The sequence below is a fragment of the Micromys minutus genome (assembly GCF_963924665.1).
Source record: "Micromys minutus genome assembly, chromosome: 1".
In the NCBI taxonomy this organism is placed as follows: Eukaryota; Metazoa; Chordata; class Mammalia; order Rodentia; family Muridae; genus Micromys; species Micromys minutus.
In genome coordinates, this window is record NC_137969.1 from 156580153 (window position 1) to 156652241 (window position 72089).

Sequence of the window (72089 nt, forward strand, 5' to 3'; positions counted from 1 at the left end):
CTACTGGTGTGGAAGTGCTCAGAGAGGGTAAAGCACTTCTGGCCCATGTCAGGTGGCCTGCCTAGCTGACCCTACCACCCTTGGATCTTTGGCATCTGCCCGAGGCCCATGACCCAACAAGGGCAGAAATAGACAAAGATGACGTATAGGTAGGAGTGGTAGCTTGTGTGTATAATTCCAGTATTTGGGGAAAGGAAGGCAGGATTTCTGTGAGTTCAGATTACCTAGGCAAGACTTAGTTCCAAGAAGAAAAAGGAGGAGGAAAAAGAGGAGAGTGGGAGAAAGAGACAGACATTGTACCAGGGGTCAGCATCACTATTTGTTCTGTGAAGGCTCTTCCAGGGTCATTATCTACCTCAGTTCTCCGGTTATCTGTCCCTTCAGCTCCTAAGTGAGGACACGGTGCAGCTACAACTGTACACAAGTTCCCAACACTGTTCTATTCCAGGCTCAAACCGAGAGAACACAGTAGTCAGTTCATGACAAAGATAAAACCGACTTGTGCAAAGCAAGGCAGAACACACCCCCGGGAAGAAAGTATTCTATCTGGTTAAACTCCTGGTGGGCCTGACATCAACTCACAGCTGTTTGCCACAGCTAGGTTAGGCAGCCAAGGCCATACGAGCAGTCACGGACACTTCTGGGGCCTAAACTCTTGGGGCCTCAGTTTTTATCTGTGAGGCGGGGGGGGGGGGGGGTGGTAAGCCCCGCCCTGTCTCAGAAGCTCCTCGGATTTTATCTGTCAAGCCTCAGTGAGAGCTGACACACGGAAGTGCTTTGATGTGCTCAAAGCAGGAGGAAAATGTGCAGGGGTGACTGACAAGCTCTCTTTTGGGCCTCTGACAAGTTTGTGGAGCTCAAACAAAAGTGAGATCATTTGCCAAAGAGGGGCAGGGATGAGGCTTATCAAAGGCAGACAGCTGAGCCATTTCCCAGATGGTGAGAACCACAGAGGAGCTTCTGAGGCAGGGCGGGGCCAACCAGTAGTCAATAAGAGCCCAGTGCTGTGTGCAGGATCCCATAGCACGTGTGCAGTGGGGTGGAGTCTACAGCTAGGCCTTGTGGGTTGAAGCCCCTTCCCCGGCAGTTGGCTAACCAACCCTCTCCTACTCCCAGGTATGAGGCCTCTTACTAGTCTCACAGGAGGAGTAGAAGAGGCAAGTTATAGGAAACCATGTATGAAAGTGTGGATATGGGGTTAGTGCTGGCAGTAACCAGGAGCAGAGATGCTGCCTTAAGGTTTCTAGGGTCAGCATCCAGGATCATTTGAATGTAGGGGGAGTAGAAGGGGGTGGTAGGAGGTATGGGATAGGGGAGGCATGGTACAGGGCTTCTGGAAGCAAAAGGACCCTGGGTTGTGGGGAAGGGGCCAGGGGGCCAGCCTGCCCCTGCCTCTGCCCCATACCGTCTGGTTGGTGGTGAGTGCAGCATCTCCTACAAACCAAATCTATTCCCGTTTCTATGCTATGCTAGTGACACGAAGCACCGTTATCTTCCACAGGGTGCACAAACAAGTCAAACCAAACCAAACGTGCAAAACAAAACCATTTACACGCGCCTGGCACCAGCCGCATGCCCACCCAGATACCCTTCTGGGGCCTGGGACTCCCAGAGGGCATGGGCAGGGAATCAAAGAGGCTAGCAAAGGGCACAGGGTGTCCCAAGCACAGCCACGCCCGGGGTGTCCTGACTGTACCCACATGGGTACAGCTGGGATGAATCGGGAGAGATGGGACACCTTGGGCATGGCTGGGGAATTGACACCTGTCTGACTTGGGAAAATGTCACCATGGGGCCTAAGGGGTAAAGGGGGAAGGCCCTTCCTTATAAAACACATCTGCTAAAGTGCTCTGGCCACCTGTCTGGTTGGGCAGCAGGGCAGAGCACTAAAGTCTGGGTCTTCCCAGAGCCAGCACAGGAGGTCACGATGAGAGGAGGGATAGGACCGGGAGCTATGCATTGGGTGCTGTGCATAGTGTGGGCTTCTGGGGCTCAGAGAAACCCCAGGGCCATGGAAGAAGGGGCAGGGCAGAAGGGACAGCTCAAAGTGCCTTGTTAGGGGTGGATCAAAGCCCCGTGAATCATGTTCAGACAAGGGGAGGGCTTCCTGGTTTCTGGAGCCCCCACTGGTGGTGTGCTGCCCAGCCCAACCTCTCCCACCCACTGCAGCTGTGGCCGGAAAGTGTGCAGGCAGGTGGTGGTGGATCATCCTCACTTGTTGGGGGGGCTGGTCCGAGCCTTTACCAAATACCGCTCGACCTGCCTCCAGGGGGCGCAAGGATCCGAGCTGAGGCCCGCTTTGGAACGTGGTCATCAATCTGAGAACCTGCAGGAAGGAAGCAGGGAGGGTTGTCAGGGTTGATGCTGCTTGGGCTAACACCAGGGGCCCAGAGGCCGAGTTAAAACCGTGGAGGTCAGAGGATACTGCCCGCCTATGTATGTGCGCATGCCCAAGGAGGTGATGGACTCTCCGGGAGCTGGTAGGCGGTGAGTGCTGAGGCCTGGTGTTTTCAGCAGGGTTTCTTGGGATTGAACTCCTTGTGCTTCAAAGGTGAGTGCTTTACTGACTGAGCTATTACCCCAGTCCTAGGTAGTCAGTCTTAATCCCTGTGCCTCTGTTCCATTATCTGGATGAGAAAACCAGAGATTGTGGACATTATAAGATTTCCACATTTTACAGTATAAGGGGTTTGAAGAGCCTGGGTTTGAACCCAGGTTTTTTGACTCAGAGCCAACATTACGAGCCTCCTCACTCACTCACATGGACACCATACTCAGCCTCTCTCATACTATCAGACCGAGGGGACTAGCCAGTTATCATACAGACCTTCAGACACAAGTCTCAGCGAGCGAACCAGAGGATAAAACGGAAAATCAGTAACTGTTTTGGAAAATGAAAGACCAGTATAACCAAAGGGCCACACCTCAGGATTCTAAGACTCGGAAGGGAGGGTCTAGTGTCCCGAGATCACAGTGGGACATCCACCAGTGTCCCCCATCATCTACAGATTACGACTTGGGGCCAGAAGAGAGATGACAGGCAACTTGAGGTCTGCTGTGTCTGTAGGAGCCACTCTCTGTTCATGGCTGAACTGGGATAGAAGAGGCCACTGGCTAGTCAGGCCCCACACCCCCAGAGTCTCATCGTTTCTTGTGAGGTTGGCTTTTGCAGGCTGCGTGCTCAGGTCCTAGGAATCCACACCCCAGACTGGCAAAGCCTCAGTGTGTTTGGACAGTGCTCCAGCCACACCACCCAGCGGTCATGTCCCACTGCCTGTGGGACCAGCCTTTTGGGAACATGTTTTTGGAGTACTCCTCCACAGACCACCGGCACTTCCAAGTGGAAACCACAGGTCCCTGGCACAAGCTGGGCACCCAGGGACCTCAGGAGGCGGGGCTTCAGAGATGGGTTCTCCGCCTCGCACCTTGCGATGGTTTGTGTGTGGTTCTCATTCTCTATCCCTTCTGACTCCATGCTCTTGTTCCTTCTGCCTTTCTTCCCCAAATAGAGACAAGCCTTGAAGAGTAGTTTCTGTCTGGCTAGTCCTGGGGTCAGGGAGGCTGGGTCATTGCCCTTTCAAGTGGTGGTGCCGATTCCCAAGGCCTCTGTCTGCTCTCCATTGAGAACATCCTATCATTTACGAGGCAATGTTCCCCATCCAAGAACCAGGGACATCTGAGTTATAATCGCATAGACAGGCATGGTCTAAAGGGATCCAGTCTCAGTGTTGGTGTCCCTGGGAGGGCATGATATTAAAAACAGGGTCAAAACATGACGAGAAACCTAAGGCATCCTGTAGATAGACAAGAGCCAGGGCATGGAGATACGGAGAGGGACTGGGAGTCAGAGCCAAAAGAAAGAAACATTTACTTAAAGTTATTGAAATGTTTATAATGCTTAAAAAACAAAAACAAAACCAAAAAAAGATGGGGGAGGGGAGCTGCAAAAAAGTGCAGGCAACGTATGAAGACCAGAGGGCAGAAACAGTAATGAGGGGCTTCAATGAGGTGGGGAGGGGACAATGACAGCAGGGAGGGTTGACCTTCTGAGGTCTGCACATCTGTGGGGTACCATGTGTGCAATGTCCTCAAGGTGTTTCAAGGGACAAAAACATCACCAGGGAGAGTCTATTGGACCGCAGCTTGTCTAGCCGCTGGTGAGCAATCCTGGCTTTCCCAGGCCTTCAGCCTGTATGTCTCCAACAGCACACGCTCCATGTCTCGGTCTTACAGCACAAAGGACCTACAGGCTGGAGCACACTGCCTGGGCCTTTATCCTGCCTGCCAGCTCCCGCCATACCCTCACCCTTACCAGAGAGGCTGAAACTGGATTCATGAAGGTCCCGCATTCCCCCATGCCGGGTGACTGGCCGTGTGGGAGTGTCTGCCAGTGGCGTTCCCATCTCTTTTTTCCCAGGGTGGACAACCACAGCGACATCCCCTAGGTAGGGAGTGCGGTCCACTCCCCTCACTTTTAAGGTCTAGTGAAGAGAAAAGACAGGCATGTCAGAGCCAAGTGTGCGGCTACAGAATCCTCTACTGACAGATACCACTCTGCACAGGACCCAAGACACACACACGCACACACACACACACACACACACACACACACAGGTGACAGGCTTCTTGCTTCCATAGTCCAAGCACTGAAGAATGCTTTTCTTGCTTCTACATAAGATGGACATGAGCATGCATGTGTAGATAAATGCCTTGGTCTCTGCCCTCCACATGGGCACTTATACTCTCCAGGGGAGTTTAGCAGGGTAATGGTTGAAGTACTTCTCTATGGTGAGCATTCTGACACATACAGTGGTGTCCTGACAATTGCCAGGGACCCATTGGGCCAGACCTTTTCCTGTTGTCTGACCAACCAGTAGAAACTTAGGGTAGATATACTTTGTCTGGACATAGCCCACTGCTGGAAGCAATACTAGAGGGCTAGGAGTTGCACTACACGAACCAGAAAGCCAAGGTTCCAATCTCTGCTCTGATGCTTAGCTGTCCTGCCCTAGGTCAGTAATGGCGATTCACTATATTCAAAGTGCTACTGGGGTTGGGGGTGGGGTGGGAGTGTGCAGGAGGCTGCGGGAGCAGCTGTGTCTTTTGGGATGGAACCTCAGTCGCAATGTTGCACGCTGTCTGCCCACAATCTTTTGGAGAGAAACAACAGGCACAGAGGATTTCTGAAGGCCCTCTTGGCTTGAGCGAGACAGGAAAGAAACTGAGCAGTCAGCCTGTGTACCAGGAGGACCTCACCTGCCACAGACACACTTGCCAAGTTCCCTATCTGCTTGTTCATTTACATTTTATCTACTGAGACTATAGAGGTGGCTCAGAGGCTGGAAGTGTGTACTGCCCTTGCAGAGAGAGGCCCTGAGTTCGGGTCCCAGTACCCATGTGAGGTGGCTCACAACCCCATAACTCTAGCTTTAGGGGCATCTGAAACTCCTGGTCTCCATGGGCACACTTACTCAAGATGTGCACACATGCACACACCACCACCAGCAGCACCATTATAGATGTATGCAAAATGAGAAGTGGAAACCAGCATTTTCCAGTTCCACCTTTCCTACTGTCTCTGCTGCATACTCTTCCGGCTAGATAGGAACAGACAGCATCCAGAGGAAACTGTGTGCTACAGCTTGAATTTGAAATGTCTCCCCACAGGAGATGGGGGCATGGCTGGCCTCTGAAGGTTATTAAGATGGCCTCTCATTCTGGCTTCTGGTTTCATCCCCATCTGCTGCATGTCAACAGTCACTCCACACACTTTCAGCATCAAGAACGGCATCCAGTCACTTTAAAGTTTCTGAAACCTTTCCCCTCTTAAGGTATCTTGGTCACACTGGTGCAAAAATAATATACAAGACTACAATGTCCGAGAATTAAAGTGGGGAGTGAAGAGCTCCCCAACCAGGGCCTTGACCTCTTCCCACACATCTTTCCTTCCTGCTCCCCTTACCTTCTCTCTCTGTACCAGCTTCTTATAGACAATGTCTGGGAAAGATCGCAAAGGACAGAACTTGCCGGTTCCCTCTGCACACATGAAGACGCCGTTCTCGTACACGACACGGCCCCGGCTGATGGTGACCAGTGGTACACCGTGACATCGCATGTTCTCATACAGATTGAAGTCTCCACCCTGCACCTGGGTGCTGGCTGAGATGGTCCTGGTGGGGACGAGGGTGGGACAAGATCTGAGCACATGCAAAGAGAGCATTCCTTGACAGAGAGATGCTGCCCAACAGGAAGGAATGGTGTCCTTCCGATATGAGCTTAACTCCATCCTCTTAAAATTCTCGGGATGACATCTTTACCCCGAGCATCTCAGCATCTCAAATACGGGGCCATGGTTGACACAGAGCATATAGAGAATGAAAAGGAGGTTGTATAAGTGTGTATATTCCCTAGCTAACTGGTGTCCTTAGGGACAGAGACATTGGACGTAGGTATACGTAGGGATGGATACATGAGAGTAGCATGGTCATCTGCATGCCGCTGCCTCCTTTCTCTAAACTTGAAATGGGGCGAAGCCTTTGCAGTTCTTCAAAACCCTAAATCCCCCTAATCCCAGGAGACTAGTGGCAAGCTTTACTTTGTGGCTTCCGGGTCCCACACCACCACGTCAGCATCGGCTCCGGGGATGATACGGCCCTTGCGAGGATACAGGTTGAGAATCTTGGCTGCGTTCGAACTGGTGACAGCTACAAAACGGTTCTCATCCATTTTCCCTCCAACCTGGAATATGGGCAGAAGTACCAGATCAGTCCGGCTCTTGCTACCCAGCCTGTGCTCTTTTATCCCAGAGGGTCGCATCTGTGGTTCCAAGGTGAATTGTGCTATATGCACTGTCTCTCACATGAGTCAACCTGTTTGCTCCTTTTTCCCCCAACCACCCAGCTACCCTGGTGACTTGTGCCAAAGGCTGCCTGCCTGGGGCAAATGCACCTCCTAAGAGCAGCTCCACCTGTGTGCCCACTTGGGATGACTTAGAAGCTTCCCTTCATGTGCAAGAGTATACGTCCCTTCTTGCTTGTTGGATTTTTTTTCCAAGGCCATCACAGGATGTCTGAAACCACAGAGAACTGAGCCCTATGCATACTAAGCTTGTTCCCTATACATGCACATACTAGGCTTGTTCCCTATACATGCACACCTACTATCAAGTTAACTTGCACAGCAGGAGGCTGACAACAACTAATACAATAGAATAATTTAACAGTGTGTTGTAACAATACGTATTTAATACTTACAGTATGAGGCATGGTGCTCATGCCTTTAATCTTAGCTCTGGGGGAGCTGAGGTAGCCCTGTTATGGGTTTAAGGCCTGGTGAGCTCCAGGGCAGCCCAGGCTGTGAATCCCATCTTAAGAAAACCAAACATCTTCTCCAAGTGTCTGAATGCTATTTAGAGTTTTCCATTTAATATTTTGTGGACTGTGGACCACCTGAGAAACTGGATACATGGGAGAGACTATTGTATCTTCTGTTTCTGAAAGAGGAACCTGCACTGAGCCAGGCCGCTGTGTGCCTTTCTTGAGGGACCTGCCCTGAGCTACCTCCAGGCCTCTCCCTGAGCTTTTAGTATTTCAGATCTCTTTGTGCTTGTACCGAGTGCTGAGTGCTGAGTGTATTCCATGATAGATCAGGACCAAAACAAACAAACAAACAAACAACCCCTACTCTTCATGGGCAGAACAGGTGGTATTCAAATGAAATCCCAGCCCCTATCTTTTTTTGAAATTCAATTAGACAAAATATACCCAGCATACCATATTCACATTTCCTGACCCACAAATCCCCTTCTAGAAATCTCTTCTAAGGAAGTAATTAGAAACGGTGACATTCTTAAACAAGGGTTTCTTCACAGCGTTGTCTGAAGTGTGAAAACTGGAAACAGCCAAGAGCTTCAAAGGAATAACTAAATATAGCATTTCCACCGGAGGGAACATTACATCGCAATTAAAAGAAGACATTTGAGGCTGGGGACATCGGCAGAGGCAGAACTGCAGCTTAGCAGATGAAGGCCTGGGCTAGGTCCCAAGCACCAAAAACCGTGTTTTAAAAGGATCACAACTTCTTAGTGATCTGAGAAGACACTCAAAATGACTTAAAATATGAAAAAAAAAAAAGAGATGAATCCACACACTAAAATAATGTATGGTAGCCAGATACAGTAGCTTAAACTTAAAACCCTGGCCCTTGGGAGGCTGAAGCAAGAAGACCACTGAACACTCAAGGCCTAAGATGTCTTCATGCACCGACGTAGGAAGACATGTACCGAAAAGCTGAATTTCTAGGTAGTTGTAAGAATTTTTTCTTATGCTTTTCTGAACTTTTAACATTTCAATAACAGGTAATGGGGTGAGCCTTTCCCCCCATGTTTGTGTGAGGAGACGCCATGCTAGCTAAGTGTGACCTCTGATACCACTGACCTCTTGCCTAAAACAGGAGCTGTGATTGGGTCACCTCTCGGTGGCTGCAATGGGTATTCTTGCTTGTTAACTGGACTGGAATGAACTAAAACCCAAGCAGCAACAAGGGGGTTTTCTTGACTGGATCACAAGAGGCTGTAAGACTATGTGTGTGTGTGTGTGTGTGTGTGTGTGTGTGTGTGTGTGTGTACTATCTATCTGTCTGTCTAGATATCTATACTGCTACTAGAAAGTGTGGCTCAGATTTAGGATAGACCTTCCAATCACAAAGGATCCAGATTTAACATGATTCTTCCAACATAGCATGTATGAAGCGTATGTGTGTGTGTGTGTGTGTGTGTGTGTATGTGTGTGACATGAGAGAAGGAAGCTTTTGCTCTCTTCCTGCTTGTCCTGGCTTCCCCTGGCAAGCTCATATACACTGCCGCTGAGGTATTCCTTCATTGACATTAAAGCCCACTTCTTTGGGATTCCAACATAAAACTCAAGACTGGCTGAGATCGTGACCCCCATGGACTGAACAACTATTATATTCTTGGACTTTCTGTTGGGAAAAAGTTCCCAGCTCACCCTGTCAGCCACACTTAGATCCCCTTTCTACGTGTTTCCTCCAGAGAACCTAAGACACCCCCTGAGCGTAGGCTTTGCTGAGATCTTCAGCATGGGCAAGGCTGTAGACCTACCACTCCCCTTTCCCAGACGACGCTCATTCGATCCTGTACACCGCTCACACCGTGTGGGATCTTAGTGAAGTCTTCCTTGCCCATGGCTTTCTGCTTTGTGGTGAATGGCCGGTGATCCGATGCCACAATGTTCAGAGTGTCACTGGGGAGAGAGAAAAGACCAGTGAGGGGATGGAAGGCAGATGCCTCCGAGGGTGAGGACAAGCTAGGGGCGGGGACTTGGTCTTGGAAACCTAGAGAATCCATTTCCAACATGGTTCTGCTATTTGCTGGGTGACCTCTATGATTTGTTGCCCTCATTTAAATGAGCAATGTATCTATAGAACTGGCGTATGTGCTGAGCAGTGTCCCAGGAGACTCTTGGGTCAGTGACTGGTAGGATAGCGGGTGGACAACTTGCCCACCATTGAGGGTTTCATTGGGTAGAGGTGGTCTTAACGCCAAGGGCACACATGCCATGTTTTCACCAGTTCCCTGACCCACCCTGTCCCAGCAGGACATACATAGTAGATGTTTGACGAAGCTTCGCCAAAGTTCAATGCTAAACTTGCTAAGTGATTTGGAGCCACCACACTCAAAACTGCCAAGTTTTAACAGTCACGGGAAGCTGATGGGAAGTCAGCATCCATGACGTCTTCAGAGGGTTAAGGGCTACAAATAGCTAAGGCTAGACTAGGACCTCAGGCAGATACAGCACCAGGGAAGGGCGGTGAAAGAGGCACATCATTGTCTGCTCTCTGCCAAAGACAGAGGCAGACTGACCACCCATGTTCAGAGATTTCTATACTAGAAGCCACAGAGATCAGGATGCTTACGTCACTAGGGCAAAGCAAGCCTAAGAGGGATCTGGCTACAGCAAGAAGATCATGTGGCACGGCCCAGTAGGGGCCCTGGGATCAAACAGCTCGTGCGGTGCAGTGTCATGTGGTGTCATGTGGTGTGGTGTGGTGTTGTATGGTGTGGTGTGGTGTCATGTGGTGTGGTGTGGTGTCGTATGGTGTGGTGTGGTGTGGTGTCGTATGGAGGGAGATTTTGAGGCTCCTGAACAGTTTTCAGTCAGACTGCACAGAAGACTGTCTCTCCCAGGACCTGGCAGGCCCATTAGTTAAGCCTCTTGCCAAAGACTAATGTCCCTGGCAAATCCATAGCGTGGTGACTCAGCTCTCTGGGTGGCAGGGCTGACCTTGCCCTGGGCTGTAGAGACAGGAAAAGATCTCTTCCTCAGGCTCCCCTGAGGTTCCCTACCCTCTCTGCACCTGCAGAAGCCATGAGAAAAGAAATCTCAGGGTTCACTCTCTTTTGAGGGAACCCTAGGTGAAGCTCAGACTAGAGGACTCTCAGCACAGGATAGAGGGCTGCAGGCCTGAGACCCTGAGAGCCAGGCTCAACTTCCACCCTTTAACTGAACATCCAACTGCTTCAGAAGCAGGTACCGCTAATCAATCAGAACAAATCAGTCAATCGCGATTGATTATTAACTGTACCACGGCATGAGCATGGAGCTCAGAGGACAACGTTGAGTCCATTCTTTCTAACATGTGGGCGTTGGGGATCAAACTTAGGGTGTCAGGTTTGGGGACCTGCTGAGCCATCTCACCTGCTCAGGAAGTCAGATTTAAAAATAAAGGACAAATATGAATTGTACTTTTTATTCATGCTTTAACTAAGAAATTATACCAGAAAGTAAATAATGGGTGAGCAACTCAGATTCTCCATTATTATTATTATTATTAGTTTTAAAGTTTATTTTTCTTCTTATGTACATTGGTGTTTTGCCTGCATGTATGTCTGTGTGAGGGTGTCAGATCTTGAAGTCACAGACAGTTGTGAGCTGCCATATGGGTACTGGGTACTGAACCCTGGTCCTCTGGAAGAGCAGCCAGTGCTCTTAACTGCTGAGCCGTCTCTTCAGACGCTCAGATTCTCTTGTAGAAAAGGTAACTGATGTTTTCCAGCCAGCATTCTCTATCACATAAATTACACCAATCATATGTTATAGGAGAAAATTATAGTAATCATAAGTTTCTATAAATAGTTAAATTGTGCCCTGAATTCTGTGAAATAGCATATATTTACAACGTTCACTGATTAAAAAGGAACTAAGACGATCTCTCTACCATTTGAAATCGTAATTCTTCCATGAAAATTTATTTAAATAATTAAAGTGGAAAACCAGGCTATATAGAAAGACTTAAATTAATGAATGAATTGATCACTGACTAACACTTCCTTCTCCTGTCTATTTGTGTCTGGATGGACTGAATACGTGGCAAATGTAGTTTCTCAAAAGATTCTCTGAACTCGACGGAGTCTTTCTTATAGTATTTTAAAAACTTGTATGTATGGGTGTTGTGTCTGTTTGCATGTATGTGGGCGCATGAATGTGAATGCCCAAAGTTGCCATCAGAAGTTTTTCTCAATCTCTCTCCTTTATCTACGGGGTCACGGGGGCACCTCTTTTCAATTAGTATTTCCCAGGAAGTTCCGTGCTGAGAGAACAGATGAAAGCTGTGTGACAAAAAGGAAAACCGTGTGTCTGCCGAGAGTCTCTGAGGGACTTCACACGTATCTGACAACTTACCAGACTGCCTATTAAAGAGAGATCACAGCTAGGCAGTGATGGGCAAGACCACGCCTTGAGCGGTATAGCTTAATTATGTGTGCCTCTTGCCTTCCAGAAACCTAAACTTCAGGTCAGGACCTGAAAACAGACTTCTCTTCTAGGGGTTGAGAGCTGCCTTTGTACAAGGTCACCACAAGTTTACCCTATATCCTAGCTCTGTGTGAAACACAGATGGTCTAGCCTGTTCTCCCATCAAAGGGATAGTGAAGCCCCAGGGGCTTCCTGTGGGCTGGGGAACTGGAGAAAGTGGCCTGGTGTAAGTGGCCTCACCAGGGCCCTTGCTGGTGCTAGAAGCTGAGTAAGAACATGCCGGGGAAGATGGAGAAGACGCCCCCACCTTTCTCCTCCATCTGCTTCAACGTAGGCAGAGAGAGCTAGGGACACCCACAAGGTGCTGCCTCTGAACTCGACAGGACTTTAATAGCCAAAGAGAAGAGAAAGTAATGTCTCTTCCCAGGATGTCCCTAGCAGCGGATACAGAAGTTTCAAGCTGTCATGGAAACAAAGGCAACCTTTCCATAAATGTGCCCTGCCAAATCCAGAATGCCCCTTGGACTGTTTTATTCAGGTGGAGGCTGAGCATTAGACATAGAAGAGATTGAAAGTGGAGCTCGGAAGAGGGTGTAACAGGGAAAAAGATGGGAAAGGACACACAAAGAGAGAAACTGAGGTAACCATGGGGAGGGCGAAGGTAAGCATGGCTGATCACCACATTGCCTGGATTGAACCAAGAACTGCTAGGGCATTAGTGAGGTGTGCCTCTGGGTGTGTCTGTGAGGGCTTTTCTGGAAAGGACGGAGAAAAGAACACAGGGAGTACCATCTAAGGGCGAGGGTCTGGGCTGAATAGGGAGGAAAGCAGAGCAGGTAACTCTGTGCTTCTCTCCTTTTACCCGCTGAGATACGGAGTCTGAGCTGCCTGCTGCCAGGCCTTCATGGAGGACTGTATCTCTAGAAAGGGGCTACAATAAGCTCTCTTAAAAGTTGCTCCCTCAAGCATAAAAGTAACTAATGCAGTCAGGAAGAAAGTGGAAAGACGAGTCCTATCCCAGAGTTCCCCACAGGGCTTCAGGATAAGGTGCCAGTAGCCTCTGAAGTGCTGACCAATGCCCTCACTCCAAGTCAATTTGTCAGAGAAGTCAGCAGGATAGCAAGTGGAGGCTCAGGCAAAATCACCCACGGGGCCCAACAGACCAAACCCAGGACAGGTTTGGCTTCTAGAGCTAGAGGACATCATGTTAAAAACCTAAAGCCCCCGTGCGGAGTGCTGTCCAGCTCAAACACCTTACTTGGCCAGCAGGCTCATGAGGTAGGTGGACGTGTTGGTGTCCAGTCTCAGAGGAGGTACCGTGACATAGGCGGCTGCATGGGACCAGTCCTGGTGGTAGTAGTGTAAGCCTGTGAGTGTTGCGTGTGCGTTGGTGGTCTCGGCCAGCACCACCTTCCCTGGAAGAAGCATCAAAAGCATAACTTGGAAGCCCCTGGTCTAAGACATGGTTGGGCTGTGCATCTCACTGTGCAGTTAAAGGAACCAAGCCAACGGGAAAGGCTTGTGCCCTTGGGCATGTAAAAGCTCAGAGCCTTTCACACGCTGTTGACCCTGGGCAAAGGACAAGGGTTCTGAGGCTAGGGGATGTAGGGTCTGGGGATTCTAATGGGGTACAGATAACTGTGGTAGTAAGGCAGGGTGAGGGTAAGGCAGGCATGGGGTGCCAGGCCTAGTGGGCTGCACAGTCTGTCCTCTGGACAGGCAGGTGATTTGACAGCTGGGGCAGAATCCAGAGCAAATTCAGCAGGCAGGAAGTCGGAAAAGGGATCCACCCATCCAGCAAGCTGGGCCAACAATCCAGCTGAGACCCCTCAAGGGACCTCAGCTGAAGGAGAGGCCTAAGGTGGAGCCCAGATGTCAAAATGTCACAAAGGCTGTGCTGCACATGCTGGCTAATACTCCCCGGGTTCCACACTGGCTTTGTCTCTCCTGTTACCAGACCCGTGGCAGCACCCAAGGCTTTTTTAGCACTACCAGGACATCTGCACTGGGAGTCATGTGCTCCGCAGGGGTCAGACGCAGGGTTTAAGGTGGTGAAGGGAACTTGGGCCCACACAGTTATTTCAAGAGTGTCTTCCTCCACCACTGCCCCTCCCCCCACATGCTTTCTGGAACCAGTTTAGCATTTTGTTTGTTGCCACGGTAACTGTTAGCTCAACATAACAGACCAAAAAGACACCAGTTAATGAGTCAACTTAAGACCTGGATAATTTTACCTGACCTAGTCAAAGTAATAGACATTTCTGGAAAGCTATATGTCTGAAGAAGAGAACTGGTTCTCACCTATTGAGCCCAGGCTAGAGCAGGGCACCCCGAAGTAAACAGTTACAATGAAATCTGTGGCTATCAGTGGTCTCAGCAGCCAGCCTGGCCAAATATTAGTGGATGGACTCCTTCCTCCAATCCCATAGCACAATGTGCGCCTAGGCCTAGGTAGGACTCACCTTGCATCTTAGCAGCTGCAATGACATCACCAGCTGAGATACTAGACACATTGACCAGGTAGATGGGACAGTGAGTCTAAAGGCAAGAGACAGCAGGAAGTAGCAGTAACCCCCATAAAGCTGCCATGCACCCAACCGCCCCTCTCTCAGTCCCGCGCCAACATAGATCCCTGGGTGCTACTCAACACCCATCACTAGATGATGGTTTGTGCTTGGGAGGCAGAGCTGTGGTCTGGGTATACACCAGGATGCAGAACTGTGTGGAGCAAGGTGGAAGCAGATGGAAGCCAGCACTGGGGATCACCAGCAACCCAGGAAGTGACCTCAGGTTGCAGCTGATAACCGCAGATTTTCTCTGATCTCACGGTTTTCTATTTTATTTTATGTGTTTGTCCATAAACATGATGGCCCAGAAACAGTCACGGACCACATCCTGTACCTGACATCTTGATGCCTGTGGCCTGAAGGCCGCCTTATCAATAGACGGAATATACCCGGGAGAAAAACCAGGCTCAGAGTCTAGGCTGGACGGAAACTGATCCTGTAAGCATCTGGATTGTCATATAATCAGTTATTTTGTAGAACTATGCAAATGTAGTCCACGGCCTCACTAATTAAAGAACTAAGGAGCTAAAGGCTGGTCAGACCTTTTCTTATTATGGGCTGGGTATGTGGTATAACTGTTGTCATGGCAATGGGACAAGATCCAGACCTTTAAGGAGCTAACAGGAAACCCTCCTAGATGTCGGTCTTTGACTTTGCTAGTCATCAAGTTAGATGACAGAGGGGCTTTGAGGTGCCTGATGTGAGTTGATTAATCCTAGGGTTGATTGACAAGCAGCCTGCCCGTCCTCTACTTTCCTAAAACCACAACTCAGTGTTTTACATCCTTCAGGGCAGTCCAGGCTGAGGCTGGAAGGTCCCATGTGGGATCCGTCATTAGAACCCTAGGGTTGGAGGAAAGCAGACAGGCTCTCAGTACAGATTGCTGGGTACTATCCTAGTTTCTGATGTCATGGATGAACCTGAGAGCTTGCTTTCCTGAGTCTGTAATCCTGACACATACTGTTGATATTGTCAACCAGGAACCATGCCATTGAAAACCGGTCCCAGAGCCTGTGGTTCTGATTATCTGAACAAATCGAACTCCGCAGTGACGTCTGCGGGGAGGAAGGATGGCCTCTCAGGCACACAGCACTCTCCCTTGCCTGGCCCTCTGAGCCCAATCAGCTGTCCAGGGCAGAGTGAAGCTGGTGATCCTATCACTGTGATTTCAGATAATGAAGTATCGGATGAGAGGGGCCGGGATGCGCAGGCTGTGGAAAGCATGTATTTATCAGGTAAAGAACAAGGCTCTGATTTCTGGTGCCGCCTCTTGCTGGTTTCTGACACGCTCTCTCTGTGCCTTGTTAATGGCTTTACCTGAACCAAACTGGGAAAAGAAGTTTGAAAACAAAGGCTCAGTGGCAGGCATAGGGTTAAATTATATTCTATCCAAGCTTTTTTTTTTCCTTTTCTTTTTTAAAGATTTATTTATTTGTTATCTATAAGTACACTGTAGTTGTCTTAAGACACACCAGAAGAGGGCATCAGATCTCATTACAGATGGTTGTGAGCCACCATGTGATTGTTGGGATTTGAACTCAGGACCTCTGGAATAGCAGTCAGTGCTCCTAACCACTGAGCCATCTCTCTAACCCATACAGTTAAATGATAACTGTAAGCCATTCACACTTGACCAAATACTCTCAGCCCCAGTGGCTTCACTGATCTAATGGATAGGACAGAGAGCTGGGGTGAGCAGGATGGACACAACTCTGGGACTAACACATCCATTCTGCTGGGCTCCTGAGAGCCACTGGTGGTCGGCCCCCAGACAAGAACTGTGTTCCCCAGTGGATGGCAGCTACTCACCCTGTTTGCAATGGTGATGACTCGGTGAGTGGCTTCTGCTTCCAGCTGTTAAAACAAGGGTAAGAAGGAACTTTAGCATTCCCTGCAAGCGGCCCACCTACCGTGCCCACAGGGGCTGGTTGTGGATAGGAGCAAGACCCTGCTTGGCAGGGGCACCAGGCCACAGCCACCAGGGTTTCCATCGAAGGAGTCCCAGGATTTAGGATACCGAGTGCATCCTTGGTGGATGATAGGCAGGGCTTAGAAAGGTAAGAGGGAGGGGCTGGGAGGAGAGGTGGGAGGGGAAGCTCTGGATGTAAAGTAAATAAATTAACGGAGGAGGGGGTGCGGGGGGGGGGGGGAGGTGTTTTCAGGGCAAGCCTGGTGACATGAGCTGGTTTCTTGGACAGAGTTGTCCTCTGCTGAAAGTGTGCTATGGCACCCCCCAGCCCCCACCCCCGCCACAAGTGTTTTTGGGCAATGAAAAGATTGTAAACAACGGTAGAGTCTGCTAGTGTATTCACCCAATGGCAATCACAGAAATGCAGTAAATAGATCGGGAGCTTAGCCCAGAGCAGGGTTCCTATATCCTAGCATTACTGATGCCGGAGCCTGTGTATTCTCTGTGGTTGGGGCTGTTTGCACACTGAAGGATGTTTGCAGAGTCCCTCACCTTTACCCATCAATCTCAGCATCAGTCTACCCACCGTCCCTGCTGAGACAGCTAAAAACAACTCCAGACACTGTGAAATGTTTTCTGGGGGCAGGGATCAGTCTTCCCTGGCACAGACCCAGGTCCCTGCTTTTAAGCAGCAGATGCTGATGGCAGCAAACATTGCTGTGATCACCCATCAGCCAAAGCCTTGCTCTTTCCTCTTCTAACCTGGCACAGACAGCTAGGGCTGAGTCTGAGTCAGCCCTTCATCAACCTTGATGTCACAGAGCACCTTGTGAATCAAGCGCTCCGAGTTTCCAGGAACCTAGGCAGCAGGCCTTATATTCACAACACAGCTGAGTATGACCTCGAACTTGATTCTCTCAAATGCTAGAATTTCAGGTGTATACCCCACTTCAGTCTTAGGTGGCATCGGGGATGCCAGGATGTCACATGAGCCAGGAAACACATCTACCAACCGAGCTTCATTCCCAGCCCTGGTGCAGGTTTCTCTACTGATCTTGAGGTGCTCACGCAGGACATACATTTAAGCCAGTGACTAACAGGGACAGGACGAAGGTGGGAAGCAGCCAAATCAAACTGGCTCCTGGGTGATGGCAGGACCATCACAGGGTCCCACCAATGTGCGTAGACCACACTGGGTCTCCTAGAGATCTAACTGCCTCCATGTTGTAATTGATTGACTGAGAGACTCTCTATGTAGCCCAGGCTGGCCTGGAACCTGAGACCTTTCTGCCTCAGGCTCATGAGAGCTGGGAATACAGGTTCCACATTATCCTCGCACTTTATCCACATTCAATTCTGGATAAAATGACCCTTAAAATGCTCTTTCCAATGCCTTGAAATTAGAACTAAATGGGACATGGCGGGGTTTACCCTGTCCTTCCAAGAAAAGTCAAGGTAGCCTCAGTATAAGACAAAGAGCTTTTTCTTGGGAAGCTTCCAGATGGGAATTTCACCTATGGGGTGACACAGTTTCATTTTCTGAGAGAGGGTCTCAGGTAGCCCAGGCTAGGCCCAAACTCGCTATGTAACGTTTTGGACATCTCTTCTAAAAGATTCCATGAGTGTAACAGTTTGAATAAGTAATGTTTCCCATAGTCTCATAATACTAATTCCTGGTCTCTAGATAGTGGTTGTATTTCTAGAAAAAATAGGCAAGGCTGAGTGGGAGGAAGAAGGTCGTGGGGGGTGGGTCATCCCTTGGCCACTTCCTGTTTTGCTTTTTGCTTATTGATTGATCATCAAGGGATCAGCCCTCCTTTGTCACATGTTCCTGTCACCAAGAGATTCTGCTCAAGTGGAAACATCAACAGAATTTGTTGAAACTATAAACATAAGCAATAATAAGTAACAACAACAACAATAATAGTTATAATGCTCCTCTCAGCCTTATTTTCAGTGACAGAAAGCTAACAAATACAGGAAGGATAGAAATACATGAAAGAAAAGAAGCTGACCATGGACACAGGAAGTCTCTCCTACCTCCTCTGGATGGCTGATCTCGATTCCTTCTGGGCCTGTGATGCCCAAATCTAGAGCCTCCTTAGCACCCTGAAAAAAACCAAGAAAGACAACAGAATTAGAGGTACAAGAAACATCCAACCTCAGGGGCAGTAAAGTACGCGCTAGGCTCCCTTCTGTAATGCACATTTTCCAAAGGAGAAACTGGGGCCTCATGGAGTAAACATCTCCTGATTTTCTTCTCACCTCCTAAGGACTGTATGATGTCTCTTATCTTAAAAATACAGCCCAGTCGCTAAGCAACAGCCTGAGGACACCAAAGACAAACCCTGGTACTTAGTTTAAAAGTTAGAGCTGATTCTCTGAAAATCTCAACAAATATAGGGTATCAACAATCCTAGGATTAGCTTCACCCCAAGACAACCAAGGGGTCCATCCTTTGTACCAGAGAACAGATGTTTATGATGTAACAGTTCTGACCCAGAGGTAGAGGAAATGCAGTGCTGTTTACTTTGAATGGCTACATCCCAAAAAGTATCCCCAAGAGAGATGCTCTAAATTATTTTGCTATAATGGAATCTAGCATCATAACATTCATACTTAATTATCATCTAAGATATATATATATATGTATGTATGTATATATATATATGTATGTGTATATATATATATATAGTTTGTATTTCAGACCAAGATTAGGCATCTCAGACATTCACACATCACACTGTTTTACTACTTGGTTTAAGTGAACCTTGAAGGACAGTGACAGATTTCAACGTGACTCTGTAAACTGTCTCTGTCGGCCCCACCCCCACACAACGACCTCAGTTGCAGACTTGCCTCCGCTACAAGCTCCCCATTTTCAGCGTGGACCCGGGGGATGGCCCCAATGTCCCTGCAGGCATGAAACACTTGGTACAGCTCACTATCTCGAAGCATGTACAAGTCCTTGTAGGTCATGAACATCTGGAAGGAGTTGACCCCCTTCTCCCGCACTAGTGTCTCCATTTCTGCTTTCACCTGGAGAGCAAAATGCAAAGTCAGTGCCCAGTAAGATGAGCAGGTGCTGGCCCAGTGGAGAGATGGGCAGGTTGTGGCTAACTGTGTCTCAGGTCCCAGGCCGGTGATGTGAACTCCCAGTACCTGAGCTGACCATTCAGCAGTCCTCCCCACTAGAAGTTCCAGGTACCTCATTTATACATGGGGGTAATCTGAGCACTGCAGGGAGCCAGTGCTCCTGAGTCTGGCGCATGGCTTTGGACTCTGTTCAAATGCTCACTGTGAATGCTGGGCAATGGGCTCTTTAAGTTAGGCAGGATAGGCCTGCCCACCATCTTCATGGACTCCTAAATGTTATGTTGGGACGTAGGGAAGATGGAGTGGTGGGTGAGGGTTCCTGCATACAGAAGAGCTTCAAGCCGCAGCCAGCTCAGTCACACACCCATTTGGACACCAGCCCTCTGGTGCCTTCTTTTGGGGGAGGGGGTCCCACCAGCACTGTTACCTTGGGTGCCCACCAGGTGATCCCCACATGGAGGGCATAGTCACAGCAGACCTTGGGGTCAGCCAGAGCCCGGCACTTCTCATAGGCTTCCACGAGGGAGGTCTCTTTGTCCGGCAGAACATGGCCGATGATCATGGTGGTGCCACCGACGAGGGCTGCCTGAAGGAAGAGGGAGGGGAGGCCATCTTGTCACAGCTCTGCCTGTACTTAAGACACGGTGTTCAGGTGCACCCGGAACAGCCGTAGAGGGTCAAACGCAGTACAGCCTGCTCAGGGGAGGTTCAGAGGGGCGATGGATGATTTTCTTTAGACCTGTAGGTTCAGCAAATAAACCTGCTTCCTCCTCATGCAGTTCTAGCTTGGCTCTCTGGAAAAGGTACTCAGCATATTGAGGAGCCCAAGTCTGGCTGCTACCTTCATAGTAACATCTCCCTCCAAGTGACTGTTGGCTGACTCCAGTATATAGACAACAAAGTCAAAGGCCCAAGGATTTGTTTGTAGATGTCCATTACAGTGTGAGGCACAATCAGGTGTTCACGTAGGAAATCTGGCAATCTAGTTACACGCGTGCGTCAAAGCTTTAATATGGGGTCTTAAGGATAATGTTCTCTCACCTTTGTTGGTCTGTGTATTTACCCAGACCGGGTTTCTCTGTAGCCTTGGCTGTCCTGCCGCTCACTCTGCAGACCAGGGTGGCCTTACAGATCCACCTGCCCCTACCTGCTGAGTGCTGGGATTAAAGGCGTGTGCCACCACTGCCCAGCTTTTCTGTCACTTATGATGTTTTACTTAACTTGGGAGTAATCACGAATGGGTCAAAATTAAGTAAAGTACTGTTTTGGTGTGGGAGTTTTCAAACAAAAATCCACCTACATCTTCCATATCAGCCCCTTTGTCCTCATGTCCCCTCCCCAAGCTCAGGAACATCCTTTCTGTCTTGTCCGGGAGAGAACACTTTAGATGCACGAGCTTCACAAGATACTATTTTAAAAAGTGTTTTCTCCCCATCTCCTGTGTTTGTGTATTTGCATGTATGCAAAGTGTGGGGGGTGTGCATGAACAGGGATGTGCTGTGTGGGTGTGCATGAACAGGGATGTGCATGTTGGAAAGTGTGTGTGGGGGTGTGTGCATGAACAGGGATGTGCATGTTGGAAATTATTCTCAATTGCTTTTCCATCTTATCCCTAAACAAGGTATCTCAGTTAGACCCAGAGCTCGCTGGCATAGCTGGTCTGTGTAGCCTGCTTGCTCTGGGGTCTCCTGCCTGACTCTGTCTCTCCAGGTTGGATTCTGGGAATCTGAATTAGATTTATTTGAGCAGGTATCTTTTGTGAGCTTCCAAAACTGACATTACCCAAAGATCAGGTAAATATGCCCAAATAAAACCCGGTTGTTATGATTAAAATAACCATGAGTGGGGTCTTCACATGTGGGGGTAGCCTCTTGGCTGGACAGTTGTAAAAGAATGTTAAATATATGGTAAGGCACTGTCCTGATTAATTATCCCGATTCATTCTGCTTTCCACAGGGGTAAAAAAGCCCCATGAAGCTGTCTTCTCTATAAAGTCGAATTCCCTGATCACAAACCAGACACTCTTGAGGACTAAGGCCAAGAAAATGAGTCAAGCAGCCAAACAACAATTAAGAATAAAAAAAATCTCAGAGCCGCAATGGTCTGACTTCTTGCATTGCTTAAAGCAGCCAACAGGGGGCAGTAGCTCTGTGTAAAACATGTAGGCGTGGGGGGTGGGGCCCCACAGATTGTAGTTTACTAGCTGGCTTCTGTTCCTGGCTCTGCTGGAGCCTGCCAGGCTGATTCATCCTTGCAGCAGGTGGATGTGCTGTTTTGTCAGAGCCACGCGCACATGGGCGAATCTGATGTACTAGTACCGTATACCCGTCCCTCAGCACAGCGGCAGGCCTGGGTGGGAAAAAGACGACCCAGGGAGACTATAGTGATAAAAACTCAGTACTGTTCTTAACATCTAGGACTCCAAGGCAGGGGTAGAAAAGGCAATTCATTTGCCAAAACTCCAAATACCCGACAGTATAGACCAAGCTAATAAACCGTTTTCCTTCTCCCATGACGGATATGTCTTTACAAGGGCCTCTGAAACTGAGCTACGGTGCAGAGAAATTTGCTTCCTCTGGGGCTCATCCAATCCCACAGCTTCCACCCTGGATGCATGCTGAGCACTCACATCCAAACCCTGTCCACTGCTACAAAATGCCACCTTGGACTTAGTGTGCACACATCTGTGCTCCGATCCCTAAGAAGAGAGTTCCAGGCTTGTGTGGATCCTCGAAGGGCTCTCGGTTTTTAGGCAGGAAATTCCAGGGACTAAGAGTGGTCTGGGTATAGATTAAGAGACTCTAGGTAGACATAGCTTCTGAGCTCTGTGGGGAAGGGGTACAGGTTGTCAGAAGCCCCACGCAGCAACCCCCGGAGCTTAGCCATAGGAACTGAAAAGTTCTGGAAAACATGCTGAGCAGTTTCTGGAATTCCCAATTTACTGGCTGTTATCCAGGAGCAGCCACAAGCCACCTCTGTGCCACCACATGTAGGACAGAAGCTGTGAGCTCAGAAGAGCATACATTACTATTACTACCACTGCTACTCTGGGAATTCATAGGCTCCTCCCACCAGCTGCTGGCTCAGGACCTACCTGGCACTGGGGGTTAGGGGGATGTACATTCCCTCATAGGCAGCTCCAGCGTGCGCGCGCGCGCACACACACACACACACACACACACACACACACACAGAGAGAGAGAGAGAGAGAGAGAGAGAGAGAGAGAGAGAGAGAGACGCCTTTTAAACAGGCACAGTTCTGATGCCTGGGATGAATGCCTTGGGCTCTGTGAACATGACATCACAGATGTGACATATCTTTTTAGCATCACCCCGCAGGAAGGCCTTGCAGAGATCAGCATCAGGGTCCTGTCCTGTTCCTGATGCTTTAGGGAGGATGTGCTTAAGGATGCATGGCTGTGGGCCTGTCACACGTCAAGACTACTTAGACCAACACCACTGCTTAGGTGAGCTGAAGGCAGTAAGACACAGCTCGGTGCTCGAGGAGGCTGTCTTTGGGCTTCTGTGGCTGATGAGACACACAAGCAAAGACAGCTTAGGGGGGAAGGGTTCCACATTGCAGTCCATCATCAAAAGAAGTAAGGGCAGAGCTAATGCAGAGGCTATGCTGGCTCCTCATGGCTTGCTCAACCTGTTTCTAATGCACCCCCAAGACCACTTGGCCACCCACAGTAGCATGGGCTTACCCACATCCATCAGCAATCAAGAAAATGCCCCATAGGCTTGCCCGCTGGCCAATCTGATGGGATATTTTCCCAAGTGACTCCGGCTTGTGTCAAGCAAACAAGACACCAACCAGGGGCTAAGTCGGAACATAAAAGGGCAATGCTGCCGGTGCATTCAGTGTGTTCAGAAGACACTTAGAGCTGTGTTAAATCACACACAAGCAACACAGGAGGAAGCGTGCCTAGTACATCACTGACGGCTATTTTGGGATTGGTCCTGTTTGGGATTGTTTCTTCTTTTCTAAAACTTATTTGATTATTACATTAATAATTATTATACTAACTTAACAACATATGCTGAAAGCAATGTCATCTTTATAATATGCACTACACAAATAAGCCCGGAAGAAGTTAAAATTAAATTTAGCTAGCTATGTTTCCATGTGTAAAAGATGTTACAGTTAAATACTTCAGATGCAGATTAAAGGCACAGAAGATTAAAAATAACGCCCATGGGACCGATCACACACATTTACCAGATATTAGTGATTTTTACATTTTTGCTTCAGATATTTTAAACTTTTTGGTTTTATTAAAATACTGTTTTGTGGGGTTGGAGAGATGGCTCAGTGGTGAAGAGCACTGATTGCGCTTCCGGAGGACTCAGGTTCGATGCTCTTCACCCACTGGTGGCTCACAACTGTCTAGTCATTCCAGGATCCTTACACAAACATACATGTAGGCAAAGTGTCAATGCACATAACGTAACAATTTTTTAAAATTAAAAAATACTGTTTTGTGGGGGGCTTTTTGAGAGGTTGAACCCAAGTTCTCATATGTTAAATCCTTGCTTTACCACCGAGATATACCCCCGGATGAGATTTTTTTTTTTTGTATATTTTGGTATGTATATGTGCATGAGTGTCTGCATGTTCAGACATATGTGTTTTCACGTGTGTGCCTTCCTGTTCCTATGTATGTATTCTCATGTGTTCATCTGCATGTTCTGATGTACACTTGCATATGTGTGGCTGCTTGTGGAAGCCACAGGTTCCCATGGGTTAAGCATCTTCCTTCATTGCTCTCCACGGTATTTCCCGAGGCCGAGTCTCTAGCCGAGCTGAGGGCTCACAGATCAGACAAAGCCAGCCTGCCCCAGGGTTCCCTGGCACTGCACCCCTCAAACGATGGCACTGTGGGAGAGCTGACACACCGATCTGGCTTTCGTGTGGTTTGGTGGATCTGAACTCCAGGCCTCACTCTATGGCAAGTGACTTATTTGCTGAGTGTCTCTCCAGCCTGAGGTACTTTCTAAATGAAATATTAATTCTGACATGCCCAGTGTTATTTCCTCCCTTGCTTGCTCTGAAGCTGACATACTTCTCTGTTTATTTGGTGAATTTTTAATGTTTTTTAAAAAGGTTTATTTATTATATATAAGTACACTGTAGCTGTCTTCAGACCCACCAGAAGAGGCCATCAGATCCCATTAGAGATGGTTGTGAGCCACCATGTGGTTGCTGGGAATTGAACTCAGGACCTCTGGAAGAGCAGTCAGTGCTCTTAACCACTGAGCCATCTCTCCAGCTCTATCTAGTGATTTTTTAAAAGTTACATGATGCTATCAGGCAATCCACAATAACTGCTTCACTTTATGCTTGAATATCTCATGCATGTATGAGCAGAGCGCACGCACACACACACACAGACACACACACACTTGTGGAAAAATGTCTGTACTCTTGTTCAACTGGGCATGACTTTTACCCTATTGTAGGATTTCATATCTCTATCAATTAATGTGGACAGGAAGACCACTTATCTAACCAATAGTCACAATACACCATTGTGCACATCTGGCTGAGCAGGAAACACTAATTTTGCTACTTCAATAAGGCTACTGATACTTTGTTTTTGACATGTGTGGCATACTATTGGGTTAATCTGGATTTTATTAGATTCCCCGGGAATGCCACCCTTATTAAAAACACCAATCATTCTTAGTGGTAATCCGCTTGATAAGACTTAGCCAAGAGCGAAACCTGTCCTAAAATTCTACTTTTTATGCATGTCTTTTATGGAGTTCAGAAGTCCATTCCATCAGAGCATCCCCTGGGCATCTGCATGCTTACCAGATACCTGCTCAGCATCTCCTGATACTACAGTTACTTAGATAGGAGGGAACAATATATTGTTTCTTCTTAGCTTTATCAGGGCAAATGGTTTTGAGGGGTCATTCTCTTACTATCTCTTATACTGTTACAGATCTTACTGTTTGCCCGTTTCCTACAGTGATTGCCCTGATCCCCCCACCCCCCTGCCATGCTTCCCCAGCCAATGTGGCTGTCTTGCTCCAAGGCCAAGAATTAACAGATCTGGGCAAAAAACCTTATCCCCTGCTGTCGAGAAGGCACTTGGGCCAGGGCCAATCTACCGGTTTTCCCTACAGCACATACTCATGGGTGCAGGATCGCAGGGCCTGTACGCAAGGATAAGGTTAAGATTCTGCTATGAAGACTATGGCCTGAGGAAAGCCCACCTTAAAGGGCCTTAATACTGAGATTCAGATGACAAGTATCCGATGTTGTTATGGCTTGGATATAATTTGAACGTCCTAGTGGTTTGTATGTTACAATTAAATCCCCACTGAGAGATCTTGAAAGGGTGGAAGCATTCCCATGATGGAGTGTAGTGAGGGGGCTTTGGTACGGTGTCGGAGTGTGGCCTCGTCATTTAATACTGATGGTCTACGGGGAGAAAGAGCAGACAATATGTCACCACATGCTTGTATTTGCTGTCCTTTGCTATGTGACACTGCACTCTCTCAGGACACTGTTACCACCAGATGCAGCCCCTTGGCCTTGGGCCTTCAGAATCATTGCCAAACTAAGCCTCTTTTGAGCCTGAACTGTGCAGCCTCCAGGATCCATGAAAGCAACACTGAGAGGCCACCACAGCTGTGCTCTGCAAATGTATCTTCAAGCGTGTGCTAAGGACGTCATTTGTTCACATGGATCTGCTCCTCAAAGACTCGCTCAACTATTTTTTACTTTTCCAATTAAAATCATCTTTTTTTCAAATTCACATTCTAAGTACCGAAGAAAAAACCACCAGCTCAGTGGTTTCTATCTCCCTCGGGTAACGTCCTTCATGTTCACAGTTGGCTGCTGCTCACTGTGCTCACCGGCCTTCTTGGAAACCAGCTCCTCCATCTCACCTTGTCTCTCTGTGTAACTCTGGCTGTCCCAAACTCACTCTGTAGTCACGTCAGGGGATGGGAACAGATGGAGGCTTAAACCCTAGCTTCCGAGGCAGGCGCACAGGATAGAGACAGGGGGATGGGAAAGAGTTCAAGGGCAGCCTCGGCTAAATGGTACAGTTAGGACTGGCTGGACTATTTGAAACTTTTTCTTTTCTACTTTTTAAATTTTTATCTCAGTGGTAGCTCAGGCCTTTAATCCTCACACTTGGGAGGCAGAGGCAGGCGGATCTCTGAGTTTAAAGCCAGCCTGGTCTATTCCAGGATAGCCAGGGCTACATGGAGAATCCCTATCATAAATAAGTAAATAAATAAATAGTAAGTTTCATCTCTTTCAGCTTTCAGCGTCCCTGACTTTAAGTAAAGCACACTCCTTCTGTGACTTAGTAGCTGTTAGACCTCGAGCATCATTTAATCACTCTGAACTCCCTTTGCACGTAGAGGTGGGGATACAGCCCTCGTGCATGACTGTGAGAATTAAGAGATGGGCTGGAGAGGTGGCCGTGGGGGCTTAGGTGCTCACTGTCGAGCCTGACCACACATGACACACTAATGGAGGGGAAAAAAAGAATTGAGTGACGTCATGCAGGTCAAGTGCTCAGCTCTGTGTCTGCACAGGAGGAGCCCAATAAGATACTATGGGAACACAAGCCGCCACAAAACAAAGACCTCAAAGATGCGGGAGAACATCGTCAGAAGAGGATTTATGGAAGGGAGTTCACGTTGGGACAGGAAGGGGGGCACGGCACTCAGAGTAGAGGGTGGGGTTAAAGGGCACAGTTCAGGGTACAGATAGAGGGTGGAGAATGGGCCTGTTTGAAAAGTCTGACTAGGACCGAGTGCAGGAATCTTGATTAGCCTGGACTCTGTCAATTAGCAAGGTTGTCAACTTGCATTTATAGAGGAGGTAGCAGTGAGGGGGCTCAGGCTCTGTAAGCCTAGGAGCTCCTGTAGAGAGAAACCCGGCTCACTCCCATCCCTCGGCATGCCTATGGCCCAGGAAGAGGCTGTTTTGAGAGCTGGGATGGGTTTCTCCTTCATCTTGGCTACACGTTGTATGCAGCTATGGCTGCCCAGCGTCCAGTGACAGAAGATGACCATGGCAATCAGACAAGAACGTCACTCTGGCTGTCCACTGGCAGCGTGGGGGAATGGCTGGTCTGAACTCTTGGACTGGGCTGAGAAGGATGTAGGTGAAGCAAGCTTCCTGAAGAAGCAAGCTTAGACTATGGAGGATGTAGTATGAAGTAGTGGGGGAGGGGAACGAACTAAGGGGCTGAAACATGGCGGGGTTGGGGAATGAAATGTGTATGGGGCGGGGAATCTTCAGATAATAAAGCTGATACGGGGACATTCAAGTGGAGAAGACTGCTGATACTAACATAATCGAGTAGTTACCGTAATACTTTCTTATTTATGAAGTCACCCTACAGAAAAGGTGTACTATCCCTATTGGTCAGACGAGGAAGCTAAATTTCTCCTCATACCTATTAGGTTGGGTTACTAATTGCCATCCATTTGTGGGGTGGGCTGTGGATACATGAGGAGACCATCAGAGACTCACCAAGAAGGCTGAAGCAGCAGGGACTCTTGGTCCCAGACTTCCCAGCAGAACAGGGAGTGAAGCCAAATCCCCTGAAAGCTGGTGTGAGCCACGAGGAGGTTCCGCAAAAGCACATAAAACTTCACTTCAGGGTAGTACAGAGCTCAGCCAAAGCCAGGAGCTGGGCAAGGGAAAGCAGGGTGAGACACCTGAGGAGAACAAGCTAGGAATGACTAACCCTCAGAGGGGTCTAGGAACCAGGCAGAAACTTAGCTCAGACACAAAGTGAAGAGGGGTCTTGGGGCAGGTTAAATTCAGTTTGAGCTGAAGGTGTCTTTTGCTCTTTTTTTCTTTAGCGAGGGTCCTACAGCTCAGGCTGGCTACAAAGTTTCTTGGTTCAGAAGGTAACCTTGACCTGAGCCTCCTCCTCTCCCTCTCTAGTGCTAGTCTGACAGATGAAGATCATCTCACCTGGCTTACACAGCATTGGGAACTGAACTCAGAGACTCATGCCTGCTGGGCAGACACTACCACGGGGTCTGTCCCTAGACCCCTCTGTACTCTCAAACCTTCTAGAAATGCATCACACTGGTGATGCGTGGGGCTGGAACTAAGGATGGTGGGGGAGGAACTAGAGGCTGGTGGGCCTGAATTAGACCTTCTGCCATGGCAGTGAGCTGTCTCTTGTCCTCTGCTCTTAGGAGTGGTGGTCTGAGTGAAAATGGCTCCTATAGACTCACATTGGAGGTGTGGCCTGGTGGAGGAAGTGTGTCTGTCACAGGGGCTGGACTTTGAGGTTTCGGAAGCCCAACCCAGGCCCAGTGGTTCACCCTCTGTTCTGGCTGCCTGCTGATCAGGACTGCAGAACTCTCAGCTTCCTCTCCAGCACCATGTCTGCCTGCATGCCCCCATGCTTCCTGTGATGATAATGGAATGAACCTCTCAGTTGTAAGTCACCCCCAATTAAATGTTTTCCTTTATGGGAGTTGCCTTGGTCATGGTGTCTCTTCACAGCAATAAAAACCCTAAGTCACTGAATAAGGAAGGCCTGAGTGGGTTTGATATCCCTGGCAGAGGAATGGCTGCTGCTGCAAATGAGGACCTCGGCTAGTTTAGGAAGTGTCTCAGTTGGAGCCCGCGGGTGTCAGACTTAGTCAAACAAGAGTCATTGGTTATAGATTTTCTGGGAAAAGAATGGGGTCAGAGGAAAAAGAAAACCTGGTTCTAAAACCCAAATGACGGCTAAATAGTGTCGGGTCAAGGGTGCAGTCAAAACTGGAGGGGGAATAGCAAAGGATCCCTGAGGATCCCGGAGCATTCCCAAAGACCTCCGAGCATCCCCGAGCATCCCCGAAGACCTCCGAGCATCCCCGAGCATCCCCGAAGACCTCCGAGCATCCCCGAGCATCCCCGAAGACCTCCGAGCATCCCCGAGCATGTTCAAGGATCTCCCAGCATCCCCGAAGACCTCTGAGCATCCCCGAGCATCTTCAAGGATCCCCGAGCATCTCTGAGGGTTCGGGCTGGCACTAAACTATAGAAACCAAGGCTCTGCTACTTCTGGACTCAGGGGCTTCCAGGAGAGTTTGAAGGTTAGAAATCAGGGCCTTCTGTCACTCAGAGACCATGAGCACTTGTGTTCCGCTGTCCTGGCTCCTTCCTACACCACCCGCAGGCGCACACCCAGAGTCTGCAGCAAATCGCTGCAAAGTTAAAGGAGATCTTAGGCTGGGTATGAAATCTAAGCTTTCCACCATCTTTGTCTTTTAATAAGGAGTACTGTGGGGCATCCAGGCCCTGCACTGGTCAGGAGGCTGGACAAGGGCTCCTATTCTCCTCCCTGTTTGCCACAAATTCCACTACACAAAGGGAGCTGGCTGGCTCCAGCTGGGGCTGTTGCAGGCAGAGAGGTTGGCTGGCAACAGTCCATTGGCAGGAGCCCGGTGAGACACACCACACACCCCACAGCAAAGATGGTTCCAAGATCGGAGGTTCTCACACTTAGAGGGCTCCCCCGAAGCCTCCCAAGGCCCTGACTGTCATTGCTCCACTCGTGGATGGATCTGGGGCGGTCTCCCCTTCATCTTCATCGTTACTAGAACACGTGGCAGACACTGCCATTACCCCAGATTTCCAGAGACTAGCCAGGCTGCAGTCTAGGCGTTTGTACTCCCCAGCCCACTCTCTCCTGTGCCGAGAAGAGGTGCGATTCGCTGAATCAGCCTCTGAGAGCCTTCAGCTCTGAGCTGTCCCACAGCAGCTTTAGGGGCCCCCTGAGGCTGTGCTTAAAATAGGCTGCTAACAAGACAGTGTACACTGCGGGCCCAACAGGATTTTTTCTTCCAATTTTGGAAGTTAGAAATACATGAATATCAGCTGGTGGGAGGGCTATAAAAGCATGTATGGTTTTTTCATGACACCTGTTTTCATGGTTACGATATTTCCTTTAAGTCCCAGAATGAATACATTTCCACAAGGCACCTGGGAGACAGACACAGCTTGTCACTAGTGCAACATGCCATCATCACTTTCACTGAAGTCATCAGCCCTCTATGACATTAACTCCTAGGCTTAACTTCAAGGGGGAAAAACACTTAATACTACTGATGGCCTACTGTGTGCAGGAGAGCGTTCTCAACTACCATTTTTGATCCTCAAAGCGGCTCCATACTTGTAGCTGGCTAAAGTATGAAAATACGTGACTCAGGTGTAGATGGGACACCTGTAATGACTGCCCCAAGGCTCAGGGACACTGTGGAAGAGGGTATGGAAAGAGAGAAAAAGTTGGAAGATGAGGAGGGGTGCTATCCTCTGGGCACGATGTGGCTGTCACTGCAGCTGTGGGAACCTATACACGCTCAAGCCAACAAGCCCAGCTAACATTCCAGCAGGCAGCAGCAACTGGACTCAACCTGTTTAAAAAAAAAAGTCTTGAAGGTGGGAGGAAGATAGTTGAGAGGTGCGGACAGAGAAGGGGAAAAGACTTGGGGTGAATATGGTCAAGATACATTGTATCCATGTATGAAATTGCCAAAAAATAAATAAAAATGTTTTCTTTCTTTCTTTTCTTTCTTTCTTTCTTTCTTTCTTTCTTTCTTTCTTTCTTTCTGTTTTTTAAGGTTCTATAAGCTGGAAATAGTGTAAAAGTAAGTCCCTGTGAGTTGGAGGCCAGCCTTGGCTACTTAGTTGTTCTATAACAGTTTCCTGGAGAAACTGCCTACCTGCAGGGAAGCTCTTTAAATAGGAAGGTTAAAAAATTCAAAATAGCTTCAGGAAGTCCCTGAAACAGACCAAATTCACTAGGCCCCTCCCTGTCAGAGAAGGAGTAAAAGCTGCCAAGAAGACTCAGACCAGGTGAGTTGCCTGAACGAAAGCAGAAACCAGCCGCGGTGCCCGGAAGAGATTTAGAGCGGCTGAGGCACTGGAACGGGCACTTTAGCCTGCTGAGTGTGCAGTGTGCTCCAGGTTCCCTTTGGGAGTTGTCGCCCAGGCTGGGGTGGGTTTTGGGGATGCAGATGTCTTTGAGACATTTCTGTAAGTAACCCCTCACCCATACTCCTATAAGTAACCCCTATAACTCATTGGTATGAAGTTGGACTTTGGCGGTATCTAAACTTTGGTCTGTCTCGGGGAGTAAACGCATATGTTTTGACTCCCCAGGGAAAGTTTTGTCACATAATAGTGTATTCCAGGCCAGCCGGCGCTGCACACCTTGTTGAAAAAAAAAGTTTTTTGTAATTACGAGTGCAGACCTGAATAGGCACACATTCACTCCTGTCTACAGCATTAAAGCTAAAAAGTGGAGGCAACCTGTACTAGCTGGTTTTGTGTCAACTTGACACAAGCTGGAGTTATCACAGAGAAAGGAGCCTCAGTTGGGGAAATGCCTCCATGAAATCCAGTGTAAGGCATTTTCTCAACTAGTGATCAAGTGGGGAGGGCCCAGCCCATTGTGGGTGGAGCCATCCCTGGGCTGGTAGACCTGGGTTCTATAAAAAAGCAGGCTGAGCAAGCCATGGGAAGCAAGCCAGTAAGTAACATCCCTCCATGGCCTCTGCATCAGCTCCTGCTTCCTGACCTGCTTGGGTTCCAGTCCTGACTTCCTCTGGTGATGAACAGTGATGTGGAAGTGTAAGCTGAATAAACCCTTTCCTCCCTAACTTGCTTCTTGGTCATGATGCTTGTGCAGGAATAGAAACCCTGACTGAGACGCAACCCAAGTCCATCCACAGTCGCAGATGAGTGGGTAAGACTGTGCTCTATGCACACAGTGCAGTATTCTTCCAACCTGCTGCCTACAGATGGACCTTGAAGGCATGCTAAGAGGAAGAAATAACAGCTAAGCACAAACACTGTCTTCTTCCACTCACAGAGGCCGAAAAAGGTTAGCATTCAGTGCTGTGAAGCCGCAGTTGAGACAAAAAGCTCTGGACACATTTGGAGGCAATGTGCCCAAACCCTACAGAGCCCTATACCCAGACACGGTTAAAGTGGAAAAAATATGTTAGATATATTTGCCAACATAAATTTTAAAAATCACCGAAGGGTAGGGGTGATGACTCTTATTTTATAGTGGGGCTTAGAGGAAATCACACAGGCACACTGAATGAGATCGTCTGACCACAGCCTCAGGCTCCTTCCGGCTTAGTCACCCCTCAGCTTGGGCTAGTCCTGCATGACCGAGGGGCTCCCCGCTTCCAAAATTCAAAGAAGGGAAAAGACAGAAAGAGAAATTAGACCTCGCTGTAGCTGACATAGAGCAGAGGGTGTGGCTGGCGCCTGAATTACAGGGCTAACACTGAGAATTGTACCAACATTTAAAACTATGAAATGAGGAGCCTGGGGCCTCGCTCTGATCCAGAATGATTATCTTCACTGCGGAGCACCGATTTAAATTCATTGTGCTTAATACAAAGCCAGTGCAGACTGGCTCCCGACATGCGGTTACCATGGTGACTGGAGATGATCCTCAAAGGGAGCTGTGTGGCAGAAGGACTGTGGATGCCTGCGCTCAAGAAGCCGAGGGCCTGTGGAAATGGCTCTAAAGTAGAGCTCCACAGAGACCCTTTGTCATCCTGCTCTTTAGCAAAGCCCCTTCTGATCTCAAAGTGGGAAAGTTAACCGACCAGCAGGCCACATGGATGCTTAGTAAAAGTCCAGGCCGTGCACAGATGCCTGAGAGGAGGGTTGACCAGCAATCCAGAATGAAGCGCATGTAACCCCACTTGCTCTCTACCCAGGGTCTGTTTCAATGATACCAGGGCCTCAATTGAGTCCGACAGCACGGCTAAGTGGTGACAGTACTATTAAGCTGTTAAGGAAGGATGGCAGGATGCTGTGTGTGTGTGTGTGTGTGTGTGTGTGTGTGTGTGTGTGTGTGTGTGTATGTGTGTGTGTATTTTTTGAAGCAGGATTTCTCTGTGTAGCACTGGCTGTCCTGGATCTCACTCTGCAGACCAGGCTGGCCTCGAACTCAGAGATCTGTCTGTCTCTGCCTCCTGAGTGAGGGGATTAAAGGTGCACACCACCCCACCCCACCCAGCATGCCCCGAATTTATTAACCTGGCAAATGATGTAATCTCTGAGACCCAGTCTCCTACCTAGGAAGGATGGAAAGATTGTGAGATCTGTCTGAGCTGGCTTCTGAAGACCAAGACAAGTTTACTCTGAACAGCAAGTCAGTCTGCTGGCTCAGGCAGGGGTCAGGGGCCTTACTATGGAAGCAAGGGGCTGCAGGTGAAAGCTCTTGGGGAAGGCAACACACTTCCAGGTGCTAGCAGGGGTCTGGGATTCCCAGCCTGTTGGGCCTCAATATGCCCTGTTTCGGACTGTTTTTTACACGGTATCAAGAACAGGCGACCTTGGGGCACTGGTCTGGGGCTTAGAGATTACTGACACGCGTCCAAGTGTGTGTTATGTCTGGCAGGGGCAGGCAGTGAGCACGGGGGCGCCAGCCCAGGTCTGATGGGAAACCGGTTATAAAGGCACTGGGAAGCTGACAGTACTTAGGACACATTTGTCAACCCACGGACCCTGAGTGTGGAGCATGAGAAGTCTGTCTGTCTGTCTGTCTGTCTGTCTGTCTGTCTCCTCTCCATGTTGCTGTCTTGCATTTGCACTTCCAACTGGAAGGTGATCCAAAGGCCATAAATACATTTGCATCTCTATCTATGCCTATATAGATAATATCTATAATCACGCCAGGGATATATATTTTTTTTCCTGTACAGTAACACAAGAAACTTTTAAAAGCCTGGGAATGTGCAGTTGGTAGAGAGCTTACGCAGCATACAACAAAGCCCTGGGTTTGATGCCCAGCGCTACGGAAAACAAGCATGGTGGCACATGCCTGAATCCTAGCATCTGGGAGGTAGGAGCAGAAAGATCAGGGGATCAAAGTCATTCTCAGGTACGTCATGGGTTCAAGGCCAGCCTGAGCTACAGGAGACCTTGTCTCAAAGGAGAGGAAGGAGAGAAAGAAAAATTAAAAAAAGAAAAGGAAATTTCGGTTCACAGTTCTTAAAGGTTTTTGGTTTATAGCCTGCAGCAAAAGTGGTGCCTTCCATGTACATGGATGGGCAGAGACCAGTTTGGAATTGAGGACCATAGTTGGAATGTTTAGTGCTACCTGCTCTAAGGAACTTACTTAAAGCTGCTATAATCAAGTATGTGATTCTGGTGTAGAGAGACAAATTTGTGAAGGGATGAGGGAGTCGTGGGGGGACATGAGAAATACCTATGACCAGCTGACTTTTAACAGGGAGTAGACAATCTTTTACATGGATGGTGCTGGGGCATCTTGATACATGTATGTAAAAAACCAAACACCGACCTTTCTCATGTATGTGCTATGCAGAAAACTAGCTGAAAACAGCTACAGACTTACTCACATGAGGCTAAACTTACAGAAGAAAACAGTAATGGATTGAATGTGTTTCTCCAAAGTCATTGGTCAGATGTACTGGTGCATGCCTATAATCCTAGTACTTAGAAGACAGGGAGGAAGATTGAGAGTTCAAAGCCAAGACAATTTCAAAGGGAAGTTCCTGTGTTACAAGTGTAATCACCGAGTTCCTATGTTGATAGTTTTGAAGGTGGAGCCTCCGGGAAATAAATCAGAACCGGAGGGAGTCATGAAGACAGGATCCTCATGTTAAAACAGCATCTTTCTAAAAAGGCCAAGGGTGAGCAGTGATCTCTCTGGCACGTGGTGGCTTTGCCACCTTATGCTGTAGTAAGCCGTTTCTCACCAGATTCAGTACCATGCGCTTGGAATTCCTCACTTCCATGAGTCAATTCATCTCTGTTTTTATGAAGTTTGTGGCATTTAGTTCAAGCAACAGAAAATGGACTAACAGAAAGTACAGGAGGACTGGAGAGATGGCTCAGCTGTTAAGAGCACTGGCTGCTCTTCCAGTGAACCTGGGTTCAATTTTTCAGCATCCACACCATGCCTCACAACCATCTGTAACTCGTCTCAGAGGATCTTCTTCTTTGAACACCAGGCAAGAACATAGTGCATATACATGTTATATGCGGGGAAAACACCCATACATATACAAATAATACATCAAAAATATATACAGGAGAAAATCTTACTGATTGGATATTGTAAAAACTTCTTGATTCTACCACAAAGAAATGAAGATGAAAAAGAAAGCAACACATAGAACTTCAAAACAAAAAGCAGTTGCCCTTTAAAAGTCATTGTTGAGGGGCCTGAAAGATGGCTCAGTGAAGAAAGGGGCTTGCTGTGTAATCATAAGGACCTGAGTTTGAATACCCAGGCCCACACAGAAGTCAGCTACATGTGTATTCCTAATGTTTGTGCGGGGGAAAATGGAGGACTGAGACAGGAGAATCCCTAGGCGTCCAGGGCCAGCAAGCTTAGTAGACATCAGGAACAAAAGAAATTCATGTCATTCAGCCATGATGGTACACACCTTTAATCCCAGCATGTGGGAGGCCAAGGCAGGTGGATCTCTGTGAGTTCCAAGCCAGTCTGGTCTATGTAGTGAGTCTGAGAACAACCAAGGCTACAAGTAAGATTTTGTCTCAAACAAGATAAAGGTAAGAGCTGACATATCCAAGGTTGTCCAATGGCCTCCACATGGATGCTGCAGCAATTGTGTGCCTACATTTACACACACACACACACACACACACACACACACACACACACAATCAATCAATCAATAAATAAAAGCCATTGTTAAAATTAAGCAACTTGAGAAAAATATAAAGAGTATATATCCAACAAAAGAACTCATCACTAGACCACATAAACAACTCCTGCAATCTGATAAAAACCACCCTCCAATAATAATAACTCCATTAAAACTTGCAAAAGCCTTATGACACTTCAGTAAAAATACATGTGGGCAGATAAGCATGGAAAACCGTTCATCCACAGTCATTAGAAAAATGAAAATTAATAGCACAACAAGACACACCACACATTAGAGCAGCTCAGATTCAACCCATGGACCATCACAGAGCATCTGCTGGGAGGAGCTTAAACTGTTTCAAAAAAGTCGGCATGGGAGCCAGTTTGATGGTTTCCTAAAAAGGCAAACATACATCCACAGTGTGACGGAGACACTCCCTTCTTTCCAAAGGGAAGTGGTAGCCCATGTCTGTACAAACACAGACATGGGAGGGGGGCTAGAGTAGCTTTGTCTGAAACAGCCCTAACTTAATAATCCTAAGCTAGAAAACATAAAGGGAGAGAGGAAGGATACATAGTTCATCATCACATTTACAGAAATGCTGAGAATACAAACTAACCTCTATCTACAGGGAGAAGGTCCGTGGATACCTGGGGCTGGAGAGGTCAGAAGGAGTTGGAAAGATTACAAGCATATAAAGAAACTATGGGAGGGGTAGCAGATGTGTTTCTTATATGAACTGGGATGCCAGTATATCCTTCTCCAAAAGATACTGAACTGTATGCTTGAAAATGTGTAGCTACCATTTGAATATCCAATACCAAATGGTCAGCTCTAAAACTATATATATACAAATAATATTATAAGTACTGAGCAGGTTGTATTTATATATTTAGGAACACACAGACGTCCGGAGAGATGGCTCAGCAGTTAAGAGCACTGACTGCTCTTCCTGAGGTCCTGAGTTCAAATCCCAGAAACTACATGGTGGATCACAACCATCTGTAATGGGATCTGATGTCCTTTTCTGGTGTGTCTGAAGACAGCTATTATTCATAATAAATGAATAGATTTTTGAAAAAAGATTAAAAGGAGAAAAAATTATAGAAAAGGAGGTGTGTCTGTGTTATATGTAATACTGGCAGAGGGCAGATGAGAGCATTACATCCCCTGGACATGGAGTTACAAATGGTTTTGAGTTGCCATGTGGGTGCCAGGATCTAAACACAGCCAGATCTTGTGGTTGTTGAGAATTGAACTCAGGACCTCTGGAAGGGCAGCCAGTGCTCTTAACTGCTGAACCACCTCTCTAGCCCAAGTGGTTTTAAAGACATCAATACCTAGTCATAACCTTTACTGTCCGTACATGCTCTCCCCAGGATAGAGTTTATCAATAGAAAGCTTCAGGTTGGAGAAATAGCTCAGTGGTTAAGAGCAGTGGCTGCCCTTTTAGAGGACCTGAGTTCAAATCTCAGCAATCACATGGTGGCTCCCAGCTATCAAGGAAATTTCATGCCTTCTTTTGGCAAGCTGATGTGCATGCCGCAGAGTACTTATACATTAAATAAATAAAAAAATAAATACTCTTTTTAAATGATAGCAAGCTTCACTTGAAAATACTGTGGCACTTAAATGTAAATAGGAAAAGCAATTTTTGGATAGAGAGCGATCACTTCACTCCTAATGTTTTCCGGCTCTGTAGTTGTGCGTGAGAGTAGAGGTTACATAAGAGCTGAGTGTTGGTCAGTGAGAAAGTTGTTACTCTGTCAGACCACAGCGTTATCTTCCTATAGTCACCAGGTAAACATCCTCTAGGTAAGGTTTTTTTCTTGTCATGTGGTTTCTGAGGTAGGGTCTCATGTAGCCCAGCTGACTTCAAACCAGCTACATAGCTGAGGCTGACCTCGAACTTTTCAATCTTTTTGCCTCTGCCTCCCAAGTGCTGGGATTGTAGGCATTACCCACCATGGGCAGATTATGTGGTACTGGGGATGGAATCCACGGGTTTCATGCCTGCCAGGTAAGCACTCTGCCAACTGAGCTACATCCCTAGCCTTTAAATAAAAGGATTCTTATCCATTTGACTTCATTTTAAGTAATTGTATCAATCTTAAGATATTTATCAAAACCAACAAGATTTAAAAAAAAAAAAAAGCTCAAGTAAGTTTCTTTTTCCTGGTGACTTTGAAAGCAACCAGAATTGTCACATAGATAAATATGTGGTCCCTTAAAATGCCTTGTGTATGTGTTTAAAAAGGTTAACTTCACTGTATCTAGGTCTGAGTGTCATAAGTTCTCTTTACACCCTGTCCTGCAGCACACATCCACAAAGATGGTGCATCCCATAGTCTCAGTCCCCTACCATGGAGGACAGTGTAGTTGGTGACTTTCTAGTCCCAGAGCTCACATGGGGCCTGAGGACATTGCACTCAAAATTTGTGTGGATTGAGGTGAACTGGCCCTTCTGCTACATCCAAGTTTTTAACAACCGTCTCCATATCTGACAGCATTTCCAGAATTTACCTGCTTTTGTCAGTAGCTAGCTTCAGTGCTCCCAGTGGGACAGGCAAGCCATATTGTTAACAGCTTCCCTATCTGACCTACCCAAGTCTCTCAGAGGGCTCTACTCTGACATCAGTTACATTGTCAGTGCATGCTTCATTTGAGTAATTCATTGAGCAACAGGTGAATTTTCAATGATTTACAATAAAATTTTGATCCAAAGCTCAGGAGACATACCATAGAGGTAAATGGAGTAGCATATTAACATTGCCAGACTATTAAATTCTTTGTAATTTGCTGCAACCCAGATTGTATATGTTCTATGTGTGTTCAAATAAATATATTAAACACACACGTGTATACATATACACAAATAGATCCAAGACTGACTTGATTTGAAATGGTTGAATCTGCAGTGTAATGTGTGGTTCACCTGTAAGTAGGATTTGAAATTTAGAACAAGAAGAGTAAAAGGTTTAAATGTAACAAATTCTTTTAGCTACATCAGGTATAGAGCACTTGGGGGAAGGGATGGGGTAGGTTGGTGAGACAATCAGATCGATACATTGATGAAATGCTCCTAACCCTGTAATTTTGTGCATAGAGCACCTTGTGCTGTGAAAATGACAGCTCTTAGATTTTCATTGTAACTGGACTGTTCAGGTCTCCCAGAGGGAAAGAACATTCCTAATTCTAATAAAATAAACTTTTATTTTGTTATTTCATTAAAAATAAATAAATAAATAAATAAATAAATAAATAAAATGATTCTAAAGGAGAGGACAATGCAGTTGGCTGTAGGGGACAAGAAGACAAGGTTGGAACTTCCAAGGGGATAGATTCAGTGTCTACATGCATGGCTATCCTAAAGCATGCACTGCATGTTCAGTACAGGATTATGGCAACTTCAGAGATGACCTCACGAAGCTTGGGAGGGCAGCAACTTGCAACTGAGTACTTCTGGAGTGTTGCATAAGGCCATGCTAAAATATTTTTTGAGAAATTGGGGAGGCAGGTTAGTATATACTGTGAGTGTATGTATATGTTTATGTATATGTATGTGTGTGTATATATATATATGTATATGTATGTATATATTATGCAATTATGCTGACCCAAGGTCAAACCCTTAGCATCCATGTAGAAACCAGGCACAGTTTGCATGTGCCTATAACCCTAGGGGTGGGAAGTGGGGATAGGCGGAACCTGGGACCTTGCTGGCCAGCCAGCCTAGTCAAAAGTGATCTTCAGGCACAGTGAGAGACTCTGTCTCATAGAAATCAGGTGGAGAGCAATAGAGGGGGACATTAGGCCCCTAAGCACACATGTATACACATGTACACACACATCCACCTATGTGCATGCACATGTATACCACAAATACTTAACACACACTCCCATAAAATCTTTTTTGAATTATCAAAAAAATATATAGAATAAAAATAGAAAGGCTTTAGGAAAAAGAATAAACAAGGAAACAGCAGCATTTATATGCAAGAGGGATCACTGAAGTACACAAATGATTGTCTTCCTTTTCAACTTTAAAAACTGTATTTATTTGTGTGTGTGTGTGTGTGTGTGTGTGTGTGTGTAGGGGGAGGGAGTGCCATGGCACATGGCTAGAGGTGAGAGGACAACTTTTGGGAGGCAACTCTCTCCTTGTGTCATGTGGGTCTCAGGGATGGAACTCTGGCCGCAAACACTTTTACTGGCTGTGCCTTTTCACCAGCTCTTTTCCCCCTAAAATTTCCGAGGCCCTAAAGCTTGTGTTGGGTCTGAAAGCGTTGTAAGCTGCACATGCTCCACTCTGATCCCCAGATTTTAAGATGCAATTGTCTCTCGGTTGTGAGAAAGTCTTTGCAAACAACCTTTATCCAGGAAGCAGGGAAGAGGTCAGCACAGGAGGTCATTTCCGGTCATAGAGGTAAGAATTCTGTAAGAAATGACAGCTTGCCTTCATTTTTGATCCACAAAGGCTCCACCTGGCTTTACTATAGTCTGGATTGCCAACCAGTGTGCAGGCAGACTGAAAACCCCAGCAAGCTTTCGGTAAACCGGACACCCAACTAGTAGAAATGGAATCTAATTTTCCAGTTCCTACCTGATACCTAATTAACGCTTGTGCTCACGAGAGACCGCCACGAGCTGTTTTTTCTTTTTTCTTTTTTGTTCTGTTTTGTTTTTCAAGATAGGGTTTCATCTCAGTGTTGCCCTAGCTATCCTGAAATTTGCTCTGTAGACCAGGCTGACCTCAAACTCAGAGATCCACCTGCCTCTGCTTCCCAAGTGCTGACATTAAAGGCGTGCACCACCCCTGCCCGACCACAAGTCAGTTTTCAAGGCTCAGCATGATCAATATACATACATTCAACAAATGCTTATTTAATGTTTAATAAACATCAAGTGCTATTTTAAGTTCTTCACAAAAAGTAACTCAATAAATGGAAATGAAGGGTCACCATAAATCTCCATTTTCCAGAAAAGGACATCAGTGACCAGGAGACATTAGCTTGTGCAGATCACAGCCTGTGAAGGTGGGGCTGACGTCAAGCTTGGGCAGCGTGCCTCAGCTCGGCTCTTAACTACTCCACTGAGCTGACAATCAGCTGTTGTGTGGGTGTGTGTTGTGTGGTAAAAGCTGTGAGTCTTTGGGCAATCACAGACCAAACATAAACCATGGTCTCTGGCCCCCAGAGTCTCTTTTACCTGGCTGAGAGACAAACCTGCAGGAAGGATTGAGGGAGGAGCCACAGATGGGCAGATGCAGCCTGGCCTCGAGGGTGGACAGCTAGGACATGGTCAGATGTGAGGCATTCCAAGTGAAGATCTAGAAATCTAGTCAAGGCTTTAGACAACCAGGGAGCTCCAGCAGGAGCTAAAGCTGGAATATGGTCATAGCTGAAAGAGGGGCTGCTGGTGAAGGGGGTTGGAGTGACTTTGACTTTAAAAACGTACATGTTAGGGACTGGAGGGATGTCTCAGTGGTTAAATGCACTGATTGCTTCTGTTCCCAGCACCCCATGGTGGCTCACAACCAACAGTTCCAGGGAATCCAACATCCTCTTCTGACCTCCCTGGGCACCAGGCACGCATGCACAAGGCACACAAATAAACATATAGGGAAAATTTTATATGAAAAAACATCAACAAACCTACACTTGATCTTAGCTATAAGGCTGAGAAGCAATGAATGAATAAATCTAATTAAAAATTTTTGAAATGTATTTGTACAATCTTATTTATCTACTTATGTGCTTATGTGTGTTGTATGCTTGTACATGCACCAGTGTGTGCACCAGTGTACACCTGCGTGTGTACACCAATGTATGTGTGCACCAGTGTGCACCAGTGCACTCACTCATCGTGTAGAGGCCAGAAGTTGATGTTGAGTGTCTTTCTCTTTTGCTCTTCACCTCACTTTTTGAGGCAAAGTCTCTCCTGAACCCTAGAACCTGCCATTTTAAATAGACTGGCCTCACCAGCAACCTCTCAGGATGTATTTGACTCACCCCAGCACCCGGGTTACAAATTTGTGCTGTTGGGCCTTAGGTTTCATGTGAGTGTTGAGGATCAGATTCAAGTCTTCATACTTTTACCCACAAGGACAGCATCTTTTAAAAAGTTCAAGTAGTTATCGAAAGTGGAGAGCGGAGGGCAGAACGGCTGGAAGAGCCTTGGTTGTGTAGGTAATGCTGTGGCAGGAAGATTATCACTCACTCCCTGGCAATACGCACCCTTCCATGGAGGAAGGGAGGAGCCCAGCGAAGAAGCTGGCACCCTGTCTTCCAGAAAGGAAGTCAGCTCTTTAAGTGGGACTCAGCCAGGTGAACCTATCCCGAGTCAGGGCTTATCCTGATGGGAGAGGCTTTGGCTGGGGATTTGACGACAGAGGGGTATTTGGGATGAGCCATGAAGATGAAGTGGGGCGTGAGGCAAGGCGTTACTGCCAGCCTCTCAGGAGCTGAGATCGCCTTCAGTCAAGAGCCAATTAGAACAGGACCTCAGCCTTCTCCAGCTGCAATAAATGAAATCCTGCAACCAGCATGGGACCTTGGCAGAGCATCCTGAGCTCCAGTGACACCTTGGTTGTGACAGCCTGAGAACTGTGCTAGTCTCTCAGATAGGCAGAGGACCTGTGTCCCAGCCTCCCACTGACCAAATAGCTGATGGATGGTTATTGTAAATCGAGGCCAATACAGTAATTAGTTACACAAATGAAAATTAGCATAACTCCTTGCAAATGGACCAGCCACCACTGGAAAGGGTGGAAAGGATTTCTTCCAGGTCCGGAGACAGCAAAATAGAAAGGGGTTGACCCTAACCAGCACAGCCAGGCCACAGGAGTGGCAGGCAGCCAGGGGGCAGCATGGTGTGGCAGCCACTAGATCAGGAAAAGCAGCTGGGATGCTGCCCAAAGAAGGCCCATGAAGGTGCCAGGATGGCAGAGCAAGAGACGCAGGCAGCAGGGGTGTTTAAAAGGGAAGAAGCGGGGCCAGAGAGACCCCTCAGTACTTACATACGTGTGTGCTGCTCTCGAAGATGGTTGCATCCCTGACACCTACAGTCAGACACTTACAACTACCTGTAACTTCAGTTTCAGGGGGTCCTGTGCTCTCTTTTGGCTTCACTGGGTATTTTACACACACACACACACACACACACACACACACACACACACACACACACAAATACATCCTCAAAAAAAGATTGTAGATTATTTCCTTGGCGAGGCAGCCAAAGTAAATGGATTTTTCCTCAAGGAGCCACAGACACTGGAAGATGGTCTAGGGTAGAAAAAGCAAGCCCTACCTGGAGGCTAACATTTATTTCACATGTGTCCTGTTTCAAGCATTTGTTGTGTACTAACTCATTAGCACCTTGTAAGCAGCATCCTGCCCCAAAGTGCTGACATCCACATGATCCAAACACAGGGACAGATTAGGCTGCCATCTTGGGTGGGTGGAGGGCTCCACAGCTTGCCTGAAGTCTGTCAGTTTTGTAACATCCTTATCTGGTCCCGACACTTTGAAAGCCAAGAAGTGACAAGGAAACTATTTGTGTATGGTCAATTAGAGGTCATAAGGTTGCCCAAAAAGATGTCTGATTTAAAGCAGTGGTTCTTAGCCTTCCTAATGCTGCAACCCTTTTAATACAGTGTTTGATGTTTGTGGTGACCCCAACCATAAAGTTATTTCATAGCTACTCCATAACTCATCTTTCTATTGTTATGAATAGTAATACAAATACCTGAAACACAGGATATCTTGTGATCCTTGTGAAAGGGTTGTTCGACCCACGTGTTGAGAACTGGTTTAAGGGATTCCTAAAAGCATTAGTGGGGGAAAAAGAACTCTCCCAGGTGTAGTGACATACACATTTAAATTAACTTCAGCACTTGGGAGGAAGAAGGAGGTGGATCTCTGAGTTTGAGGCTAGTTTGGTGGACACAGCCAGAGCTGTCTGTTCTGGTTAGCTTTGGGACTAGGCAGGTGTGTGTGGAATTCCTTCCTTATCTCTCAGCTCCCATGTCAGTGAGAAGTGGAATTACACCACTCCAAAGGTCTCTCGAAGCTTCATACAGGGATAAGGAAATACGTGAATTTAGAAACATCAGTTAATAAACAAGACTAAGTGGGTCTGAATTCCCACAGTCAGGAAGCTTTACCGTACGTAGTCCTGCAAAGACTAATTTAGCCAGAATTAGACAGAAACCGAAGTTAAAGCAAAAGAAGAAAAGCAACAAGCAGCCATTTAAAAAGGTTTAATTCCAAGAGAACAAACTTCAGAGGCAGAATCAGTCCGAGCATGGGGTAAATGGGCTCCCTGGGAAGGATAACGGCTAGGCTGGCTGCCTAAGGGTGTTCATTTAGGCTTTAGAGCCTGGCATACCTCAGGACCCTGCCAGAGAGGATCCTCTGTGGTGGAAGATGGAAAGGGAGGACAAGGACCCTCCCCACTAGACACAGAATATAACAGGCCATTTCAGTCTATGATACTTAACAGCCCCTAAGCCTGTCCCATACCTCCAAGCACGTTCTTATATGCTGATGGTAAAAACCTCCTGATGGTGACTTTTCCATGGGAGGTGACCTCTGTGCCCCTATAGCACTGGGAACAGGAAGGAGGTCATCTCTGGGGCCTCCAAGAAGAGGGTCAGTCTCACCAATACTCTGGTTACTCTAACCAGCTGCCCATTTCTCTATAATGATTTCTGCAGAGGGCAGAATACAGCACTAGAAAGTGCATAGGGGTGGCAGGCTTAGGCTAGGGTTGTGAGCCTCCCTCTAACCCTGGAATTTGAGGGGAGAAACAGTTGCAAATAAGACTGATGGGCAGATATGCTAACAAACAGAATTCAGCTGTCAGCCTTGGCACTTTAGGGGAGGCCAGTCAGATGGGCATCAGAGCACAGCCAATGCAGAGTGCCATTCCAGATAGCCAAGAAAGTTCTCAGACAGTCTTTCTGCAGTACATAGAATCACCAGGATACCTTAAACAAAAATATAGATGAAGGATGAGGCAGACCTGATTTAATTGGTTTGGGTTAGGGCCTGATATTGGCATCTGTTAAAAATTCCCCAAGTGGTTCTAATGAAAGTTGCTTCCCAAAGACTAAGAACTATCAGCCTAGGCTATGGCTCTTATAATATTTTTAGGAGGAGCTAATAGAGGCACACAAGAAGCTTTTGACAGTGGTATACATCTGACCACCTATCAGCATGTTAGGGGAAAAGGCTGGTGCTCATGGTTTTAAAAAGCTGATTTTGGCCAGGCATTGTGGCAAATGTTCTTAATTCCAGCACTTGGGAGGCAGAGGCAGAGACAGAGGCAGAAGCAGAGAGGCAGAGGCAGAGAGGCAGAGGCAGAGAGGCAGAGGCAGAGGCAGAGGCAGAGGCAGAGGCAGAGGCAGATGGATCTCTGTGAGTTTGAGGTCAGTCTGGTCTACAAAGAGTTCCAGGACAGCCAAGGCTGCTACACAGAGAACCCTTATTCGAAAAACCAACCAACCAACCAACCAACCAACCAACCCACCAACCTACCAACCAACCAACCAATCAGAAGCTGACTTTTGGTTTGGGGAGAGGGCTCAGTCGTTACAAGCACTAGCTGTTCATTCCAGAGGACCCAGGTTCAGTTTCCAGTACACAAATGTCAGCTCACAACCATTTTAAATTCCAATTCCAGAGGACTTACAGACACACATGTGCACACACACACACACACACACACACACACACACACACACATTTAATTAAAGAAAAAAATACTGATTATTTCACCTGGCCATGAAAACCAATGATGGACAGCAGTCAAACAGGTGGCACAATGTGAATTCCTTACAAGAGGACAGTCCTGACCGTTAGTCCACACAACTGGGTTGCAGGATGTTTGTTTTCCTACATCTCCCCCCCTACAGTGGGAAATGGCCTTCAGGAATTGGATCTGTGCGATTGCCAGTAGTTGGAACTAGGGGGAAGCCTATAGATTGGAGGTGGGGGGAGGTGGTGCCTGGGACAGGCAGGATAATAGTGGATCAAGTGATGGGGCTGTGGGTGGGGGAGCAAGGCAGAGCCTGCCGCCAGCTTGCTATGGTGCTGGAGAGAATGCCCTCCAGACCCAGCACAATGGAAACCCAGATGCTCCTGGCAAAGCCAGACTTCCAACTATTTTTTTTTCTAGGCCTGATGGCTGGTCTCCATGCATTGGGGGTGGAGGGTTTAAGACCCAACTGGGTCTGCCTGACAAGCAGGAAGAGATGCAGCTTGATCCCTCCCTCTGTGGTTCTATTATAATCCCGGATCCTCAGTCAATCAGCCTTATCTGATTCAAGCTAAGCAGATTCCTGGTATTCATCCCAAGTGTACACACAGCCTCTGCATAAAGGCCACAGACCCCATCAGCCAGTACCAACAGGAGAGCATTTCTTCTACCAGGGACCAGTGGAGATCAGAATGTTTGCTGTAGGAGACACAACTGGAGGGCAGATGTGGGGCCTAAGGGAGACTTGAGGCAGAACTTCTTAGGTATTTGTTACCTGCATAGTAGACAATAGGCAGGCTGGGGCACAGAGGCCTGCTCAGGAGATGGATATAAAGCATTCAGAGGTAGTAAGATGGGTCAGCAGGTGAAGGTATCTGCCATACAATGTAAGTTTGATCCCTGGAACCCATGTAAAGGTGGAAGGAGAAAACCAATTATAATGAGTTGTCCTCTTGTCTCTACATGCACACAACACACACACACACATACACACACATATATACACACATACACACACTTAGGTTTCATTGTCACCAGGAACCAAGATGGCTTGGGGGAGGGGCACCTATGATTTAAATTCTCAACAATGCATTACACAGAGTGAGGATGTCTTCAGAGCCCCAAATCTGCAGAACTGAGGCCTTTAATCCAACAGGGGTCTTTGGATATATTTGGTATTTTCTGTCCTAATGGCTGAGCAGCCTGGAAAAGATGAAGGGGTTCTTTCCACCTTGAACAGAGAACCTGTGCACAGAACTCTGTAAAGAGCTGAAGGCTCTCAGGGGCTCCTGCCATAGACCGTGTGGAAAAGAGGACAGAGAAGGCCTGACTTCTTCGAGGCTAGCAGAAAGCAGTGACAGGGTAGATCTGCTTCAGGACTAACGGTCTCCCGAAAGCAGAGGCAGCAGCCAGCAAGTTATCACTTTTGGTACAAGGCCTGAGCATTCTGCACACTGGCTCCCAAGGGGACTGAGTGGAGTCATGTCGAGGTTACTCACAGTGCCCCCTCCACTACCTGCTAGGGCGTGAGCTGTCTTAGCCAGTTTGGAAGCTATTGGGCAGTATCTACAACTACTGGCCCTGTCTGTGAGCCATACCACGACCTGGCCGTTCCATCCCTGGGGATATGCACGCTGTACATATGTGCTTGCCATAGGCCACAGGAACATCCACAGCAACAGCATGTGTAGTGACCTCCCGCTGGAAGGGCCAGATGCTCACTGACAATAGGGTGGATAAATGCCACAAAGCCAGGACACTTAATTAGCCAACACCTTGAGTTCTGAGTGGAAGAATTACCGAATTACATTTATAAAACACCTTAGGTAAATACTCAAAACCAATCTGCCACATGTATACTAAAAACCATTGACTCATTGATTTGGTTTCATTCATTCATTCATTCATTCATTCATTCATTTTGAGACAAGTCTGTCTATGTAGCCCTGGCTAACCCAATTCTACGAAAGCTAGTCTGGCCTCAAACTTGCAACAGTCCTCCCATGTCAGTTTCTCAGGTGTCAGGATTGCAGGCCATCCCTCACCCCTTGGCTCTTGTACACTTTACATAAATTATATGATTTATGAGTGACACTCTGCTGTTATATTTTTTAAAAAATCTGTAGTATCTGAAGTCAAGATAGTGGTTACCCCTGGTGAAGGGAGGGAGGGAGGGAGAGAAGAAGGAAGAAAGGAAAGAAGGAAGGAAGGAAGAAGGAAGGGAGGGAGGGAGGAAGGAAAGAAGGAAGAAAGGGAGGGAGGGAGGGAGGGAGAGAAGAAGGAAGAAAGGAAAGAAGGAAGGAAGGAAGAAGGAAGGGAGAGAGGGAGGAAGGAAAGAAGGAAGAAAGGGAGGGAGGAAGGGAGAGAAGAAGGAAGAAAGGAAAGAAGGAAGGAAGGAAGAAGGAAGGGAGGGAGGAAGGAAGGAAGGAAAGAGGCCTGGCCTTAGTGCTCAGGTGGTGACTGGATATACTTATTGACTTTAGAAAGAATCCCAAGTGCCACCACAGCATCCTGAAAAAGGACCCAAGTTTATGAGGATGAGGTCCTCTATCTCACTAGTGAAACATCACCCATGGAATGCAGGGACGTTCTTAGAGAAGAAGGCAGTGTCTGCTCCCTTCCTGACCCCAGGATGTCTGCTCCTTTTCTCTTCCCCAGGCGGAGAGTCCTCAGAGCCAGGAAACCTCTGCTCAGAGGTCAGGCAGTGGCTCTTGTGATCTGTCACAGTGAGGTCCTCCATGGTCCTCCATGTATCTATTCTGCAGCTCCTGGGTTTGAAAGTGGGTATGTCTTCACCCCAGGGACAGCTCTAGGCCATCTGCCTTGCATAGACAGGGCTGCCTCTCCAGAGCCCAGCTTCTGTCTCTAAAGCCCCAGCCAGAATCCTCAAGGTGAGCTTGGGGAGACCTGTCAGCCACTGCTTCACAGCAGAAACACCTGAGCCCCAGGAAAATGAATCTCACAGGGAGAGTCCTGAGCTTGGGAAATTGAAGGTGCAGGACCATGGGAGGATTTGGGGGTGCAGGACATGGAACATCAGGCATAGGGCTAGAAACTGGTACATCTCTTTCACTCAGGAGGCCTTCGAGATGAGTCCTCCCAATTCAGACTCTCCAAGGCCTGTAGCCATGGCAGGGGACTTGGGTTCCAGGAGCTCTGGATTTTAAAACAACTCCACAGTGAATCTAAAACCTGTTATGTATGGAGAGCCAGATGGATAAGCAATGTTCACGTATTCATCGGGCAAATATCTGTAGGCAGATTCTCTAGCTCCAGTCAGTACAGGCTCTGGGGCAGCAGAGGGGTGTGGCCCAGCCTTGGCATCCTTGGAGAAGCTGGCATGTGGCAGACCGTTCATTACAAAGGTGAGTAATGGCAGCAATGGCCAGGGTTTCATCCAACTGGGGCTCTTTTTGGAAAATGCAGTTTTCTTTTGACTGAACTGTCTCACAAGTCTGGGTTTCTGTATTTTGTGTTTGGGAGCAGACAGTAGTTCACATCCGGCTCTGCAGAAGCACTGTGTCTGTGGTAACTCGCAGCAAAGACAGAGCTCACTGATACTTTCCAAACTGACTCAAGAAATAATGAACCAGGCTTGGAGGCGCACTCCCAACCCTTTGGAGACTGAGGCAGGAGGACTGTCTTGAGTTAGAGGACAGCTTAAGCTATAGAATAAGACCCTATCACATAAAAAAAAAAAAAAAAAAAAAAAAAAAAAAAAAAAAAAAAAAAAAAGAAGCAGGGCATATTGGTGCACACTTTTTTAATCCAAGCACTCAGGAGGCAGAGGCAGGTGGACTGCTGTGATTTTTGGGTAGCCTGGTCTACAGAGTGGGCTCCAAACTAGTCAGGGCTACTTTGTAACACCCTGACTCAAAAACAAATAAACAAACTAGAGAGAATTATAGAAGATAGCTATTTTCCATTCACATTTTCTGCCACTTGAAACATCAAGAGGTGAGTTAACAATCTGTCGCAGACATTGGAGACTTAATTTAGCTTACCATGCATAAACAAGTCTACCAAATTAACATACACAGCAATAAACACCAGCTGATTCTCATCTTCCCCTAGGTCTGCATTACAGGACATAAAAGTACAAAAATAACGTCAGCTCCTGCTTGGAGCATGGGTGGTTCAATCAGCGAAACAGACATACATACTTTGTCCTTTAAATGAACTAGGACGTTTAGCTGTGACCCCTAGTCTAGCTGCCACATCAATCCTTGTAGCAGTCCAGGGAGGCACAGGTTCATATGGTCTCATCTGGAGCAGTCCCAGAGCAGGAGAAAGCAACAGAGAAAGCCACGCTGGGTACAAAGCATTACCTTGGTCCCATGGTAGAAGTCGTCCACACACGTGGCGTTCATGAAGGTCTGGTGGAAGTGGGTGCTGGTGTCAATCCCTCCAGGGATCACCAGTTTTCCAGTGGCGTCAATCACCTTGGCCCCACCAGGGATCATGAGCTCACGGCCCACCTGCTGGATGATGCCGTTCTCAATGTAGACGTCCGCCTCGTGCGTGCAGTCATCATTCACCACCTTCCCTCCCTTGATGAGAATCCGCACACTGGCTGAATTGGCAAGCATGTTCCTGTGGACCGTAATCGGGAGTCTGGTTAAGGTCAAGTCATTCAGTGACATTTCAGAGTCACTAAAGCCACCCCTTTCTGTCAGAGTTCAGTTCCATAGCCAGGATGAATAGGGATGAGAAGCCTGAAAACCACTGGTTCAGCAGGGAGCTTTAATCATGAGCCTTTCCCTGACCCTCCCAGAGGGTTTTTATTTGGAATCCTGATACAATGGCATGGAAATGGGAGCTGGGCAGGGGACTGGGACTCACAGAAACATCACTTTTAGAAGTATACAAGTACACATGCATGTGTGAAAACACATGTGGAGGTCAGAGGTCAACCCTGACATTCTGTGCTGTGTTTCTTTCCTTTCCTTTTAAAAAAAATCTTTTCCAGTTTGTTATTTTTTTTTGTATATTTTACCTACATATATGTATGTGTACCAAATGTGTGCCTGGTGCCCAAGAAGATCGGAAGAGGGTTGTAGGATCTCATGAAACTTGAGTTAAGGATAACTGTGAACCACCAGTGGTACTGGAACCAAAGCCAGGTCCTCTGGAAGAGCATCTCTCCAGCCCTGTGTACCATGGTTCCTGACATGTCCGTGCTTCACCTGGACCTGGAGCTTAACAATTAGTTAGGCTGACTGATCAGCAGGACCCAGGATTCTCCTGTCTGCCCTCCAGCTCTGGGACTAGCAGGGTGTACGACTACACCCAACTTTTCACGTGGGCGCCGGAGACTGAACTCAGGCCTTGGTGCTTTTCAGGCAAGCTCTGTACTGACTGAGCCATCTTCCCGGCCCCCGAGACATGGCTCGTTACCTTTCCAAAATGCTATCTGAATTGGCTCAGCTCTCTGTAGTCCCAGCTGGCTGTGAGCTCTAGTCCTTCCCAATCCACCTGCCAAGTCCTGGATTACCAACATGCCAGCGTGCCATAAGAGCAAAATGTTTTCATACCTATTATCTAATTTTAATTCCAAGATTTCACTGGGAGCCACATTTTTACAGGTGAGAAAGCTGAAATTGCTAAGATGTTTGTGATTGCCAAACAGCCAGGTCAACCAGACTGGCTTATGTGACCAGTATCTCTCTAGCCCTCCATGGTACAGAAGGATTCTGGGACATGTCTTAAAGTGCCACACTCTCTAAACCCCACATCTAACCTGTGATGTTCTTCATATAGTGTCAAGGACCCTCATGTTCCTGGGTGGGTCTCAAAAGATGATTACCCATGAAGCCTTGGGAACAGGCTGCAGAGTAAGCTCTGCTGAAAAACCCCTGTAACCTACGGCCAAGCCACCAGAGATTTAAGACTCTAAACATTTAAACAAAACAAAACAAAACAAAACAGGGTCTCACTATATAGCTTTAGATGGCCTGGAACTCACTCTGTAGACCAGAACACAGGGATTCATTTCTCTCTGCCTCCCAAATGCTGTGATTAAAGGTGTGTGCTACTGTGCCCTGCTTTAAGTTCACTTTTGTACATGGTAAACGCTTTACACTTCAGGGCTGGATTCTACTGTTTTTTCTGTAAAGATGCTGCCTCTGATTCTCCCCGTATCTTCTACAGAATCAAGGGCTTCCGCAACACTGGATTCTGTGCCCATGGATGATCTGAGGCTTCGTAGCAGAGGCTTATCAGTCATCTTAGACATCACCTCTCCCCTTCCCCAGTAGCTAGTAGAGACTATACGTATTTTCTTGATTGCTGTTGTGATAAACACCTTGACCAAAAGACAGCTGGGGGAGAAAAGGATTAATTTCAGCTTACAGTTTACAGTCCACCATGACGGGAAGCCAAGGCATGAGCTCAGGACAGGAACCAGGAGGAGGGAGCTGAAGCAGAGGCCATGGAGGAGTACTTCCTGACAGCTCAGGCCCAGAGGCAACACAACCCAAGACAGACTGGGCCCTCCTATGTAATTAGCAATTTAGAAAATGTCTCACAGACACGCCCACGTGCCAATCAGTTTCTCTGTGGAGGTCCAGGTAGGTCAAGCAGACAACTGAAACTCTCGAAAGGGGAACCTAGAGAGTGAATGCTGAGGGTCCTCAGCTACTGAGAGCACGCTGACCAGCAGCAGTGTGGCTTAAAGTGGGATCAGGAGACCCGTTCCAGAAGCTTCTGGAACATCTGTCAAGCTTGGAAACAAGACCATGCGTCTACCACAGCAAACTACTATAGAGTGAACGAGACATTTTCTCTCCTCTTCCTCATTCCGTCTTGCCTGCCACCAAGCAAGTCACAAGCAAAGGTTTCATGGAATCTGTGTGTTTGGTTTCCGGACAGAGACTGAGGTGCATATTTTACATATCAAAGCAGACCTGGCCTCCTGGGTTTCCATCCCTCAGTTCCTACATGTACTTCCTGCCCAGTGGCTGGGCGGCATACCATTCCTTCAGAGGCTCTTCCATATATAATCCAGACATTTTGGTCTCTCCTTCTCTCTCTTTCTTCCTTCTCTCTCTGTACACACTCTTTTTCTCTTTCTCTTTCCCACCTCTCTCCCCATGGTGACTTCCCTGGTCCAGAACTTTGGGGCCAGTGAACTTGTCAGTGAGCTTCCCAATAAACCTGCCTTTAATATAATCTAATCTGGCTTGAATTGGCTCATTTTAACAGCAGAAAAATAACCTATCACTTGCAATAAGAATCAGCAGCAGCCTGCAGTGTGTGGCTTGCTCTCTTGCATAGTGGTTAGAGCAGGAGTCCCATGGTTCCATCCTGTGTGGAAACAACCCCAAGAGAAGATCCAGTGCCCCCTAAGTCTGGCCACCAGATGCTCCTGAACCGTTGGGGGGAAAGTGGCATTCAGGAGCTGTTGCCCTTGGGAGTGACAGGTGGCTAGGACTGACAGCTGTGACCCCTGAACATTTGCTTCCTAAAAAGTATCTTTCTGACCCCTGGGGAGAAGAGGCCTTTCTCCCCAGTGTGGGAGGCATTGGCAAATAGGCCATGGGAGGAAGACGAAATAGCGGGACTGGGGAAAATGGGGACAATCAAGGCATCTAAGGCCAGACATATATCACAGGAGTTTTTGTGCAACACACAGGACATTGGAGTCTTAATTTTATAAGTAATAATCTGAAAATGGGTTTGGTTCTCAGGCGATGGAAAAAACTATTGTGGCCAAATCCTTCCTTTCACCTTCTCCTTTTACAAATCGATGTGTGGTGAGGAAGGACAGGTCCAGTTTTTGTGATAAAATGGTGGTGGCGGAGCAGCAGAGAAGAGGTGCAGACACATAGCCCCCGCCTTTCCAAGTGGTTTTAAGGCTCACAAATACTGCGACCCTGCCGCATATTCATGTTCATGTCTTAATGGCCAATTCTGGTTTGCCTCGGCGCTCACAGCGCATTTGTGCAGGGCAGGAAACCTGGAAAGATGAGGCGGGAATAACTTAGAGGGGGTACAGAGCTCTGCCACTGAAATCAGAAGGCAAGGGACATTAATGTCCTGAGATGAGGCACTTACTGAGCAACCCTGCAAAGAGCAAGTAAGTCTCGAAGTGTCAGCCTCAGTTGAATGGGAAGAAACAGAAGTTTGAAAGTACAGGGACTGGGGGAGGAATACACTTCATGTTCAGGATGGGCAACCTAAAGGGAAGTTAGTGAGCACTCAGCCTAGGTGACTGCTATATTCTTCATAGCTCCAATATTTTCAAGGTGTTATTCAATACACTCGGATTGTTTTCATAGTAGGAGCCTTTATATGTTTGCTTACGTTTTGTTGTTTGGGCTTTTGTTGTTGTTGTTTTTGGTTTTTTTTTTGTTTGTTTTTTGTATTTTTTTAAGACAGGGTCTTTCTGTGTGGCTCTGGCTGAACTAGAATTTCCTATGTAGACCAGGTTAGCCTTGAACTCTCAGAGATCTGTTTGTCACTTTCTCCAGAGCACTGAGATGAAATGCTTTCTTCTTCTTCTTTTTTGCTACAAAGAAGCCAGAAGAAAGTGGGCTGGTCCAGGCCAGCTGGCAGGATCCAGCCTATGTCATCTTTTCTCAGAAGAGGAGACATCACTGTTCACAACTCTCCCTCCCCTTCTCTCAGACTCTGGGTTGCTTCCATCTCAAAAACACATCTTTTCCCTACTTCTCAGTGGACATCTCCGAAGGCAAAGGTGGCCCTGACAGCTCCCCTGAAGAATACCAGGCAACCCTACACTTTCCCTGGTCTGGAGAGCAGTCTTGGATAGTCAGGTTGAACTGTGTACTTAGAACACTGGAGAGGAAATTCCTCCACTCCTTACTCATCCACAGCGGGACGGTGCTGTTGTGGTCACTACATACGTCGACATCTGTACACAGGCCACAGGAAGGCCTTGCCAGGTCCCTGAGCCTGTGACACTGCAATCCCTGATGTGACTCCTGGTGTCTAGAACACACATGTACTTGGGATTTCATCTATGCCCTATGTCTCCCGACCCTCAGCTGTATATGCCGAAGCCTTAACCTCCAGGAGCAGATGGCAGTATCTGAAGATGTCTTTAAAGTTAAATGAGGCTAAAAATAGGCTGGAAGCCTGACCTGATGGGACTGGTGTTCTTAGAAGAAGAGAGACCAGATGGCCTTTTTCTCTTTTTCTTTCTGAAGATGTTAAAAACTAAAAATAGAGAGCCATCCGAGACCATAGTGAGAAGTTAGCCATCTACCAGCCAGGGCAGGCCCTCCCGGAACAATATGCTTCCAGCCTGAGCTACAGGTCAGTTTCTAGTTTCCTATAGCCAGTGTGGGACATTTTGTTATAGCATCCTTGGTATACAAATACGAGCACACACACACTGTTATCCTTAAGCGATGCTGCCAATATGGAAGTAGGATGATCTAGCCCCTGGGTCTTCAGATGCCCAGTGAAGCCACTTCAGTATAAGCCACTGCCTAGCCTCGGGGCAGGATTGGACCTGGTGTCACCAACACTGTCCTGACTTCTGATTCTAGCTGTAGGAAGCAGAGTAAACTGTTGTCACCAGAACCATCTATAGGACTCAGCCTTTGGGGATGACCAAGGCTTTGGAACACCCCCCATCTACTGTCCTGTCTTGTTGGGATAAAATTGGAGCAGAGATTGTTGAACACACTCATTGCTCATGCATTTGCAGACTTTCTTTAAAAGCAACATTGTAACTCTGTTCCTTTTTACTGGACTCTCTCCCTGCTGTATGATAAAGATACAAGTAACTACTTCACAGAGGAACTGAAAGGAAGAGATAAACACCGGTTTAAACCAGATACTGGTTTAAACTGGGTGCCTCTCTCAGTCTCCCAGACCGGAGCTGACATGCATGAGACCAGCTGTTTAGTGGTGGCAGGCAGGGAAAGCCTTGTGACATCAGTTTCCTCCCACAGGTCTCTGTGTTTCCACGTCTGTGTCACCAAGATGCCAAGCCCTTCTATTTCCCCTACTGTTGGCTGCTGATGCTCATTACGCCTCTCACCTCCCCTGTAACCTCATTAGCACCTGTTCTACAGCTCACCCTGCTCTTCTCTGCTAAACCAAACAAAAGAAGTGCATTCCTGGCTTCTCTCCACAGCCGTCTGCATGTGGAAGGGTTTGGGACAGAATGAAGTCTGCTCGGATGTGCCAGTCCTTTTTGGAGTGTCTCCAAACGGGAAGGCAATTGTAATATCTGCTCTTTGGCACCACCCATGCTCCTGCCTTGTCTGTCCCTCTGTTCTGGTGGGGCCTGCAGCATTCTTGTCAGAACATTAGCCTTGTACAGAATGTTAGCGTTGGTTTTAATGTTTCTTGCAGTTTATTCCCCAAGCACTTGCAACTGCATAGACAGGGCTCATATCTGACTCACAGGTCTATCACACACTGTAAAGTGCATACAGTGTGTCTTCCTCCCAAGGTTGAAACCTAAATCCCAGTACTATGGATGGTACTTAGATATGGAGCTTCTGGGAAGCAATTAGGTTACAAGGTGGAAACCCTTACGAATAAGATGAGAATCTTCATTAGAAGAAACAGGGAAGCCCCTCGCCTCCACGTGAAGATATGCAACATAATGGCATTTGTCCCCCCAAAGCCAGAAATAGAGCCCCCATCAAATATAGCATCCGTGGGTACCTTGACTTCAGCACTTCCAGGCTTCAGAACTGTCAAATCACCAAATCTATGCTTTTACCCTTCTGACAGTCTGAACAGACTAGCATCCCATGAGCCAGAAATGAGCATTATAATTAAATCACTATTAGGGGACAAACTGGGCCTTGAAAGAAATGTCACTTCCTTTAGACTTCTGGCCCATGCATTTAATGACAACAAAAATTTTAGTCAGACAGCTCTTTGTCTGTTCAGGCAAAAGAATTCAGAACACATGTCTGTCTCAGGCAGAAATGATAAAAAAAAAAAAAAAAAAAGCCACATAATTAAAGCCATTATCGAGAATAAAACACGGCACTCTGGAACTACACTGATCATCGGTTGTGCGGTGACTTTCCCTCCAGTCTCTGGACCTTCATCAACAAAGAAGGACTCTTCAGAAGGGACAGGGTAGTGTTCCCCTGCACATTAAAGCCTCAAAAAAATTTAAAATTCATTCAGGAGCAGTGAGGCCTTCAAACAGCAAGATGGTGCATATCTTGATGTGCCAACATTCATCTACACAGCTTGCATCCCCAGATTTCCTGATTCTGTGGCTGGAGTGTGTATTTCCTTAGCTAGTCCAGGGTTAGTTCTAAGGGTTCATGCCATGCTGGGATAAGGGCCTCCTAGGAGGGAGGCAACACCACGAGCAGGAAGGGAGGTCTTTCGGAGAAAGCCTCTTCAGGTTCAAAATAGCAACAATTACTGCTATCCAGCAACAGTGTTGCTGACTATCAGAAGCCCCACCGTGGGCAGGCAGGCGCTCCTAATGCAGAACCGGCACAGGGAGCATCTTGCTGAACGGAGATAGTCAAGGTTAAGGCCGCATTGGCGAAATGCACACACCCTGAACTCCTCGAATTCTGCCACGGAAATGCCAACCCTGCATTTGGAATTGTCTACTGCTGTCGTCACCTTCTCCAGCTCCCCGTGCCTGTGGAGAGGTGCCAGACAAGGGGAGTCTGCACAGTCTGTCCCACACAGCTGCCGAACCCCCCACCTCTGCCCCACCCCCCACCCCCTAACAGCTCAACTGGAGACTGAACATGGGTGCAAAATGAGCTCCTTCCTGCACAAGGGCCTCAACATGAACTTGGCATTGGCTTTTTAAGACGTTCCTATTTTTAACTGGCACTGGTTGGCTCACAATCCTCTTTTGTGAGATTCCCCCACAGAAGTGTATGGTGACTCCTTTTCCTCCCTTGGGAACCTCACCCACTCTGGGGAGATGTCTCTGACTTTTCCTTGATTCCTTGCTTTTCCTCAGTTTCTCCTTTTTTTTTTTTCTGTAATGACTATCAATAAAGCCTACTTCTGTTTTGCAAGGGGGGGTGAGAGGGAGGGAGGGGGAGAGAGAATATGTGGATTTGTGAATTGTCATATAACTTGCCCCTGGAACATCAAAACAATAGGCAAGAAGTCCCCATGGCATTTAAGCCAACCCAACTGCTGTATGGGTGGCACCTCAAACTGATAGTCCAGGCTGGCTGGGGTGGTGCTAAATAAACAGTCACCATTTATCACAGATCAAAAGGCAACACTCGGCAGTTGTTTCAGACTAAAATGAGCAGAAAACCTGCAGACATTTTTCTTCGGATCAGCACAAAAGAAAGTAAGAGTGAACTGGCATTTAGCAGCTTTCTCAATGGGAGAACCATTCTCAGCTGGGGCGAGGCTGTGGGGTGCACTGCAATAGTGGAGAAGGCTCTTGGTTTGGTCCTCACACTGAAAATCACCAAAAGGTGGGGGTGCTGGGAGGGCTGACAGAGCACCCGGAGCCTCTCAGGAACAGGGTCTTCTTTTGAGTTAAATACATAATAACAAAGGAAGCCTTCAACAGATCTGAAAACCAGAGGGAAGTAGGCAGCAAATGGGAAAGGCGTTTGGGCTGACAAATTAAAAATGGTAAGTTATTGTATACAGTGGGCGTTTTGCTTCTTTGTGTATCATGTGCATAGCACCAGATCCTGTATATATATATATATATATATATATATATATATATATATATATATATATATATATATACATATAGATAGATAGATAGATAGATCAGGAGAGAGTAAATAAATTTATTTCAAATTTAAAAAGCAAAAAAATAGTATTTGCTATAAAATGGTAAGATTTTATAATTAATTCTTAACAATTTTAATCAACTATTGAGTATATTTAAAATGATATTTATGTGGTTGAAGGAATAGCTCATTGGTAGAACATGCATCTAGTGTACGGGGAGGCCCTGGGTTCAACCTCTAGTGTTAAACTAAAATCATGACAAATAATACTTAAGACAGACAGGTAAGGCACATAAGCAACGACAGGAGGACTGTGGGCACAACACGGCCATCAGACAAACCCTGGCCTCTCCACTTCAGGGGTAAGCACTCCTTTTAGTGTCATGACCAATGGCAACCAGGTGATCAGTAAAGGGGAAAAAGCCCCAGACCTATGACCCGTTTTCCCTGAGGTTCCACAAACCTCACCTACCCTGGGACTGAGTTCTTCACCAACCCCCATCCTCCTTTTTTTTATTTTTAAATAAGCAGAAACCTACGAACCCACTGTATGTCAATGAGCTCCTTCTCCGATCATCCAGGTACCCACTAGACCCTCAGAATCGTGCCACTGGCTTGTCTACAACACATTTTTTTACCCCCATCACTTTCTCAGATACCTGCACTTTCCCAGGAGCCCCGGGCCAGTGTGACTGGGCCACTGATTTGGGTCCGTTGGGAGGTTTCTGCAAAATGTTTTGAGGGATCCTTCAAGCAAATCCTCATCATGGGGAGAGGAGCTGGGGAGGACCAATCAAGGGGCAGCTCTTCTGAGACTCAGTCACCTCCAAAGATTAGCTGGGGACCTGGACACCAGAGATCTGGTCAAGAAGAAAGACCAGATAGGCAGAAGAGGGTAACCTGGACACACCAACTAGAAAGAAATTGTGATAAATTTTACATCCAACATGTGACACTTGGGTTCTTTGCAGTCACAAGCTTATTTACAGTCCAGACTGGCTAATAAAGATTCTGTTAATGTCCCCCGGGGCCTCTTTCGCTAACCTGGGGGCCAGGTAGCATTGGGCCTACAGATGGTGTGTTATCATTTAGAACCAAGACTGGCACAGGGCTTGAAGGTGGACACTGCAAAGCACTTATATCTTCAGTATTGCCCTCCTGTGTCACTGAGCCACAAAGGTGGGAGGGGCCCAGGGTGACTGGAATTAGAGTCAGCCCCCTAAATGAAGAGAACCTGCTCCTAGGGTGTCTGGACCAGGTATTTTGTTTCTAAAACAGTTTACAAACTAACTCAAGGTAAGGGAGCAGCTACAAACCTCACCCAAGAGCAGCTGCCTCCTTCCCGCCAGGCCAGGAAAAAGATGAAGTAACAGTCACTCAGGAAGCCCACTGTGAATCCAAGGGCACGAAGTCCTTAACAGGCTAACATCGACGAGTAAGAGGTTTTAATCCCCCAGGATTGGCCTGGCTCAGCGAGGCCAGCCCTAATGAGCCAGCGGCAGCAGTGTGCTGAGGGCAGGAGCTACATTCCCAAGGATTAGCTGTGAGCTGGTGGGAAGAGGTGGGATCACAGAGCACTTGTTCAGTGAGGTTAGCTGTAAGGCACAGGAGAGAAACTGGCAGCTGTCAGAAGCCAGAGTTCAAGGCTCTCTGCCAACCCTCCCCCCACGCCCCGTGAGCATGTGCGTGCGTGCGTGCGTGCGTGCGTGCGTGTGTGTGTGTGTGTGTGTGTGTGTGTGTGTGTGTGTGTGTGTTGGAGCTAGGGTAAGATAGATTGGGATCTTCACCATGTGTTGATGCCCTTGGGTACCTTGAACATCCTGAATACTGCCTTGCACATGGATGCAGACAGTGGCCCTTCCTAAGTATTCTCAAGAAATGTAACTGTGTTGAAACTGCACATTCACAAGCCTGGTCCCCCAGGCCCCAGAGAATGGTTGATAGAGGTGCACAGATGGGGACAAGGACAGCAGCCCCTCCATTCCCCCACGCCCCACCTGAAACTTTAAGTGAAGAATACCTAACACCAGAAACCTGGCAGTTACTGTCACCCCACGGTCCCCTCCCCACTCTCTGCAAGATCCTTTAGCTCTGCTGAGCTCTCCAAGCCCCCAGACAGCTGTCTCCAGACCCCAGAAAGAATCTCAGCAGCACCCTTTGAAGGAAGCAGCTGCAGCTCAAAGCAGAACGGCTGCTTCCCAGAATGCCAGCCACAGCTTGGAGGGAGAGATGTCCCAAGCCAGGAGGGAACAAGCAAAGACTCTTCTCAAGTTGAGACCTAGGTTCTGAATGACAACAGGAAGTCATAAGCAGAACAACAACAAACAGGTTTGGAGAGATGGCTTAGCACTGGCTGCTCTTCCAAGGACCCGGGTTCAATTCCCAGAACCCACAGGGCAACTCACAACTGCAACTCCAGTGGAACTCAGTTTTCTGGACTCCCTTATAAAAATCTAGATTTAGACTGAAATGAAATATGAAAAGGAATTGCAGTTTGTCTCATTTAGACTGGAAATTAGCATGAACAACGACTTCCATATTGCATTATTTGCAAACAATAGCGGGATAAGCTAGACATGAACACAGGAATATAGTATGAATTCATTAGTATAATGACCGAACCAAGCAAAAGTGAGCTAGAGAGGCTGGTTAGCCATGTGAAATGTGTGTTGGGCAGGGAACATCAACCTACAATGACCAGTGAAGTCAGGATAGTAGTTGTTTCTGTCAAGTAGGAGAGGGGACTGTGGTGGCGGTCTCAAGCCCTCCTGTACCATACTTAGGTGTGAATGACACACACATTGGCTTTGGGTTTCTCTTTAAATCACACGTGTATTTTCTGAATTCTTACATACAATCCATTAAACATTTAAAATTTACAAACAAACAAAAAAATCAGGATGGCGCCGGTCTTAGATGTATGTAAACAGGAAGCGAGTAAAGATGTCAAGGCCACAGAGGGTGTGCGTGGAGGAAATGGAGTGGGAGCGGCAGATTGGATGTCACCCCTCTGAGCATGCAGCTGTGGCTGTCAAGTGACATCAACACTATCAGTAAATTGTTTGAGCTCCTTTGCATGTCAGCCTCTTACTCTTTCTATGGCTGAGGAGAGCTGAGTGAATTCCTCGATGGTGCGTCTTACTGAATTCACACCTTCTGAGAGAAATGAAGTTGCTCGCCCTACATGCTGGCTGAGGGAGGGATAAGCTGGTGTGGTGACACTCTGAATGTTAGCCGTGAGAACAGCAAAAGAGATGAACAAGAAGGCTTCTCATGGAGTCCTGTGGGCCAGTGGTGGGTCAAGGACTTGGGTGAGACCACACCATGAATTCTCTCATCCTCTGAAGAAGCAGGTGTGGGCTGGGATGTCTGAATGTCTGAATGTCTGCTGCAGTCTTGGGGCTAAGAGGTAGGACAGGGATGAGGGACCTGTTTCAAGTAAAGTCTGGGCATTGAGAGCCAGCAGTAGAGACTCCAAGTGATCACAGCACACCGGATGTGAACAGCGCTAGCACAGAAGCCAGTTTATAGTCATGGATGAAATTGTTTGGTTCTTTAGCTGGTTCCCTGTCTATGGCTGTCAGGCCTGAGGGCGCAGTGACTTAATTAAGTGTCCTGCAGAATAGAAAGTCAAGCAGCAGAGCTAGGAAGGAATCAAATGGTTTTCAGGGGAATGGACAGGGACACCACAGGACAGGGACACCACAGGACAGGGACATCATAGGACAGACTCCATAGTCAGGGACTGTCTCAGATACAAAATACATACAATTTTTAAAAAATTAATTTTTCTAAAGCTGCATTTTACTTTCTCTCTTGAAATCCCTTAGATCAGTCAGGGGATGGCAACTAGCCCATGAGGGAAAGGAGGTGGCAGAGGACAGAGCTGGCCTGGAGTTTACCTGCCTCACAGCTGGCCTTGGATCTATGCTAATTTCACTTGACAGATAATATGGTGGTAATGACCAGGAAAGGTCACATGATTTGGGGAAGGAGCAAGAGGGAGAGTAATTCTAAACAATTATCTAAGAATCAAAGGTCTGGGCGTGCTAATGGGCTAACACATTGATCCTCTCTCATGTGGAATGCTTCGGGGACACCTCAAGCCCAGCATGGCACTGAAACATTTTTAACTCATTTCTGTCTAAATAAACATGCTCCATCTGCTCCGTCCTGCTCAGGGGAGACCCCAAATGCTTCCCTGAACCATGACACCGCTCTTACATATCTGCACTCTGATTGGTGCCTGGATCTCTACCCTGCTCTAATTCTGAGCCTGCTAAATTGCAATCCAGATTACAGAGGCAGGGTGTTAGAGTTTGGTGGAAACCCTTCCACCCCACCCCGACCCTTTCTTCGACACCATATGTGTTTGGATACCTGGTTCCTGTTATCCGTGATGGTGGCACCATTTTGGGAAGTTGTGGAACCTTTAGGAGCTGGAACGTCTAGAGAACTGGGTCACTGTAAGCTGGGTCTTGAAGGTGACGGTCAACGGTGTCCCACCTGAGCTTGTGGCTTCCGGCTGTGGGAGTTGAGCGTGTGCAGCCTCTTGCTCTACCATGGTCTTCCTCATGAAGACCATATGTGACCCACATTTTTCTTTTCCTTGCCTCTTTTGAATATTTTTATCGTAGTAGAACAAAAAGCAACACACGAGGTGGCTGTGTACCCTATGATGTCACCATACAAGGCGACAGATAGCATCCAGAATCAGAAGTTTATACTGGGGAGAAATGCACAGCCAGACATTTCCCACCGAGATGGGAGGCAGACAAGCCATGCCAGCACTGAGAAAGGTGGGCACACACTTAGCTCTGACCGGGATGGGGACCCCCTCTCTCAGAAGTGCTTCAGAGTTGAAACTTGGTGGTTGTTTAGCTTCCCAGGATGTGGGAAAGGCTAAACAAGGCAATTCCAGAGGGAGCCCCTGAGGCCATTTGGGGCTTTCAACAGCTGGTGCATGCCACGTGTGAGAATGTAAAGGGTGGGGACATATCCTCCGAGACACATGTGAGGTGCTCCCTAAATAAACATGGCTTCAGAGGTTGTCAAGACTCTAAGAGCATCAGGAAGGTTTGCCAATCAATGTCTTGAGCAAAGAAGTGACATTTTTATAGTTACATTGTACATAAAAAAAAAAAAAAAGGAGTGGACCAGAAGAAACCATAGAATGTAATATTTATAAACTTAATTGAGATTTTTCACTGCATAACCCACAAACAGAAAAATAAGATTTGTTTAGCTAAGACTGTATGATACTGGGAAACTGTAATGCCGAAAAAGACACAACAAATTACTTTCCATAGAAGTAAATCAAAACCTGCCCTGACATGTTTCCGCATGTAATCAAGGACAAACATTTGCAACATACAGGACGCTGGTAAATCTTCAGAGGGACAGAAGTACTCCCACAGAGAAAAGACGTGAAGAAGATGAGCAGCTAGGCGGCCGGGAGAGGGAAATACATACGGCTAATAAGGGAATGAAAAGATGTTCGCCTTTATTAATATTCAAAGAAATGCAAATCAAGACGAGCTCACATTTTACACCTGTCATAATGTCACAGAGGAGAAGGAACAATGCCCAGAGTGTTCGAGAAAAGGAAGCTCTGCAACAGACATGGAGACACACGCCCAAAATCCCAGCACCCGGGGGGCAGACAGAGTGGATCGTGAGTTTGAGATCAATAAGGGCTACACAGCAAGTTTAAGACTGTCTGAGCTACACACACACACACACACACACACACACACAGAGGCACACACACGCACACAAACACATATACACATGCACGAACACACATACGGATGCACGTGTGGACAAACATGTGCACCTGTGCATGCACACACACATGTGAGTGTCCACACACATTTTAATGCACACACACATATAACAGGAAAGGGGAAGAATGAGCAAGGGAGAGTAAAAGGGGGCGATTAAGAACAGAGAAAGTCGATACAGAAGTGTGGACATGTCATAATGAAAACATTATTTCGAATGTTAACTAAAACATCATAGTTTTAAAAATAAAGACTGGGAACTGGGGATGTAGTCCACTGGACAGAGCGAATGCAGAGAGCCTTGGGTTTGACTCTCAGAAATGCACAGAACTAGGCACGGTAGCACATGCTTTATAATACCAACGCTCAGGGGAAGTGGGGGCAGGAGGGTCTGAAGTTCAAGGCCATCACAGGCTACACAGTGAGTTTGAGGACCATTGAGGATGACATGGGACCCCTCTCAAAATAATTCTTAACATACACACACACACACACACACACACACACACATAGTATACATAGCAAATTATATAACATTATATCTATGGGGAGACATGGCTGCAGTGGACACAGCTTCCCTTCACTATTTGGTTTTGAAGGCATTCTTACGATTAGCAATAGCTTTGGCCAGGGCACAGTAGCACAAAAGCACAGGCGGAAGAAGCTTGTGCCAAGGCAGGCAGGCTCCAGGAAGGTACTGATCGTCTCTGCACGCTTATTTAACAATCATCTTGTCTATCAAATAGCCTACCGCAGTGGTTCTCAACCTGTGGGTCGAGACCACCAGAAAACACACATTCCTGATGGTCTAAGGAATCGAGACACCACTCGGTGCAAAACGACAGTTATGAAGTATCAACAAAATACTTTTATAGTTGGGGGGGTCACCATCACATGAGGAGCTGTATTATAAATGGGATGGTTGAGAACCACTGGCCTATTGGAAATGTCCACTTTGGTATCTTGCTGGACCCCATAAGCATCAAGCTATGCCTCCACATGGCTCTAGTTCCTGGGCCTTAGTGTTGGCCCTGGCACCGAGCCAACAGTAAGACATCATCTTTAATGAGGGAGTAAATGACAGCGCCATCTCCGTGAGTAGCATCGAGTGACCCCCTTACTCCATTTTGCTTTTCGAACTCCGCACAAGTGGCAGCTTTCTCCATGACTGCAAAACAGGCACTGGACCCGCCCACTGAGCCATCCTACCTGTCTGCCACCTTCCTTGAACAAATGGGGGAAGAGGTAAGTAAGAGTTCCAAGGCTTTTCCTAATGTCAGAGCCTGAAAAGGGGATCACCATACATCCAGAGCCTTCCCTTCCAGACAAGAACAGGGTTATGAAGATGTGTTGAGTGTGAATGTGCTATTTCAAACGATATGAATGTGTTGTGCCTTGAAGCCAGTACAATGTGGGGTAGTGGTGTGACTGTCTACATGTGCAATTCCTACCAAACACCAGCACTTTCTCTCCTCCATCCATCATCCTGCCAGGAGAGATGTAACCCTGAACCAATGGTCAGACACTCCAATCCTTCTTATCAATAAGTGTTCCTCCCCCTTGACCCCCCAGAAGAGTTGGCCAGTCTTCTTGGTGCCTGGTCCCTGGCAGCTGCTTTCTGATCCCAAAGACATCCTGGACTGAGGCTAAGGACAAGTTTAGAATCAACACATTGAGAGTCCAAGCTGGGACACCTGCTGTTAGACAAGTCCTCAGGTACTGCTGCAATTTTTGTCCTGATAGCCAGACCCCAGGCCCCTAGTCATGTGCTCATTTCCTGGCCCTGGGTCTGGTTGTTTATGGTTCCTAGTGTCTTATTTCCTATGAGGTGGTATTCACCGCCTGGTTGGTACCATTCTTTCCTGTGGAGAGTTGAGGCCTGTCTGTCTGTCTGTCTGTCTGGGGAACTTTTTCTGGCTCTCTTTCCTGTCTTAGTTGCTTACCTCCCTCCCTCCCTGCACCTAAGCAACCATCACAGCTTTTATTGCCACCTTGCTGACACACCTGTTTTTATACCACAAGCCTGCCTGGGTTATCTACTAGCTGTCCCCCTCCCATCACAGGTGCTCTTCCCAGCTGGCCCCCTTTCATCACAGGTGCTTTTCCCAGCTGGCTCCTCCCATCACAGGTGTTCTTCCCAGCTGGCCCCTCCCATCACAGGTGCTCTTCCCAGTTGGCCTCTCCCATCACAGGTGCTCTTCCCAGCTGGCCCCTCCCATCACAGGTGCTCTTCCCAGGAGAAGTATGCTGTTCCAGCTGTTCCATGTTTGTCACCTGTTATCCCTTTACCCCACGACATCTATTTTAGGCCTGGCTTGTCCCAGTTGGCCTTATTTTGTTGAAGTAACTGGATGATCTAATTGCCATTCTGAAAGCTGACAGAATGAAATCAGTTTCAACGTTAAAATGTGTTCATCTCGTTTACAAAACACATTTAACAAGATATATGTAAAATCTACACAATGAAAAGTTATAGTATTTGAACTTGAGATTTAAGAAAAACTAAATGGAACACAATGCTTTTGGGGATTATAAAAACTTCCTAGCGAGGAGTCAGTTCTCCCCAGATGGATCACTGGATCTACCCCAGTGATCAAAGTCCTAATGGGCCAATTGTAGGTAGTAAAAAACTGATCAGGAAGGCATGCTGGTTTCAAGACTTACTCTAAAGCTACAGGCCGTACCGGTGTGAGAGCTAACAAACATGCCAAGATACAGAAGAAACAGGAACAGAACCTCCTGTGGAGGGCTGATCGTTTTGACAGTGATGTTGAGGGACTACAGGAATAAACACAGTTCTAGCCACCAGGGTACGTCAAGCTGTGAAAAGATTATAGGCTGTGTTCTCCTGGAGTCTGTTACACAAAACAAGGAAAAGTTATGATTACGGAGCAACATTCTTTACATCAACAAATCCACCCCAATAGGCAAGTAGTCAAAATAATAAACTCTGAAAAGTTTTCTACAAAGCCACCTCAAGTAAAAATTCTGTGGAACAGAATTATTCAAGTGTAAAGTAGACAGGTTTCCGAGAGAAAAAAAAAGAAAAAGAAAAAAACGTAAAACCTCCTTGAAACCCTAAGACACAGTCCAACAGAAGTGACATTTCACTCAATGAGGAAAACCATGGATGCAGTCAACAGGGCAGAACTGGCTAGTCTTCAGAAAGGACAAATTAGCAGCCCACTTTATGGTATACATGGAGTATATGGTCCATTTGGAATTCATCTGAAGGTAAAACACAAAACACTAAAAACACTGAAGGACCAACAATGATGAACAACATGCCTGATCAAGAAGCAGGGGACACTTGGAACCCTAAGCCATCAAGGGCAGGACAGCCTTCTGAGACTGCACACTTTTTTTTATTTTTTTTAACTTGATAAAGTAAAAGATACCTGTGACTTTCGTGTTAATTATCAATTTGAGAGTCTAAAGTAGTGGTTCTCAACCTTCCTGGTGCTGGGAACCTTCAATCAAGTTCCTCATGTTGTGGTGTCTGCAACTCCAGTCCCAGGGTATCTGATACCCCTCGAACACCCATGCACATAAAATAAAAATAAATAAATCATTGGAAATAAAGATTTCTGAAAGACCCCTGGCTCTACCCCTATAACTTTAAGCACAGAAACAAAGACAGTGGAAGCTGAAGAAACAGCTACGAGGTGTCCGCAGCAAGGTGGTCAAACTCCAACAACTGGAAGCCAATGGGATGCCCTAAACGCGGTGGCCATCATCCCTTTGAATAAGATCCCTGCCAGACCAAGCATTATTTCACTAAAGCGAAAACCAGTGCAGGCACCTGTGACATCAACACACAGATGCAAACTGTTCGTTTTCACACATGAGCAACAACAAAGATTATCTACCCCCATATCTATATGTACCCCATATCTATATGTACCCCATACCTATATGTACCCCACACCTATATGTACCCCCACACCTATATGTACCCCACACCTATATGTACCCCATACCTATATGTACCCACACCTATATGTACCCACACCTATATGTACCCCATACCTATATGTACCCCCACACCTATATGTACCCCCACACCTATATGCACCCCCATACCTATATGTACTCCATACCTATATGTACCCCCATAGCTATATGTACCCCCATACCTATATGTACCCCATACCTATATGTACCCCCATACCTATATGTACCCCCACACCTATATGTACCCCCATACCTATATGTACCCCATACCTATATGTACCCCCATACCTATATGTACCCCCACACCTATATGTACCCCATACCTATATGTACCCCCACACCTATATGTACCCCCACACCTATATGTACCCCCACACCTATATGTACCCCCACACCTATATGTACCCCATACCTATATGTACCCCCACACCTATATGTACCCCCACACCTATATGTACCCCCACACCTATATGTACCCCATACCTATATGTACCCCATATCTATATGTACCCCATACCTATATGTACCCCCACACCTATATGTACATACATTGACACACACAGGGAGTGACCAGGGACCAAGACTCCCCACTGGTTACTTCAGGGACAGGTAGTGATGCTTACTGGGTCATAATGAGAAGATTCTTATTTTTTTTTAAAGAAAGAATGTTAACCATTAAAACAATAAACCTAGGGATAAAGAGATGGCTCAGGAACTTAAAGCATGTACATGTATATATACACATAACTTAAATTTGCACAGTGGGTCCATGAAAGAAGGCAGCACACGATCTGGTGGTGGCTACCCTAGAGCACTGAGAGCTCACCAGCTTCCTGTTTTCTTCCTTTCTCGTGATGCTTTCTTACAATACGTTTGCTACATGATGACTACGTGGCCCACCCACCCTTTCCAGTCTTTTGATTTTGAGCTCAGGCCATATGTTTAATATGCAGTTATCACCGAAAGATGATGGTCCCAAGATGGCTAAAATCTGAGGATGCTCATTAACAAATGGCCTACATGTCTATGGGATATTTACATGCTCTCCTGTATACTTTAGACATTCTCAGGCTGGCCAGATGACTCAGTGGAGAGAGGAGCTTGCCACCAAGGCTGAGGACCTGAGTTCAATCCCTCAGATCCACTTGGTGGGAAGAAGAGAACCACCTACTGCCAATTGCCCTCTAACTTTCATAGGCACAGAAACATCCCTTTGCCCTCATACACTAAATAAATACATAACTACAGAATATGTATTTCTCTAGACTACTTATAATCCCTTAATATGACTTCATCACCATCTACGCAGTTGTTAGATTTAGTAAACGATGGTGAAGTGTGTATACGTTGGACACAGACACAGTCTGCGGATGGTTGAGTCTCAGGATGTAGGGCTAATTACACTTAATTTCTAGTTCTCATAGCAACACTGCAATGAATGAAGGCCGCCACATTCAGAAAGGTGAAGTGGCTTGCCCCACAGCACACACATGAATAATTAACATGGCAAGGCAAGATCTAAGTATGAAGACACACACGGTGGCCTTCAATATCTTTGATGGCAGGGTTCAAATGGGTACTATGACTGCTAGTACTTCAGTCTATGGTGACTAGGGGCCAGGGGACTGTGTTATAGACATCTCAGTGACAGCGTGGGTTCTAATACTTGCCTACCCACTTGGGTCCTTGTAGACATTCATTGACTACTTAGCTTTGAACACACACACACACACACACACACACACACACACACACGCACGCACGCACGCACGCACGCACGCACGCACATACACATAAGCTGCATTTTCCAGGCTCTGGACTTCCTTTTCCATATAGGGACTTTCCTGTGGCCCAGACCAATTATGAGAGCATTTGTATGTCATAATACACTCTGATGAATCCAAGGTCAGCCTAATGTAAAACAACAAATCTTACCTTGGTACAAAATTCTCTAGTCAAGGAGAAGCCACGTGTTTCATGCTATTTGCTAGCTATTTAGAGCACAAAAAATCTAACAAAGGTTCCCAAGAGGAAGAGAAATGTGTGACGTTATTTTAATACAAGTCCACAGAAAATAAACATTGCAAGTACGTACAGGATTTTCTTAAACATACATAGATACTAAAATATTTTTCGAACTTGCCTTCGCATCATCATTAGGTTTAATTCACAGCAAAGGGGGGGTGCTGAAGGCAGTCTAGACTCAGGGCAATGGCTGGATGTGTATAAATTAATGTAGATGAAGCCTAGAGCTGCTCAGTCAGTTCCACCTCTCAGCCCCACTCTTTATGCCTAGCAGCCTAGGACTCTGGAGAGCAGACAGGTGCCAGTAAGGAAGAGCCAAGGAGAAAACAGACAGTGTAATGGCCGTGGTCTCGGTTACCTCTAACCACTCTGGTCGTCTGCCTCCCTCTCTCTGCTGCCCAAGCCTTTCCCAGTCAAGCTGATGCCACCAGCTTCTTGGTCCTGTGGGCACCTCACCCATTCCTCTGGCTGGAGCCCTTTCCCTTCCAAACCCACCCAAACACCAGGTCAGATCCCTGCAGCCAAGAAGGTTCTCTTGGTGGTACCCCTACAGCCATGCCATGTACTGCAGATGCAGTCTCTAAACAGAAGGCAGCTGAGCGTGATCCGGCTGCACACACACATCCACTTTGTTATGGTTTGGACATGAAGTATTCTCTGCAAGGCTTGGGGTCCCCAGTAATGAGTTGCTCCATGGTGGGGCTTCAGAGACATGGCTGGACATTGATGACCCATCGATAAATGGGTTCATAATCTGGTGGCATTTATTGGGAGGGGTGGAGACTAGGAGGTGGGCCTTGTTGTGGGAAAAGGGCCGTTGGGAGCTGGCCTTCAGTAGATGCTCTTATCCTGTCCTTCCCTGTGTTCTCTGCCGCCCTGCTGAGGTAAACAGCTTCCCCTGCCATGTGTTCCTGCTGCCATATATTCTGTCTCACCACAGGCCTAAAGCAACTGGAGCCAGCCCACCACGAACCATCCAAAACTGTGAGCCAAAACGAACCCTTCCTCCTTAATGCCAAGTGACTTAGATGTTGGTCATTGGTCCATCATCTACTTAACAAATCCAACAGTGGGATTTGTTCCTGCTCTGAACAAAATGAGGTCCAGATAGATGTCTTATGAGATGTCCTTTTCAGAGTGTGGCACCAGATAGCAGGGCTTCTACTCCCCATCTTTTCTTTGGCTAGATCCTAGGGCCTCACAGGTGACAGACAAGCCCTCAACAGCTGAGTCACACTGTAGACTTAGCATGCTTGGTGGGCAACTATTTAATAGTATGCAATTTCCCGACTGTCTTTAGTTTTTATATTAAAGCAAAGGTGTGTGTGTGTGTGTGTGTGTGTGTGTGCGCGCGTGTGTGCGTGTGCTGTGAGCAAGAGTACAGATATTACAGCACTGTTCAGGGGCAAAAACATGGGGCCTCAATAGCCACAAATATATAGTTCCATCTGTATGAAATGCCAAGAATGGACAAACCACAGGAACAGAAGTGCCTGAACAATTTCCAGGGAACACAGAGACAGAGAAGGGATGCATTGGGGGAAGGGAAGTTTGGGGAGTGACTGCAGTTGGGCCCGGGGTTTCTACTTGAGCAATTGAGAATATGGTGGTGTTTGTGTCAGTCTGTGAACACACTGGAGAGCTCACGGAATTGCACTTGGGCCAACTTCATGGTATTCACATCACGTCTCAATCAAGAGAATAAGAAAGCTTTTCAGTATCCTGCTGCTCCAGGCCCTGGTTCCCAGGCTTGGGGCTTTTCCTTGACTGCTCAGAGCAAACTTTAAGCAGTAACAGGAACATATAGAAGTTCTAGGCTGGCCTAGGCAATCCAAGAAAGTAGGTTCTCGGGCTGGGGTGTACCCCAGAGGTAGGGTGAAGAGTAT

General features: G+C 47.2%; 1 protein-coding gene across 1 annotated transcript; it reads right to left on the reverse strand.

Annotated features, from left to right (window-relative positions):
* Positions 1-2240: 2240 nt before the first annotated feature.
* On the reverse strand, positions 2241-50350 carry DPYSL5 (dihydropyrimidinase like 5; the record flags this gene model as incomplete). Its single annotated transcript, XM_080910370.1, has 12 exons — positions 2241-2326; positions 4313-4481; positions 5963-6170; positions 6596-6738; positions 9119-9260; positions 13030-13186; positions 14234-14309; positions 16148-16192; positions 18288-18356; positions 19107-19286; positions 19771-19929; positions 50090-50350. The coding sequence occupies 12 exons, from the start codon at positions 50348-50350 to the stop codon at positions 2241-2243; spliced, it is 1695 nt and encodes a 564-aa protein (XP_080766496.1).
* Positions 50351-72089: the final 21739 nt, after the last annotated feature.